This window comes from Cynocephalus volans, chromosome 8 (genome assembly GCF_027409185.1).
Source record: "Cynocephalus volans isolate mCynVol1 chromosome 8, mCynVol1.pri, whole genome shotgun sequence".
In the NCBI taxonomy this organism is placed as follows: Eukaryota; Metazoa; Chordata; class Mammalia; order Dermoptera; family Cynocephalidae; genus Cynocephalus; species Cynocephalus volans.
In genome coordinates this window covers 49710957-49783045 of record NC_084467.1, presented here as the reverse complement: position 1 = coordinate 49783045, position 72089 = coordinate 49710957, and the positions used below count along the sequence as shown (strand labels likewise).

The 72089-nt window shown below is 37.7% G+C and overlaps 1 protein-coding gene and 1 pseudogene across 4 annotated transcripts; one reads left to right on the top strand and one right to left on the bottom strand.

Annotated features, from left to right (window-relative positions):
- Positions 1 to 16637: 16637 nt before the first annotated feature.
- LOC134385282 (small nucleolar RNA U3) lies at positions 16638 to 16730 on the bottom strand (annotated as a pseudogene).
- A 10364-nt stretch (positions 16731 to 27094) lies between these two features.
- MYSM1 (Myb like, SWIRM and MPN domains 1) lies at positions 27095 to 60519 on the top strand. 4 transcript variants are annotated; one of them, XM_063106061.1, is made up of 20 exons: positions 27095 to 27172; positions 31819 to 31897; positions 33619 to 33689; positions 35125 to 35202; positions 35293 to 35316; positions 36466 to 36544; positions 39329 to 39427; positions 41154 to 41923; positions 44862 to 44992; positions 46130 to 46233; positions 47528 to 47605; positions 49364 to 49452; positions 51966 to 52020; positions 52173 to 52223; positions 52926 to 53000; positions 53625 to 53813; positions 54633 to 54765; positions 58300 to 58405; positions 58573 to 58630; positions 59762 to 60519. In XM_063106061.1, exons 1-20 carry the CDS (start codon positions 27105 to 27107, stop codon positions 59918 to 59920), a joined length of 2496 nt encoding a protein of 831 aa, XP_062962131.1. In that variant the 5' UTR covers positions 27095 to 27104; the 3' UTR covers positions 59921 to 60519. The 4 variants fall into 4 exon arrangements, 3 of the variants coding, with proteins under 3 accessions (XP_062962131.1, XP_062962132.1, XP_062962133.1); XM_063106062.1 differs by lacking the exon at positions 35293 to 35316; XR_010024242.1 differs by lacking the exons at positions 54633 to 54765; positions 59762 to 60519.
- Positions 60520 to 72089: the final 11570 nt, after the last annotated feature.

The following is a 72089-nucleotide window of genomic DNA, read 5'->3' as shown; positions in this document are numbered from 1 at the left end:
CCGCCAGGACCGGCCTCCCTTCCACCGCTCAGCATTGACGGTCCACCCTCGTCCATTGTTTTCGGCGCTGGCTTCTTCCACTCACCACCGCTCATCATTAGGTAAGCCCCCTGTTCTAAAGGCCACCGGCCCTTTTCAGGCTACCACAGGGAGTCTAGATCGTCCAGTAGCCCCTAACACCCATACCCACCCCACCACAGTCTTCACGACCACCATAAATTCCCAAACTATAACAGGTTCCAAAGCCCCAGTAAACTTTTACTTTCATTTTTGGAGGTTAAAAGCCCCATTCTGTTCTCTCCTTCTCTCTTTCACCCTCTTGTCCACCACTCTCTTCTAATCTCTGTCCGATTTCCGTCTCTCTCCACTTCCCGGGTCTGGGACCCGACCAGAAATTCCTAGCGCTAGGTTTCCTTCAGGCACCGGGCTTTTGCCCTAGAGAAGTGAAGGTCTGGGTGATGACCCACACCTCCCTTCTCTCCTCCTGGTTCGTACCTGAACCTGCCGGGACTAACGTGACCTACTGGGGACGCCCTCTAGGATCCCGCTTTTCCCAACCGGCCAAAGGATCTGTCTTATCACTAATCTCTGTCCAATTTCTGTCTAAAATTCCCATTAAGAGATCAGAATGGGCGCTTCCTCCTCCTCCCTAGAGGACTCTCCACTTCAATGCCTTCTGAAAAACCTCACCAACCTTTCCCTGAGGCTACACGACCTCTTTAACTACTGCCAGTGCCTAAAAAAATGGAAGGAGATCCCCACATCGAGGCTTTTCGCCTCTTGGCTCAGAACCCCGCCCTCTGCTCCTCCTGTGCTCCCTCTCAAGTCCTTTTAGCCTATAAACCCTCTTCACAGTCACCCCTCGATCCTTCCACCTTCGACCCTGCTGATGAACCCCCACCCTACCCACCTCCTCCTCCCCCAGTGCCTCCGGCATCCACTCCTCCTCCCCCGTCATCCGCGTCACCTTCTGCACCTCCTGTGCCATCCACTCCTCCATCTTTACCCTCACCTACCCCTGACCCACTAAGCCCCCCTTTCACCCATTCCTGAGGTCCTCCCCCCGCCCCTTCAACAATCGCCCCACTACGTGAGGTAGCTGGGGCTGAAGGAGTAGTTAGAGTCCATGTTCCCTTTTCCCTAGCTGACCTTACAGAATTAGAAAAAAGACTAGGCTCTTTCTCTACCGACCCTACCACCTCCATTAAAGAATTCCAATGGATCCTGCAGGCCTACAGCCTCACACATCATGACATCTGCATGCTCCTAGCCAATACCCTCCTCCCTGAGGAATGCCGCAGGGTCTGGGATACAGCCCACACCCATGCCACTGACACCCATTGTACCAATCCGAATCACCCGCCAGGCCCCCAAGCAGTCCCAGAACAGGAACCTAATTGGGATTATAATACAGCCCAGGGAATCCCGGCTCGAGACCGTTTTGCCTCTTGCTTAATAATTGGCCTCAAAAAATCGGCTCGCAAGGTCGTCAATTTCCAAAAAATTCAAGAAATTGTCCCAAAAAAGAGGAAACTCCCTCCGAGTTCCTCAATAGATTAACTCAGGCCTTTCAACAATGCACTAACTTAGACCCCAACTCAGAAGATGGCCGGCATGTCCTTCCGACTTATTTTCTGGCCCAATCCTACTCAGACATTAAAACTAAACTTAAAAAATTAGAGCAGTGTCCTGCAACCCCTCAGACCGAAATCCTGTCAGTGGCCTTTAAAGTCTTTCATAATCGAGAGGAGGAAAAGGAACGTCGAAAACAAAAGGCCGACCACACCAACTTCCAGATGTTGGCCCGGCTTATCAAATCCCCTGGGCGCCCTCCCACAGCCTCCACCTCTAAGCCTCCACCTGGAGCCTGCTTTAAATGTGGGAGGGAAGGACATTGGGCCAAGGCTTGCCCCACCCCCAGGCCACCCACCACTCCTTGTCCAAAATGCAAAAAGAAGGGACATTGGGGATCTGATTGCCCCCTCGCCCGAAGGGGTGAGGGACCAACTGCCCCACAGTCCCCCAAACCGTGGACTCCACCTATGGTGGGCCTCTCTAAGGAGGACTGACGGAGCCTTGAGCCCTTCCCGACCATCTCTATAACAAAGCAGGAGCCCAGGGTACCCATGGTTGTGGACGGCCACCCAGTATCGTTCCTCCTGGACACTGGAGCCACCTTTTCGGTCTTAAGGGAATATAAAGGCCCCACCACCTCCAGCAGCTCTCTTATAGTCGGGGTAGGAGGTAAATAAATCTTTCCCCAAAAAACCCCTCTTTTAACCTGCTGCCTTCAAGGCACTCAATCCGTTTTCTCCCATTCCTTCCTAGTCATGCCACAATGCCCCATCCCCTTGTTGGGTTGGGACATTCTATCACGGCTTCAAGTCTCCATTACTTTGCCCCTGTCCTCTTCCTCTTCCCCCGTTTCCTTCCTCCTAGTGCTAGTTCAAGCCCAAGATCTTACTAATTCCACCCCTCCAAAGAAGTCCTCTCTCTTTTGCTTGCTCCATGACCTGTTTCACTCTAGCCCCCAAGCTTTATCCCAGTTTTTACAAGTCTTCTTCTCAATCACCCCATCTGACAAAGCTCTCTTGCAAAAAATCTCCTCCTCATGCACAATCTGCCAGCGTACCAATCCTAACACCCCTCTCAAACCTGGGCCATACTCCTCCCACCAGGCCAGAGGTCTCACACCCACAGCCGACTGGCAAGTCGATTTTACACACATGCCTTCCGTCCGGCGCCTCAAATACCTCTTGGTGTTTGTTGATACCTTTTCAGGATGGGTAGAGGCATTCCCAACATCCAATAAAAAGGCCTCCACCACATCCCAGACTCTCCTTTCCCAAATCATCCCACGATTTGGGATGCCCACTTCCATTCAATCTGACAATGGACCTGAATTTGCCGCCCAGATAGTACAAAAACTCTCCCAGTCACTCTCTCTCCCCTGGCACCTACATTGCCCTTACCGACCTCAGGCATCTGGAAAGGTAGAAAGAACCAACAGAACCTTAAAAGACATACTAACTAAATTATCTCTGGAATTACACCTTGATTGGGTCCGTCTTCTACCTTTCGCTCTACTCAAGGCCAGAGCTCTCCCAAAGAAGCCCTCCAATCTTTCCCCTTTTGAAGTCATGTATGGTAGGCCCCTCCTACCCCCGGGGATCACAGCAACTGAAGGACCCATACCACCCGCCATGGCTTTACCTTTGCTCTCTCACCTTCGCACCAAATTATGGAAGCACCAGGACTGGCTACTTCCAGATCCATCACTTTCCAAAAATAACCTTTCACTCAGCCCAGGCCAGTTAGTATTCTACACTTCCCCGGAACCCAAAAACCCCCTAACCCCTAAGTGGGAAGGCCCATGTCCTGTCATCCTTGGCCTTCTCCTGTTCTTTTCATTTCACCCAGGGAGCTTTCAGGCCCCTCTGCTAGCTCCCCACGGTCACCCATTTACACCTGGCAACAGATCTTTCATGTGACCGCTCCTGGCGGCCGTCCCCTTAAACGCTTCCCTTCCTCAACCATTTATAACCACACCTTTGCCCCACCAGGCTCTTTCTTCTGGTGCAATGGAACCCTCTCTACCTCCATCCTGCCTAAACTTACTGTCCCATGCCTTCTTGTCACCATCATCCCTCAACTCACTCTGTACACCAGTTCAGAACTGTTCCATCTTCTTCATCCCCCCTCAAGGCAAAAAAGGGCCACCTTCCTCCCGATCATGGTTGGTATTTCCCTAACAACATCAGCGGTCGGAGCTGGCCTGTCAGGAGGAGCCTTAGGGCACAGTTTAAGGGCGGTCAAAGACATCAATGCTAAACTGGAAGGGGCTCTGACTTCCACTGCCGAATCTCTTTCCTCTCTACAGAGACAGATCACCTCTTTAGCTCAAGTCACCCTCCAAAACCGCAGAGCACTAGACCTCCTCACTGCAGAAAAAGGAGGTACTTGCATCTTCCTTAGGGAAGAATGCTGTTATTATATCAATGAATCCAGTCTAGTAGAAACAAACATCATCAAACTCACCGACTTAGCTTCCAGCCTACGAACCACATCCAGTTCTAACCCCTTTTCTTCTTTTATCTTAAACCCTATCCTAACTTGGATTTGGCCCATTTTGGGACCTCTAATCATTATCCTCATAACCTGCCTTTTCTGGCCCTGTATCAGTAGGTTTCTTCAAGCCCAAGTGGGAAAAATCTCTAATCAGGCCTTTAACCAGGTTTGGCTTAGAAACTACCAGCTTCTAGATACCGATGAACCCCCCGCCTCATCTCGTGAGCGCCTCAGCCGATGCTGAAGAGACACCACCTTACAGAGGAAACGCATTCCTACACGCCCTCGCCACCAACGCCTGGCTGCTCCCTCCAGTCTCCAACTACTAAGAATGGAACCGGTGCATATTCGACTTGTGGCTTCAAGGCACGTTTATGGACTTTTCCCCTTTTGAAATTACTTGTTTCTCCACCCTCCTCTGGGGTTTCATAATGGGTATTTATGTACGTTCCTCCTTTTGCCCCCCCCACAATGCCCCAGTTCAGCAGGAAGTAGCTCGATGACTTCAACGTCCCCTTTCCTAAAACAAGAAAAAGGGAGGAATGTAGGGACCCAAATGCCCCAAGGGATCACACCCTGATCACATAAGCCCTTCTCGGCCACACCCCATCATGGCGCTGGTTGCCCTTCTCTTCCGTATTCTCCTTCCCGCCGGCAAGAATTACACACCAATCAGCTCCCCCCAAACCCTATGCGGTATGCTAAGTAGGGATTGTATTTTAAGCCAATCAGCTTTCCCCTTAAAGCCCTATATATGTGTGTGTGCGCTGCCTAATAAACGGGCTCTCTCCGGTGGATCGTCAACTGGTGTCAACTCGTCCTTTCAGTGAGAATCAACATGATTTTTGCAATGTACCCCTGAAATGTAGTATTTCAAAAAATATTAACTGTTATCACCAATCCTCATGTTTCCATAGGGAATTTCTATGAAATAAATTAAAGGTGGCTACAAATTTTTGCTATTCCTTTCATTGAGAGAAGTCTAATTCTTCTCTCTTGAATCTGAGCTGGTGTTAGTGATTTTCTTCACCAATAGAATATAGAAGAAATCATGTTCTGGGACTTGCAAATCTAGGTCATAAGAAACCTTGCAGCTTTTGTCTGGGCCTTTTGGAACATTAGCTATGGTGGAAGCCAGCTGCCTTGTAAGAAATCTGATTATTCTAAGTCCTCCATGCTGTGAAGTAGCCCAAGCTAGAAAAGTAAAGAAACCAATGAGAGGAGAGATGCCCAGTCAGTCTCCAGGTATACCAGTTATCTCAGCTCAGGCACCAGCCGTGAGTGAAAAAGTCTTCAGAAGATTTCAGGGCTTCCCAATGTCTCTGACTATAACCATGTGAAAGACCCTGAGTGGGAACCACCTAGCTAAACAGAATTCTGTGTGTGTGTGCCTAATATAAATATTTAAAAAATAAATACGTATATGTATTTTTTAGCCATTGTGTTTTGGAATGGTTTGTTAAGCAGCAGTAGATATCCAGAACATTCTGTTAGAGTACGATTTTTGGTCTTTCTACCCCTTACTAATTAGTGATGGGTGGTTTGACAATAGCTTAACTACCATTAGTCTACAATCCTGTATTGGCCAGAGTTGAGGTATTCAAGATTGCTGTTCCCTCATGGCCCACCTTTCCTTCCTATTTTGTGAGGTGAGTGGGTATGTCTTGGAGGAGGGCTGCTTGCTAGCTGGTCTTGACTGTGACTTGGTGGGTAAGTAAGTAACTTCAGGCTGAGTCTACTTTCTTCAGTCCGGATTTGATATTGTCATCTTCTCTTTGACTCAACTGGTGCAGAACCAATAGTGGGGACTGATGGGACTGCTCTCTTAGAGTTCTGACACACAGCGGAGTAAATGGGCAGGCATTAGGCAGGTTCCTAACTTTCCCAGTACTTGCTTATATTCAGGTCTTGCCCATATTGCTAATAATATCTTTAATTTCCCCAAATGCACAAATGAGCTAAAGTAATTATAATCATGATAAGTAAGCTTGCCTGGTTTTCTCTTGACAATTTTGATGAATTGCTTACATCAGTTCTTGCAAAGAACAAGATAAAAACTCTCCACCAAAGCCAAGCTGGTAAACAAAGTCCCAGAGACCACCCTCACATCCTGTACACAACTCAAATATGACTTGTCATTTCCTCAGACACTGTGAAGTTGACAATGTGCAGCTGCTTTATTGAAGTCTGTTGGGCCATTATTTACTAATTGCTTTTTAGTTACTGTTATACTACTTCCAATCATTCTTGCTACTTGGGACATAGAAGGAGAATGGAAATTCTGTTAAAGTGACAAATATGGCAGTGTTCTGCCTATTCTTCCTGATGATTTTAATTAATCCATTCATTTGCTCATCCAGTTATTCAGTCAGTGAGTCTTTATTAGGAGTCTTGTCTGAGCCAGGGCCTGTGCTAGGTCCTGGGCATATAACTGTAAATAAAATACTTTCCAGCCCTTCCTTCACAGGGACTGCATCTACTGGTAGAGCAGACAACTGAGTAGGCAATTGCGATACTGTGTAATGAGCACACAACAAGGCAATGCCTAGGGTTCTGTGGGGAGACAGTACAGGCACCTCTGTCTTCTGATACCCATCTCTTTTGAGCATTCAAGTTTAAGTGCAAACTGAAAATCCTTTGTGAGGCAGCTCATGGGTGAGTCCACCATCACATCTGGTGTCCCTCAACCACCTTATTCACAAGATTTAGGCAACAGGATCACTGAAGATGAAGAACAAATCTCTAGTAAAATACATTAAAGTGGAGATTGCTATATATGTGATCTCAGTCAATCCCTTCAGCAACCCTATGAAGGGGCTTATTATTTCTGTTTTACAGGAAAGGAGGTTGAGGCTTGTATAGGTTAAGTAACTTACCTAAGGTTACACAGCCAGTAAACAGCAAAAACAACATGTCTAAACAGGTCTTTATGGGTCTAATTCCATTTTCTCTCTACCCTGTCACAGAGAAAAATATCTATAGAAAAAGCAACTCCACACTTTACATTTTGCTGCTGGTTGTGGTCATTTGATATTTGATCTGAATGCTATTGAAAAATGGGGCTGCAATCCACACTCTAGGTAGGTTATAAATCAGAATTCTGTTCAGAAATCCTACCTGAAGTGGATTAAACCAAAAAGCTAGAAGTGAGGATTGTTGGACAAACTACAGAAAGGACAGGGACGCATGTGGCCATAGGGGCAACTGGAGCCACCAACTCAAACCCCATCAGTGCCATCTCTCTCTGTTCCTCCTCTCAGCATCTCTACATAATGACTTTATTCTTCCTGATCGGCATCCTGTGGGTGCACCTGCATGCTGGCAGCTTTATCACCAGAGGCTAAGGGGCTCCTTCCCCGGAGAGGACTCTCACTGACATACTTTAGGTTGCTGTGATCAAGGGGTTGGAATGCAATGATTGGTTCTGCTTGAATAAAAGACCTGGATGAGTAACCATTGGTGATCTAGGTCAAGAAAAAAAGTCCAATTTATAGGGTGCTGATCACTTTTGCAAGCAGCTCTAGGGACAATAATCAGGAACTAGCATTGTTACATAGCAGAAAAATAAAATGTTATTAGCACTATCCAAAGAGATCTACAGATTGAGTGCAATCCCTATCAAAATACCAATGACACTCTTCATAAAACTAGAAAAAAAAATCCAAAAATGTGTATGGAACCACAAAAGACCCCAAATAGCCAAAGCAATTCTGAGCAAAATTAACAAAGTGGGAGGCATCACACTACTTGACCCCAAAATATAATATAAAGCTATAGTTGTCAAACAGCATGGTACTGGCACAAAAACAGGAACATAGACCAATGGAACCAAACAGAAAATCCAGATATAAATCCATGTATCTGCAGCCAATTGATTTTCAACAAAGGCGATGAAAACATGCATAAGGAAAAGGACAGTCTCTTCAAAAAGTGGTGCTAGGAAAATTGGATATCCATATGCAAAAGAATGAAACTAGATCCCTATCTCTCAGGATACACAAAAACAACTCAAAATAAATTAAAGACTTCTATGTAAGACTGGAAACTATGAAACTAATAGAGAATCATAGGGAAAACGCTTCAAGACATTGGTTTAGGCAAAGATTTCGTGAATAAGACCTCAAAAGCACAGGCAACAAAAGCAAAGACAGACAAATGAGATCATATCCAACTAAAAAGCTTCTGCACAGCAAAGGAAATGATCAACTGAGCAAAGAGGTAACCTGTAGAATGGGAGAGAATATTTGCAAATTACTCAGATGACAAGGGATTAATAATATCCAGAATATACAAAGAAACTTAAACAACTCAACAGCAACAAAAGAACAATAATCAAATTAAAAAATGAGCAAATGAGCTAAATAGACATTTCTCAAAAGAAGATATACGAATGACCAACAGGTATATGAAAAAATGCTCGACTCCACTAATGATTAGGGAAATGCAAATCAAAACCACAGTGAGATATCATCTCATCCTAGTGAGAATGGCTATTATCAAAAAGACAAAAAATAACAAATTCTGGTGAGAATGTGGAGAAAAGGGAACACTTATACACTGTTGGTGGGAATGTAAATTAGTACAGCTATTAGAGAAAACAGTATTGAGATTTCTCAAAAGACTACAGTTGGAACTACCACATGATCCAGCAATCCCACTACTGGGTATATATCAAAAGAAAAGGAATCAGAGTGTCAAAGGGGGACTGCACCCCCATGTTAATTGCAGCTGTACTCACAATAGCTAAAATATGAATCAACCTAGGTGTTCATCAACAGATGAATGGATAAAGAAAATGTTGTTTACATACACAATGAAATACTACACAGCCATTAAAAGAATGAAATCCTGTCATTTGCAGTAACATGAATGGGCAGAAACTATAAATTCTTGCATTTTACATATAGAAAACGTGAGGCCCAGAGAAGCTAAGTCATTTGTTAATGATCACACAGCTGATATATGACAGAGTAAGTACTCAAACTTCAGTCTGTCTGACTCTACAGCTCATACTTTTTAAGTGCCAAAAGCAATAAACTTTATATTCTTCTTTATCCTCATCCCAAATATACACTCCAAAACTGTTATGCTACTGCAAAATTTTAAACTTCATTTATGTACTCACATTTTGATACTGATGGGGAAAGAACAAGCCTACTGAGGTGGCTCAAAAGTCCAGCTGCCCTGAAGGAGTAAATTTTCATTTTGAGGACTTGAATGAATTTTTAGAGGCCACTTAGTAATTTGTTTCATCCAAGGGACCTACTTCATCCTGTCTAGCTTTTGCTTTCTTTTAGGAACACTTTCTCACTGGCTGAACAGTTAAATCACAGAACTCCAAGGTTGAGAGGATCACAGAGGCCATCTAATCCAGTTTCCCATGTGATGTTACCTTCTGGAGCCTCCCCAACAAGGGATACTCTAACTGTTCCTTGAAAACACCTCCGGGAGCAATCACTGTCCTCAACACCATGATCCCAGATGGTGCAGCTCTTGGCTGTGGCTGTGTTCACGCTTTGAGACAATTTATTATAAGCAAATTGTCTGCAGAGAAAAACAGAACAAATAGAGTGCTGTCCTCCCTTTTCCATCGTGAAAAAGGAATTTAAACGTGTTGCAACAAATTGCTTGTTCAACTTATTCATTATATATCTGTGCCTGTGGTAGAAAACACCACCAATGCTCAGCCAAGAAGCACCTTGCATCAGGCCAGGCTACCTCTGACCAGGGGCTGCTTCTTCAGTGTCCTCCTGCTCTAGTCTTCCATATCTAAGCACACAGCACCTCCAGCCCTTGCATTGCTTAGGCCAAAAATCTAGAAGATATTCTTGTTTCCTCCTTCTTCCTCACCCCCACAGCCAATCTGTCACCAAATCCTGTTGATTATACCTCTAAAATATATCCCGGTGTTATCTACTTCTCTCCATTGTCACTACCTATGTCAAACACTATCATTTCCCATCTGGTGCCCTGCTCTCCTTACTTTCTTAATAGTTCGCCCAAAACACAGGCAGACACACACCCCACAATCCATTAATCATCCAATACCCAAAGTGATCTTTTACAAAAATACACTAGATTATGTCACTTTCCTGCTTAAAACCCATAAACAGCTTTCCATTGCCCTCAGAATATTGTTAGAAATCCTCTCTCGTGCAAAAAAAAAAAAAAAAAAAGAAATCCTCCCTCGTGCATCCAAGGGCCCACCTCTCAGCTTATCTCACACCACTCACCTCCACTTCCTCATTTATTATATTTTAGCCTCAGAGGCCAGCATGCAGCTCCTGCCTGCTTTGGGGCTCCCACCACCTACCGTCCTGGAATATTCTCCCTGCACTGCCTGTCTGCCCCACCCCCACACCACCTGCGATCTCACTTTGGCTGGTTCTTATTCCCTCTTCAAGGAGCACCTTAAATGTTACTTCCTCAGAGGGGTCTTCCGTGACTTCCCAATCTACATTAGCTCCTTGTGGAAGCCAGGGCTCTTTTCTTGCAGATACTAGAAACCCAACTCTAGTTGATTTAGTTTTTAAATGAAGTTAATAAACAAAAAGGAATTTATTGACTCATGAAACTGAAAAGGTCTAGAATTAGCCTTGCTTTGGGCACAATAGATCTAGTGCTCAAATGATATCATCAAAACTTGGGTTGGCTCCATCTCTTCATTCAATCTGATACTCATATTGAACGAATGGCTATTATCTATTATGTACCAGACACTGTTCTAGGTGCTGGGGATATATCAGTGAAGAAAAAGGTAAAAATCCTTGACTGTAGGGGGCTGTCATTCCAGCAAGGGAAGATAGACATTCATACACACACACCCAACAGTAAAGATAGTTAATAAGTATACTGTGTATTAGAAAATGCACCTGATAGGGAAAAAAGTAGATAAGATAAGGCAGACTGGGAGTGCTGAAAGGTGGAGAGAGGGGCTTGCGATTTTAAATATGGCAGTCATGGTAGACCTCTAAGAGAAGGTGGCATTTGAGCAAAGATTTGAAAGAGGTGAGGGATGGAGCCCAGTGAACATCTGAGATGGAGGGTCTCCCAGGCTGAAGGGATGGCCAGTAGAAAGCCCCACAGACGAGGGTGTCCGCCATCATGAGGACCAGCAAGAGAGCAAAGGTCCAAGCCTGGAGGGCCTTGCAGGCCATTGGAGGGTTTGGGCAGAGGAGTTAAAAAATCTGGCCTGCATGTTGAAAGAATGATTCTGCAAGCTGTGTTGAGTAAAGATTTCAGGGAGGACAAGAGTGGAAGAAGGAAGCTAATTAGGTGGCCACTGCCATCATCCAGAGGAGAGTAATGGTGCTGCAGACCATTGTGAAAGCAGAGAAGGTGGTGAGAAGGGGCTGGATTCTGTACACATTTTGACAGATTGGGTGTGGATTGTGACAGAACACCCAGGAGGCAGTCTTCATTTCCCAGCCTCCCCTGAAGCTAGATGGAGTCACTTGTGTGGGGAGCTGCCCACGTTACACCGTAATCGCCATTACAAGATGGCGCCGGCCGGAACTGAAACCCCGGCAAAAACAAGTCTAGAGCGCATGTGCTGGGAATTTCCCCACCTCCAGTCTCTGCCTCTCCCGTGGCGTCATCTGGGCTGATGCACGACCGCCAGTCAGAGAGGGACACGTCCTAGGCGAGGGACAGTTTTCTATAAAAGGGAACGGGTTTCTGTACTTGGGGTCTCCGCCCCGATAAGCTTGTGCTCTGCCTCTCAAGACGCATTAAAGCTTTACTGCAGAAGGATCCTGTGTGTGCCGCGTCGTTCTTGCTGGCGAGACGGTTGCGCGGGACACACTTGATTCTAGATTTTGGCTCATACGACATAAGCAGCAGGAGGTGGACAACTTCTCAGAGTGAAGAGACATGCCCCTTTGCATCTTACCTCTGTCTTGCTGGCTGGTGATTCAGTTGTAACACTGGCAGACATCTCGGGCCATGCCAAGGACAACACCTTAGGGATCCCCCAAGGGACCTGTGGTGGAACTGCCGCACTAGCCCTGACCTGCTAACGCATGGCTTATTACATGAGAAAGACACTTCTGCCAAACTTAAGCCATCTTTCTTTAGGTTTCTGTAAGAGAAGTCAAATGTATGTCATACCTAAAATAATGGCCATGTGATGTTCTTCATCTCACCAGCTCCAACAGGAATTCATCTTGCAATCTGACAGTCTAGATCCACTAAAGGGGAATATTTTGATGGCAGAAATTAAGCCATTCAGAAGTTACTAAAAGAGAGTCAGCAGTGTTAATGTCTTACTTTTCATAATGTACTATTTAGTTTTCAAAATCTTTTAATTGCATTATATTAATTTTTGAAAGAACACTGTAGATTAAGCATTATTCTCCACTTTTAGGACCATCTTTTAATCATCTTGTATCTTCAGTTCAGGGCCTTGCATCCAAAGGTGTTAGTTGATGGATAAATGAGGTAACAAGTGCTTGAATAAGTGAAAAATATTGTTTTCATTTTCAGAATATTTAAAAAAACAAGTTTCAAAGAAGTGACTTGATCCAGGACAAAAATCTATGTCCTCTGAATTGACACTCTGCTTCAGATTTTATCAAAAATGAGGGGAGGCAGAAGATGGAGGAAGGGAGAAAGAAAGCAAAGGGGAAATAAAGAAAGAGAGAAGAGAAGAGGTAGCAGGCAGGGATCTACCATTTTTCTGGCATAGGTTGTCTGAAGAGAAGGAATCAAGCATACACAGGATTTCCTCGGCTCCAAGTCCTGGGCTGCAGTGTGGCCAGTATAGTAAAGGGACTCAAGCCTTGGCCTCTCTCCAGATGCAAACACACATCAGAACAGGCATTTGAGCTCTTGGCCCTTTGAACTCCAGAGCTGCTTGCTCTCACTTTCCCACTGGCAGATTCCTGACATTGATACTCTCTGGGTCATGGATACTTTTGTAAATGCAGATCATTTGAGAAAACCAGACCAGCAGAGCATTAGCTGCTTGTGTTTGTCAGGAGCAGAAACAAGTGTGTTTTTTTCCCCTCATACCATTCTTGAGTGATTTTACAACTTCCTGCTTGCACAACCTGAAAAGGAATTGTTAGACCCAAGGTGTTGTTTGTTTGTTTTAAAGCATTCTGTAGGTTTAGAATCTGTTTTTCCTACTGATTTAGAAGGGGAGGATGTGTACAGGGCCAGATGCTGTCAGGTATAAAGTGAACTGCAAGACCAGACGCAGTGTCTCAGGATCACAGCAGAGAAAGATTGTCACCCCAGGCGGTACATTTGCTAAGTGTCTACCATGTGCCAGACCCTGGGTGAGGCCTTTCCACTTATATTAACTTTATTTCATCTTGTCTCATATCATTTCATTCTTTCAAACAGCCCTCTGAGATAAGGATCTTTATCCACCCCTACAGACAGAGAAACTGGGGCTCAGTGAGGACGAGTACCTTCCAAAGGCACACCACTAGCAATGGCAAAGCCAGACTTGCAGCCTGTTCACTTTCCACTCCACCTCTGGTTGTTCACTCCAGCAAACATCACCTTTTCCATTCTGAGAACACACCTAAGCTCTGAAGTTAGAAAAAGCCATGAATGATCAAAACAGAAATAAACATGAAATCTCTGCAGTGGAGTATAAGGGTGGGTGGATGTCTAAAGCCTCCCCTGGGAAGCACCTCAGATGACTCTGTGCTGCTTTCCCATGGCCCAAACAGTCTCAGTGCCAGTCCAGGATGGGGAGATATAGAGGCAGAAAGGGAAGGGGGAAGGGAGCCCTTGCTCTGGGGCTAATGAGGTGTAACCACTGAACCCCAGGCATCGGAGCTCCTTTGATGCCAGGTCCAGACTAAGGCTGAAAAATCCTAGTGGTCATAGTATATTTTCAAAGGCTTAGTCGGATCAGTAAGAATGGCCCAGAATCTTCACTAATGCAGGGGGGTCTGTTTCCAAGACATGGGGCTTAGAAGCCAAGAATCTTACCAAATATCATCTGGACTGCTCAACAGAGGAAAATCACAGCAAGTTCAGGGTGTCAGTGACTGTGATGGAAACGGGCTTCAGTGAGCATGAAATTAAATCAAATAAAGGCATGGAAAACCTTGAAAAATCCCTTCCTGTCTTAAATGAAAACCACCGAAAATGTATGTGCATAATTCCTTGATGTCCAAATTTTTTCTTCCAAAGCAAATCCTTTCATAGGGTTAGAACAGTCAGGGACAGCATGTGGTCTTCCAAACACACCCTCACATGTGAATAATTAACACAGAATCTGTACTTTCAAAATTATTTTTACTACCACATTTACCTAAACAAATGATTTCTTGAAAGGGGTCCTTGGTTTTCCTATAAATGTGATAGAATGCAATCCATGGCATGCAGACAAACATACATAAAACACATGGAAAATCTTTCACTCTTTAAGTTCTTGAGTTGGTATAAACAAAAAGATTGTAATATGAGATTTTTGTTGATGCTGACTATCAGGAGGTTTATTTCATTATACTCTACAGGGTTTTGAGATGGATGATGAAATTCTCATCCTATGAAATGTCCTATATCTAAGATAAGGTAAGATATTAGGAGCTATGTCAAAGTGGGTAAAAATAGATAGAGATCTGCTTAGTTTAATTTAACAAATATTTGTTGAACACATGTGAGCCATGTATGTATCAGGCATTGTACAAAGTATTAGAAAGAGTTAAAGGTGAACAAGTCAGATCCCTGACCTTCAGAATTCACAATCAGATGAGGGAAATGAAATTGTAGGCATCAGCTTTAAGTTACATTTTTTCTCAAATCTCTTAAATTGAAATGCAGCCTACAATTGACACTGTGTTAAAATGTAATTGGCAGAGCTTTTTCTTTTTTAGTGGCACATAAAATAATGAAGTAACTTATTATCAATTACAATGAAGTTTAGATTTGATGAAATATGGTAGTTATTACATAAGACAGAACACAGACGGTGCTAAGATAAAGAGGTTGGAAAATCCCTTTCAAACCTAAAAGTACCACCACTCCTTGGAACAGTATTTGTACCTGAAAAATTTAAGTCCTAATGAGTAAATAAAGTAATGAAGTACAGAATGATTACACAAAAGCACTTATAAATTTTTTAATGAAAATGCACTCCATTTTGCATAATTTTAATTAATAATAATCGACATTATGCAAATCATTTCCATTTACTTTACTTCCTTGAAATTGTTCCAATCTCCCTCTTTTGGCTACAGTAAGATGGTTGTAAATTTGTTTTACTCACCTGCAGATAATATGCACACTATGAGCAGTTTTAATTTCCTGAATCTGATCTTTCACCCAAATATTCAATTTTGGTTTCATTGCACAGCTCAAAGTTATTTTCCAGTCCATGGGCCACTGATTTCCCAGAGATGAAGAACAATGTAGAAACTTTGAGACAAAAAACAAACAAACAAAATTTGGGGTGAACATTTTTTTAAATATTCTTGGCTCAATATATCTCATGGGTTTCTCAATCAAGAGACATTCCCACCAGTAAGCTCCTCCTCTTCTGGCCCTCTATATACCCCTTGCTTCGGCCATAGCAGATTACTGCAGATCCCCAGACATGTCTTGTACTGGTTATGTCTCCTCACCTTTGCTCATGCTTCTCACTTTGCCTGAAATGCCCTTTCCTTATCCCTCCTCTTGGAAAACTCATGCGCAACTTTCAAAACCCAGGTCTAACATCACTGTCTTAGCTTGGGCTTCCCTAGGAGATCAGAGCCTGAGCCAGGGCTTGAAGACAGTAATTAATCTGGCAAAAGAACCCAAGAATTATGGAGGAAGACTAGAAAGAGTGAGACAGTGAAGGAGAAAAAAGTCAATATAAGAGCAAATTATTACATTGTTCCCTTCTGTGGGTCGCTGGGGCTCTTTCCCACAAGGACCACGTGAGGATCTGAGTAGCCCTTCTCAAGCAGCCCTTCAGAATTGTTTCCTGTGGGGTGGAAGAGGGGAACATTTATTCACCAGCTTCTTCTCCTCATTGGTCATTGGTTGCCTCAAGGGATCTTAACACCCTTGCTTTTCTAGGTTGTGCATAAATTCTAGAAGCCCTGCTACAGAAAGTGAGAGTTGCACCGTGCTGTCAGGGGATACTTGTGAGGAGCTGGTTGCCACAGCAACAACTAGACTAAAAGGTGGACTGAGGATGAGAAGCAGTGCACAAGAAGTCACTTTCCTAAATAACAGAATTAACTGTGCCCCGTCAGACCTCCATGCTGCTAGGCACAGACTTCTGCTTCATAGAGTTTGTCCTGTTGCTTTGTAATCGTTGATAGTTTATATATTGAATATGAACCTCTTAACAGTGGTGACAAGATCTTATTCACCTCAGTGGCTACTGCACCCAAGCACAGTAACTCACACAATGTCCTCAGGGCTTATCCATGTTGAGGCCATGTGTCAGAGTTTTCTTTCTTTTTAAGACTGAATAATATTCCATTGTTTGTATATGCCACATGTTGTTTATCCATTCATCTATTAATGGACAATTTGAGTTGCTTCCACCTTTAGGCTATTGTGAATAATGTTGCTATGAAGGTTGGTGTACAAATATCTCTTTTGAGATCCTGTTTTCAATTATTTTTTCTTTTTTTTCAGTGCTCTACATGTTCAGAGAAACCTCTCTAGTAATGAACTATAGAAATGATCCCTGAAAGTATAGTCTTCCTGCTTTCAGTTTTTTAAGGTACTTAACCAGAAATGGGATTACTGGATTATATGATAATCCTATTTTTTAATTTTTTTGGAGGAACCACCATACTATTTTCCATAGCAGCTACACCATTTTACATTCCTACCAACAATGCACAAAGGTTCTAGTTTCTCCACATCCTATCCAACAGTTGTTATTTTGTTTGTTTGTTTTTTATAGTAGGCATCCTAAGGGGTGTGAGGTGTCAATTGCTTTCAAACTCTATGTTTTTTTCTCGTTTAAAGCATTCATTGATTGTGCGGTTATAAAATAAGTTTTCAATTTTAAAAAATCCTGGCTTTATTCCTTCCAATTGATTCATTCCTTCAACAAGCATAGTAGGCATAAAGTGCCTACTATGTACGAGATATTTTGCTAGATGCTGTGCATGTTCCTTGCCCTTAAGAAGCTCATAACAGGGGCCGACCCTGTGGCTCACTCGCAGGTTCAGATCCTATATAGGGATGGCCGGTGCACTCACTGGCTGAGCGTGGTGCGGGCGACACTAAGCCAAGGGTTACGAATCCCTTACCGGTCACAAAAAAAAAAAAAAGAAGCTCATAACAGTGTGAGAGACAAACATGTCAGCAATCAAGAGCACTGAAGCATTACTGTGGCATAAGAGAATGACGTAGGCCCACAGTCACAAACTTCAGGTCACATGCAACCCACATAAGTGTTTGTTTGATTCGACAGTGTTTTTTAAAAAATTGAATTGGTTTTCACAAATTAATCTTCGTTTCTGTCTCCCTTAGAAGAAAAAGAAAAATCAGAAGACTTAACAACTCTGAGCCAGAGTTTCAAAATGGCAACTGTAGCCAGAACTGAGCCAGAACGAGCCTTTTAGAGGGAGGGAGGAAGTCAGAGAATGTGGGTGGGCTGAGAATGTGGGTGGGCTGGAAGTCAGGGAAGGAATATGGATTCCAGGCAAAGGGTATATTTTAATTGTGGGCCATACTTTAACCAGCCAACCATACACAAGCCCATGTAAACTCCAAAGCTCCCATCCCTCTGTTTTGTCCATAACAATGCTCAATAAATGTCTATGACATGAATAAAAAAATGATCAAAGAATTTTACCCCTGGAAGACATTATTTTATAGGTTATTTAACCACTTTCATTTTACAAATGACAAAACAAGAGTTGACAGAAGTTGAGTGATTTGCCGGATATAACGAAAACGTGAGTCTGTAGAGGCTAACAGATTGTACTAAAGACTTGGGGAAGAGAGGGGAATTACAACACAGTACATTAGAGCAGGCATCTGTTGTTTTGCCTGCCCAGCATCCTTTCCCCCTCTCTCTGAAAACAGTACCCTTATTTTGCTTAGGGAGCCACCACACCTCCTTACTCCATGTGGTCCTGGTGGAACTGAGTCCACCTGGCATCAGGGATGGCATGTGGCCGAGGCCTGGTCAGCAACACCCATACACCTGGTGCTACTGGGAAAGATCCCTCACTGAGCGATGCCGAGAAAAAAAATTCAATGTAATTCTGGATGCTGCTATTGGTACCCAACCTAAGACAGTATGAAATCATGAAAAGATAAGTTACATTTCCTTGAGTAAATTTCTTAACTATTCTGAGCCTCGGTTACCACATCTGTAAATGTAAATAAGAATTGCTACCTCAAAGGGCTGTTGTCTAGCTTTAAATAAATAATGTATGCAAAATGCCTGGCACACAGTAGGAGCTCATTAATGCTGGCATCCTTTCTTTCCCTTTCGAATAATGTCAGATGGATGTGGCATTACTGTAATTAAAATGTAAGAAGTGCATTGGCAGACTTTCCTTACAACATATTGAGAACAGCTTTTTCAGTAGCTACTTTATTAGATTTCAGGGAATTGGGGAGGGAAAATAAAATAAAATGCAGCTTGCTTTCCTGGAACAATTCAAGCCATATCCAATGCTTGCCAAGTGTAACCCATAAGTCTATGTCTGCATTCATCTATTTTCTCACCTCTGTATAGATAAAGTGGTTTTTCTGCCCGCTCACTGGCTATTGTATTATTAAAACAGGAACTCTCTTGAATCCCTGGCAATCATTTAGCTGACGGTTTGGATCATAACGTAATAATAACATTAGGAGCATTTGTATGACACTTCCTGCTCTTAAAGCACTTTACAAATCTGAGCTAATTAGCATAAATGATAACATGTCAGCTTTTTATGGATTAATATTGCAAGTATGCTTTGCTTTTTCAATAAAAATGTGGTGGTCTTTTTCATTAGAATTGAGGGAACACAAGAAATTAATAAATTGCCTCCCTGATGGATTCAAACACAATATAGTTGAAATATGAGAAGATACTTTATTGACTGAATGTTCCTCTAACAATATCCATGAGAATTTACAGGTATGGCACCTCCTCCTAATTTTGTTTTAGAATCAACAATGGAAATACAGCGTATTGATAATGACAGAAAAGGAATTTGTAAACCCAAGGCAAGATTCCAAATTTCAAAATACACTTTTTACTCATTTCTAGACTTAAGCACCTCCAAGAAACAAGAAAATTGTCTACTTGTGATTTATTCTTAAACCAAATGTTAATATACAAGCTCAATATTACTACAAACTACACCTTTCTTTCCATTGCAATATAAAAATATAATAGAGTAAGTATAGAATCAGAAAGGCTTAGATTGGAATGGTGTATTAGTCTGTTTTGTGTTGCTATAATAGAAATACCTGAGACTGGGTAATTTATAAAGGAAGGAGGTTTATTTGACTTACGATTCTGGGACAGCTGCATCTGGCATGGGCCTCAGGCTGCTTCTACTCATGGCGGAAAAGTGGCAGGCAGCCAGCGGGTACAAGCAGATCACATGGCGAGAGGAAGCCAGAGAGAGAAGGTGCCAGGGTCTTTTTAAGCAACGAGCTCTCGCGGGAACTAATGGAGCGAGATCTCACTCATTAATTCCCCCCTTCCCCAGGGAGAGCGTTAATCCATTCATGAGGGATCCGCCCCCATGACTCAATCAGTTTCCAACACTGCCACATTGGAGATCAAATTTCCACATGAGTTTTGGAGGGGACAACACATCCAAACTCCATCAAATGCCAACTCTGGTACTCATTAGCTATACAACCATAACTCTCTGAATCTTGGTTTCCTTAACTTTAAAATTGGGGTGATAATGCTTACTCATCAGGATTCTTGGAAGGTCCAAAGGAGATCCTGCCTTACACGATATCTGGGATACAACAGGTGGTCACATTAGCCCTGACTCTCCCTCTTTGTCCATAACTCATTTTTCTCCCATTCCACTCTAAAATTACTCTGACATTCATTCAGTCTTCAGAAAAGTAGAGCACTGTAATGAATAAAAATATTCTTTCCTATTCAACTGTTATGTATTTTTAAATATATAATTATATTTTAAGGAGACTAGAAATAAGTATAAAAGTTCATTTGGATGAGAAAAATATAAATATAGGATCACCTGAAAACTTTCCTTTTAACATAATGTAAAACTCACTTGAATTTTGGCATCTTGCCCTCAGTTCTTTGCACAGTATTAGTAAAAGGTAATGTGACAATGTACGACAGTGGGAAGGCTGCCTGGAGCACACTTAGCAAGCCTACAGACTGGCTCATCCTCTCAATGTGCAGAGTGGTCAGACCCCAAAAAGTTGATTCACACTGACTGAAAGGCTAACCAGACTGTGGTGGCCACCAGCCTGTCAAATTGTTCCTTGCATTAAGAATTGCAACTGCCACGTGTCTACAAAGATCATATCAGTACGATCAGTCCATTCTCTTGTTTCATGAGAAGATTAATCACAAAATCTGAAGGTTGCTTTCTGAATGTGAAGACAAAACAAAGAAAGTTAGGCATGTTTCCAGTGTGATGGCTTCATGCCACTACTCATAGCCTTTTATGATCACTTGTTCAACAAATATTTATTGAGTGTCTGCTATGCAGCCGGCACTGCTATGGGCCATAGGAATAAAGCAATAAGCAAAACAAAATCTGTCCTCTCAGGGAGTATATCTTATAGGTATAAGCAGTCTGGCTAATGGAGTGAGAAATATTAGAATCTTCCTTCACACTAGAATGAGAAACCTGTAATATTCCAGCTTCTTTCTCCTTGGACATTGCTTGGAAAGGCACGGACAGCATTTACGACTGTGGACTTTGTTGTGAGAATTCTTTAAGCCTGAAAATCCTTCCATTTCTTTAAGTTTACCTGGAATTCTCTGCTCTCAGGTGATCTCTCCATTTAAATCTGAAGACATTCTGATGTTCTTTATCCACAAGTCTTTGAGGATAAAGACCCAAAAGCTGAAAAAGTGTGTGTGTATGTGTGTGTACAAAAACATAACAGAAAGACAGTCTGGTGTGGAAAAAATAACATTTACTTTGAAAACGGCTTTAGTTTGAATTCCTGCTCCATGAATTCTTAACGCTATGTCTTTTAGCAGTTAGCAAACACCTCTCCCCCATTGCTTTAAAAAAAATAATACAAGTAATATATTAATATATTTTTATTGTTAACGTTCAAACTTTGTTTTGTTATTTCGGTGATTACATTAGGGTTTATACTATACATTTTACACATCACAGTAATAGTGAAATAGGAGGGGCTCGGTTTCCCTGGTCTTGGGTTTTAGGACAAACCTCTGAGTTTCCAACCACTACCTGAGATCTCAGGCCCCTCCTCTGGACTGTCCCCTGGAAGAAAGTTACTGTTGCCAGTTAGACGTATTTTCAACACCAACATGGGGAAGATGAGGTCACAGGGGGCTGGCTCATGCAAATCCAGTGGCTGGGCATGCTCAATAGAGAGCACAGAATATTCTTGAATATGTCTGATGCATGTGATAGGTTCTGACCAAGGAACGTGCCCCAGGAAGAGGCCAACTGAGCATGTGTGTCCCAGAGGACAGACCTGGGGCACAGCTGCCCTTGGGAACCTGCTTCCTGCATCCCAGCTGCTCCGACTAGAGTGGCCCCAAGTGTGATTCGTGCAGCAGCCCTGCAGAGTAGAAGCCTGAAACCTTGGTGGCGTCCACGTTGTGTTAAGTCTGTAGGCCGGCAGGACGTGAGAGCAGTGGAGTCATGGCAGCCTCCACCCAGATTCCAGAGGATGTATAGAAAAGCATGGAAGCCCAGGCAGAGACCTGCCACAGGGGCAGACCCACCACAGAGGTCATCTACTAGAGCAATGCCGAGCAGAAAAGTGGGGTTGGAGCCTGCACAGGGAGCCCAAGCCAGGGAAATGTCTAGTAGAGCCAAGGCAGTAGGGCTGCCGCCAGGACCACAAAACTCTGGGGCAACTGGTAACATGCAACACAGGCCTGGAAAAGCCACAGACACCAGCGTGGCCCACTGGGCTGTACCTGGCAGAGCTGTGGGAACAAGGCTGCCTGATGCTTTGGGGGCACAGATGCCCAATTGTGCCCAGGATGCAGGACTTGAAGTCAAAGAACATTATTTTGGAGCTTTAAGACATAATGTCTGCCCTGCTGGGTTTTGGACTTGTCTGGGGCCTGTTTTTCCTTTCTTCCGGCCTATTTCTCCCATTTGGAATGGGAATGTATACCCAATGTCTGTTCCACCATTGTATCTTGGCAGTAGATAAATTTGGTTTTGGCTTTTGCAGGTTCACAGCTCGAAGGATTTTTGCTTTTGGTCTCAGAGGAGACTTTGGACTTTGGGCTTTTAAGTTGGTGCTGGAACAAGCTAAGACTTTTGGGACTGTTGGGATGGAATGATTGTATTTTGTATGTGAGAGGAACATGAGTTTTGGGAGGCCAGGGGTGGAATGATGACGTTTGGATGTGTTGTCCCCTCCAAAACTTATGTGGAATTTTGATCTCCAATGTGGCAGTGTTGGAAACTGATTGAGTCATGGGGGAGGATCCCTCATGAATGGATTAATGCTCTCCCTGGGGGAGGGGGATTAATGAGTGAGTTCTTGTTCTATTAGTTCCCATGTGAGCTTGTTGCTTAAAAAGACCCTGGCACCTCCTCTCTCTCTCTCTGGCTTCCTCTCGCCATGTGATCTGCTTGTACTCCCTGGCTGCCTGCCACTTTCTGCCATGAGTAGAAGCAGCCTGAGGCCCATGCCAGATGCAGCTGTCCCAGAATCGTAAGTCAAATAAACCTCCTTCTTTTATAAATTACCCAGTCTCAGGTAATTCTGTTATAGCAATGTGCAAGACTAAATGTTACCTCACTGGGAGCTACCCCTTTAATTGAATACTTATAGAGAAATTATAAAAGCCAAATTCCAGCAGAAGGCAGAGTTGTTGCTCACTTTCCAGAGGCAACCTGCACTTCACTGGCTGAGGTGTGTAGTATACTTTACTTTGTATCAAACTTACTTTCAGCAAGGGGCTGTTCATTCTCTTGAGCCAGCCTGCACTTTATACTGAAATTTAAGTGTGGTTTTCTTGCTTTTGAGTTAGACTTGATGTCCGTACTGAACTTATTTTTGTGTTAAACTTGGTTTGTGTCCTGCTCAGTCTCTGGAGCCTGCCACACTCTCTCTGTGGAACCTGTATTTATCTTTTATATTAAACTTGTTCTCACTGTCTGCTGTGACTCTGCCCTTGAATTCCTTCCTGTGGGGGTGTCAAGCACCTGATAAGAGGACTGGGTGGGTTGAGGCTGGCTATCGGCCACCCGGACCCTACCTCTGATATCAATGGCATATTCAAGTGATATTGTACCATTTCTTGCACAGTACAAAAATCTTGCATTTCTTCTTCCCTGGACTTTGCAATATTGTTGTTATGTAGTTTACTTATATATATGTATGTTATAAATTTCATACTACATTGTTGTTATTTTTTTTTAAACAGTCAATTCTCTTTTAAAGAGATTTAAATACTAAGAAAAAAAATCTTACATATATCTCCATGTAGTTACCATTATCTATATTCTTCATTCTTTTATGTAGATTCGGATTTTCATCTTGCATCATGTCCTGCCTTAAAGATGTCCTTTAATGTTTCTTGTAGTATAGGTAGGTTGATAACGGATTCTTTCAGATTTTGTATGTTATAAAAAAGTCCTCACTTTGCCTCCATTTTTTAAAGATATTTATAATAGATATAGAATTCTAAGTTGACTGTTTGTTTTTCCTTTCAGTACTTTAAAGATGTTGCTTTACCTTCTTTTTGCTTTCATTGTTCTCAACAAGAAATTTGTTTTCATTCTTACTTTCATCCCTTGGTAGGTACCATGCCTTTTTTCTCTGGCAAGCTTTCTTCTGTCACTGTTTTTGAGTAATTTGATTATGATGGGCCTGAGTATAGTTTACTTCATGTTTCTTCTGCTTGGGGTTCCTTGCGTTTCTTGGATTTGTGAGTTTATAGCTTTTCTTCAATTTGGAAATATGTTTCAGTAATTATTCAAATATTTTTTCTGACCCTCCCACCCCCCACTTTTTAGCGACTCCAATTGCACCTATACTAAGAAGCTTGAAGTTGCCCTACAGTTCAGTGATTCTCTGTTAATTTTTAAAATTTGTTATTTCTGTTTCATTTTGGATGGTTTATTTTATTACGTGTTTAAGTTCACTAATCCTTTCTTCTGTAACGTCTAATCTGCCATTAATCCCACCCAGTGTATTTTTCATTTGGGGCATTGTAGTTTTTATCTCTAGAAGTTCAATTTCATTCTTTTTATATTTTCCATGTCTCCACTTAACTTTTTGAACATAAAGAATACAATTATAGTAACTGTTTTTTAATGTCCTGGTGTGGTGATTCTAACATCTGTGTCAGTACTGGGTGGGTTTCAATGGATTTTTTTTTTTTTTTTCTTACTATGGGTCATATTTTCCTACTTCTTTGCATGCCTGGTAATTGGATGCCAAACATTGTGAATTTTACCTTGTTTGGTATTTTTGTGTTTCTATAAATATTTTTGGGCTTTTGGGGGGAGAGTTGCTGCAATTAAATTACCTGGAAATAGTTTGATCCTTTCAGGTCTTGTCTTTAAGATTTGTTAGGCAGTACCAGAGCAAAGCTCTACCTATAGCTAATTTTTCTCCTCTACTGAGGCAATCACCCTTCAGATTGGCTGTCTAATGCTCCATGAATCATGAGGTTTTCCATTCTGGCCAATGGCAATAGGCACTATTCCTGGCTCTCTATGAGTACCAGGCACTACACTTTTCCCTCTAATCTTTTTCCATTGGGTCTGTCTTTAAGTTGCATACAGGATTTTCTGTTTTGTATTCCCCAAGGTCTAGAACATTGCTTTCAAATTTTGATGGATCAATATCCTCCTTAGAATATGGTACAGGAGAGGGTTCATTCTGGGCTAAGTCCCCCTCCTTTGTTGTTTCACAGCAGACTGTAAGTTCTCCATCACAGAGCTTATTACAATGCCTTGAAATTGCGTGTTTGATCAACCTTGTAAGTGCAGAGACTGAGTCAGTCTTATTCAATGCCACTTCCTCAGTACTGAGCACAGTAGGAACGTAACAAGTATTTGTGAAATACTAATTCTGAATTCTTCATTTCACTTTCAAACAACTTTTTGAAAAAAAAAAAAATGAGTCTTTCAACAAGTCCCAGGGCTACAGGCCTCTAGAACAGCAATTTTAAATAGTAGATCAGGCCTCTAAAATTCACCTCATGTGAAGTTATAGCACCATCCTTATGGGTAGGGTTGGGCCTAGACCCTTATGGAGCTGGTTTCACATAAAGCCAACTTATCCAGAGCATGGTGTGCAGTGTATATGGGGAGGCTTCAAACTAGTGTTTCTGTTGAGGGAGGCCTTACAATAACTTGGGCATATCTGAATTCTGGGCAGAACTTTCCTTCCTTCCACATATATTTTAATGCCTGCTGATGCCTGGCACTGGACCAGAAAAGCTTTATTGCAGGACATGCTGTTCACATGCTATTCTGTGTTATGCTTCAAGAGGCACCATTCTCATTTGATATCATGTATATCCAGACAGTCCTACCAGAGTCCCCAATCCCTGCCTGCTATGTAAAGATCAGTAAAAGGCATATCCATTGTACATTTCTTTGGACTATCTGGCCCATGTACATCTTTCTAACAAACCCTAACCATGCTCTATATTAAATTCAACAGACATCTTAAAATGTCTACTCCTTGTCAAGCCTAGTGTTACCACTGGATAAGTCCTTTGACAATAGGAGCAACACCTCCAGGGTGGCCTGAGAATGGGCCCTCACAGTATTCAGTTTCTGATCACTGGGCTCTCCCTCTTTAAGTATCTTTCTCTCTAACTTCTGCCATCACATTCATAGTGCAGCCCATCTTGTGCCCTGAAAATAAACAATGGTGAGAGGGGAAAAAATTGAGAATAGTGTGGGAAGTGAGCTCATTTTATTAATTGATTCATACATTCATTCATCTTTTCAATATTTATTGAGCATTGACTATGCATCAGACACCATGCTGAATGTTGGTAGTAGAAAGACTAGCAGACACAGTCTTTGTTCTTAAGGAATTCACAGTCCAGTGGGGGAGGTAGGCAGGTGAATGAGTAATTACAACAATGTGAATAATACCTGCTAAGGAAGAGGAATGTATAGGAGCAATATCTAATTTTTTGAGAAGCCGTAATTTCTTTGACAGAAATGGTGATTATCCTCCACAGTTTCTAACATGATTTGTACGTGGTGAGCACTCAGTAAAGAATCAAAAAGGCCTGGATTCTGTTCATAGCTCTGTTTTTGAAGCTATGTGTCCTTGGTCAGTCATTTCATTTTTCTGAGCCTGTTTCCTTATCTGTAAAGTATAACTGATAATACCAGACCTGCCTACCTCACTTATTGTAAGGATTAATGGTCATCAGGATGACTTTTAAATTGGAAAGTTCTCTACAAAATAAATTACACAATCATGAGACATTCTTAAATATTTGTTGAATTTTAAAATACAAGTCATTCAGCACTTACATGAAATGTTGAATGAGTTCACATAAGTGCTTTAATAAAGAGAGCAAGAAAGAAAACTTAAATAACCAGCAAGTAACCGCCCTGTACGTGGTCGCCACCTTCACAGCTCACAAAGCAGGTCTGACTTGACTTTTTCCTCAGTCCAAAAGGATATTTGCTGTTATCCTCATTTTACAAATGAGGGAAGTGGGGCGCCAAAGAATTTGTACAAAAACAGAAGCTCTTCAGAGTCCAGGATTGGGCCATCTCCCAAGGTCCTACGAACAAATTCGAAAGGACCAAACCCCCAGCCCTCCGTAAGACCTTCCCCTGGAAGCCCCGCCTCCCCGGAACGGCAGGGGCTGGACGAGGCTTCGACTCCGCCCCATGACGCTTTCGGCCCTACCCCCAACCCTCCACCTCTCGCGGGAACTCTCGGGAGGGCGGACGGGATCAGGTCCTATCATGGCGACGGAAGAGGCGGATGTGGATGTGGAAGTGGACGAAGTGGCAGCGGTGGCGGGACAGCCAGGGTGAGGCTTAGAGACCGGTTATTGCTGGGGTGGGGAGGAACGCGGATGCGAGGAGAGGGGCTCTGGAGAGGCCGCGGGTCGGGCAAGGGACAGGAGAGAAAAGTATCCGTTGGGCCACGGTCTTCTGTCGGCCAGGGAGGCGCCGCGCGGGTCCCGCCCGCCGGCTTGTCGTGAGCCTAGCGGGCGGGTACCTGGGCCTCGGACGACTCTTTCACTTTTTACCCGGATGCTGTGAAGGCGCCGATTTCTCCCAGCACGGTGCACTTGCTTCAGCAATTAGATTCCTCTTCCGTTCGCTCGACCTCAGAATCTCCCCAGAATCTTTCTGACAGTAACTAGGAGACGGGCAGCTGTTGGACGGTACCCGAACTCAGGGACCGTTGTTACATCGTTCGCAAGCCGTGTGACCTGGGGCGAGTCGTTTCATCCATTCGTCCACGCAGGGATAGTTGTGAAAAGTTATCCGAGAGGCAGCTTAACTCGAAGGATAGGAACCAGATTTTAGAGTTGGATAGTTCTGGGTTTTTCTTCTGCATTTGCTGACCCTATTAATTAATAGCAGTGTGTGTGATCTTGGGCAAGACACTTGTCTGAGCCTCAGACCAGTCCTGTGTAGACTGAGAATCATGATATGTACCTCCTAAGGTTGTGAGGATCAAATGAAATAATTACGTGATGTGCTTTAGCATACAGTAAGTGTTCTCTAAATGTGTTCTTTACCATCCCGTTATCCACAGGGAGGGTATTGTGAGGACCCAGTGAGGAATCACTATTCAATACCAATTCAGAACAGGTTTGAAACAGAACCTGCTTGGACTCCTTGCTTTCCGAGTAAGAAAGGAGTCTCCTTTTAATCTGGGAGAGGCCTACACTGGCCAGGAATCAGAAGAGCTGAGTTCTAAAAGCAGCCAGTTATGTTCCTTATAATTCTGAACAGCTTCATTAGAACTCTTATTAGGTTGAACCATATGCAATTGCCAATATTAGACCAGTTTTAACCTATGTAGTGGCAGTTTCATGTAGATCAGTCTGATATGAGGGCCTCTGTGAGTTGGGCAGAAGAGTACTAACCCTGCCCAAGAGGCACTAAGATAGTGTGTTTAAAAGTGTCTTATGAACTCCAAAGCACTGTAAAAATGAAGTTATTAAACTCATATAATCATTCTCACTCAAATCTTCATGCAAAACATTCCAAAGGTATGCAGATGAGTAAGGAGCCTTTAATAACAATAATCGTTCACATTTGTGTAGTATTTAAATCTTGACCAAATGCTTTTGTGTGCTTAATTTATTTTTCACAATAAGTCAATGAGATAAGTGGGCAAGGATACTTATCTGCAGTCTAGAAAGAAATGAATTGCCATTGAAAACACTAAAGATCATCCAAGGGCATTGGCTCCATGCCTGTTTCATAGGTTTATCTTAATTTTTCTGATTGTTTATGATTTTTCTTTCTTTTCTCCCTTTCTTTCTTTTCTCTTTCTTCTATTTTTCTTTAGCCTTAGGTCTACTAGCAGCACTTGTGGTGATCTTAGTCTCATCCAAGCAGGATTACAAAGGTTATTGTTTCCTCATGGTCAGAGTCATTGCCTTACACAACTCCAGGGAGCATCATTAATATATTATATTCTTGTGAATGGCGCCCATGGTGTTGGGGCTCCAGTCATATGGAATTTAGTGTGAGTGGTGCCCCCTGAAGTGTGTAATTACAGCTGATGATAGCAAATGCAGAACCCTTGAGGATTAATATAAAACACATTGTAAGCACTTGCTAAGTGCCAAGTACCAAATTTAGAAGATGGCATTGAAACTTTCTGGTTTCTTTTCTGCTTCTCTACCATTTCTTCCCATCCTCCTTTTCTTCTGCTTGTTCTTTAAATCATGGTGTTACGAGGTGTTTTGTCATAGCACTTCTATTCACTGACCTCACAGTCCCTGGTGATTACCACTCTAAAGATTTCAATTTCTGTTAAGATAAACAATGTGAGATTTTGCTAATATTCAACCATTTTTGCCATTTTCTTATTAGTCAGCCTAATACATGCTGATGTTTCCCAAATCTGTCACCAACCCAAATCTCTTTCTTGAGCTTCAGGTTCATTTATCCAGTTCTCTGAATCTACCTGCACATGGACATCTCACAAACACCTCAGTCTCAGCTTATACATTTTTTCCACCAAACCTGCCTCACCAGTGTTCCCTAGTTCAGTAAGTGGCACCGACATTCCCCCATTTACCCAAAGCACAGTCCTAAATTTCATCCCTTTTCCTTATCTTCTTTTTCTCACTCCCCCTTTCTATCAGTTACTAAGAGCTTGTTGATTCTGTCTATATACCTTCTCAAAAGTATTCCTGCTTCCTGTTAACACTACTTGTTCCCTGGGTATGTTACTGTCACCTTTCTCTAGTATTTTTATAATCACTCTTAACTGCTGCTTTTCTCCTTGATCCTCTTCTATTCTTTCTTGTAATTAGATGATTATTACTTATATCCAAGTCTGATCATGTTATTCCCTTCAGTCCCCAGTTGGTTTTATGATAAAATCCTCATTCCTTAACTACTAGAGACCTCTGTGATCCATGTCCCACCTATCTTGTTCATTCAGTCATTCAACAAATATTGATTGAGTACTTTCCACATGCCACACCCTTGGTATATAGCAGTTATCAAAACCAAGTCCCTGCTGTCCTAGAACTTACATTCTTGTTGGATGAGACAGGCAGTAAACCATATATATGTATGTATATATAATATGTGTGTATTTGTGTGTGTGTGTGTGTGTGTGTGAAATGGAGACCAGTGGAGAAAGATAAAGGAGGAAAGGTGAATGGCTTGTCAGCTTTATTTCTTACAGTTACGCAGGAAAAAAAGGGCAGGCTCAGATTTCTGGCTTGGACAACTAGAGAGATGGAGGTACCACTGACTAAGATAGGGAACAATTGGAAGAGTAGCAGATTTGGGGGGAAAGGTGATTTTGGCTTAAACATGTTAATTTGTGGTACTTATGGAGATTCAGGTAGGTATCCAGATGCATACACCAGAGTATGGATGTTGCTCATCCTTCTTCTTGAGGGATATTATGTGAAAGGATTTCTTCATTGAACTTGAAGTGATAATACTCCTACCTCCTGCACTCTTGGAGACCTAGTTGTTTGAGCAAAAGTTTCCTTCTGCTCATACAAGTCTCAGAATCTTTATTTAGCCTTCCTTGTAGACTCTTCCAGATCAGAGTTGACACTAAAGTTTAAAACTACTTGCCATCAACAGTTGAGAGAAATTATTGTTTTAGTTCATTGTAGAGAATAGCACATTAGCCCTACAATTTATTATAACTACCATAGGGCTAATTAAAGGATTCAAATGTATAAACAACAGTTAGGTTTTTGCGGTCTTAGAAGAACAAAATTCTTACCACTAGACTAAGTCTGGAAAAAGTCAAAAACTTAATTGGGAAACCTTTTAACTTCAAGACATGCAAAAGTAAAATATATTTAATTATATCATAGATTGGGCCCCCCGAAACTTACCTATTCAGACTTTTTGCATATGAGGTGAATAGTGTGACTTATTAGAGTCTTATTAGACTCAGGTAGACTCTATTAGAGTTCTTATTAGTCCAGTGAAAGGACTGAGAGTATTAATAAAGTTTTATCTCCCCATGGACATAGAAAAGCCCCCAAATAACCCAAATTAATTTTTTAAAATTATGTGAGTTATTAAAATGTCACCGTTTTCATTTTTTTTTTACTGAAACATAATTGATTATACCTATTTGTGGAGTATAGAGTTGACTGTCATTATTTGTGTACAATATATGATGATCAAATCAGGATAGTTGGCATATTCATCATTACAAAACATATTCATTCTTTGGGTCCATTAACCAATTCCTCCCTGTAATGACCACAGTTCTGTTCTCTCCTTCTGAAAGTTCAGCGTATTATTTCCTTCCTCCCTCCCTTCGTTGTTTCCTCTTTCTTCTCATTTATGAGTGAGGACATGGGGTATTTCTCCTGTGCCTGGTTATTTCACTTAACATAATTTTCTCCAAGGTCATACGTGCTGCTGCAAATAGCAGAATTCCATTCTTTTTTATTCTGAGTAGTCCGTTATGTATATATTCCACATTTTTTTATCAAAATGTCATTTTTTTTTTTTTTAATCTCTTTACTGTACTGTCCTTTTTGAGGATTTTCTGTTTTGGTTCTTCACTAGTTTTTTTTCATTTTGAGGATGATAGTGGTTTTTATGATTTAGATATAACTGAAAGATTTAATTACAGAGTTGAATTTCTGGATTCATATGGATACTCATCAGTAGAAACTGAAGTTGTTGATTCATGGCTACAGAGCATGTTGTGGTTGCTGCTTTGGGGTATTTTTTTCATCGTGAAGTTGCTTATTCTTGGGAAACAAAAGAAGTGAACAGACTTGATGCTCAGCAGTTGAAATAGGGTAGCTTAACGTCAGTATGTATTTCACAAGCCAAAGAGGAAGAGCAGGCATTTCTGCAATGTTAAATCTGTCTGTAAAGGGGAGAGAGGAACTAAATATTCACTTAACATCTACAACCAGTCACTGTGCTATGTGAGTTACATCTTTTAAGTGGTATATCACTTTTATAACCATTTTCTTAATTATTACAGAAGTGATGAAAATACAGCATCAGTTTTACACCAAGATCCCTATCTTGATTCATCATGGAGAACTGAGAATGGCCTTATTGTAAGTATTTTATGGAAATATCAGATGCTTTAAGCTGTTACTCATTGCCCAGAGTACCTCTTTTTTTTTTTTTACTTATGCTATTCCTAAACAGTCACAGAGGTAGTATGTTGAAAATTTTTTCTTACTTTAAAAATAGAAGAAACCTCTTCTTTCTTTTGACTTTGAAAAATGGCATATTGAGAAACAACTTTGGAGCCAGGTAGATTTAGGTACAAATCCTTGTTCCACTACTTCTCAGATTTATGAACCTCAGTTTCTTTGTTTAAAAAATGGGGATTATCACAGAGCTCATTTTTTCATTTAGCAGTTATTTACTGAGTACTTAACTGTGTGCCAGACACTAAGCCAGGTTTGGGGGATACAACCATAATGAAGACAGACATGGTCCAGCTATCAAGGAGCTTATATTCTGAAAGTGAATCAGATTTATCATCTGATAAATCATCTTCATCCATCATTTATGAAGGAAATAAGCAAGATGCTGACTGAGAATACCAGGGTGCAGAGCCTACTTTAGATAAAGTTGTCAGTGAGAGAAACTTAGGTGGTAAGATTTAGGTCAAAAAGTAATGAATAGAAAGGATAGGTACATGAAGAGTTGAGAAGAAAATTCTAGACAGAAGGAACAACAAGCACAAAAGCTCTGGTTGAAGGCCAATGTCTAGAATATAGTGGAAAAGGGAGCAGTGATAACATGTGACAATGTTGGAGAGAGAGACTAGAATCCTATCATCCAGGGCTTGTGGGTTAGATTATGCTCAAGAGTTTTAATTTTATTGTAAGAAAACTGGGACATTGTTGATGTATTTCATATAGATTTTATACAGTTTATACAGATGAGTAAGTTCATTTTTGTAAAAATTCATTTTGGGTGCTGTGATGAAGGTTAGATTGGAGGGAAGCAAGCATGGAATCAAAGGGACCAGTTAGGAAACATTTGCAGTAATGTAAGCATGATTTTTTTGGTGGTGGCTTGGCAACAGGTGGTAGCAGAAGAGATTGAAGTGGACACATTTGAATTATATTTTGGAGGTAGAAGTGGTTGGTAGATTGGATATGGGGCTTGAGGGGGAAAAAAATCCACAATGATTCTTGGGTTTCTAGATGGAATAACTTAGTGACTAGAAATGCCTTTTACAAAGTTGCGAAGACAGAGAAAGAAGGAGGTGGAGACGTGTGATGATGAGTTCTGTTTTCAGTATGTTGAGTTTGAGAAACCAATTAGATACCCAAGTGGAAATCTAGAGTGGGGAGAATTGGATATAATAATCTAGAGCTTGGAGAAGAGATATGAGCTGAACATTTTTAACTTTTGAGAGTTGTTAACAGTTGCTAACAGAGAGACTGGCTAAGGAAAAAAGAGTTGGGAGTTTTGAAAATAGGTCTAGTAAAATTCTTGATTCCTGATAAATAGTTCCTTGTACATGATAGCCATTATTACCTCATCATGGGTAGGGGCATGAGCCCTCGTATCCAGCAGACTTGGATGTGAGATCTGTGCTATTCTGGTAAAAATGCTAGCAGTGCTATGGAGCATCTGAAGTATTAATGCCTATCTCATAGTGTTATCATGGGAATCAAAGATATGTCTGTGTGCTGAGTAAATGGTAGCTATTATTAGCTGTAATCATCATATTATGTATTTTACTTAAAATGTAGAAGATAATTTCAAAAAGCAGTAAATAAAAAGAAAAATATATTCTTCTCTTTTTTAATAGCCTTGGACTCTAGATAGCACCATCAGTGAAGAAAACAGAGCTGTCATTGAGAAAATGTTGTTGGAAGAAGAGTATCCTTTAATGATTATGAAGAAAGTAAAGGTTTCAGGGTTAAAAATCTAAAAATGCAAAAATTATGAGGTTACTGTTAATTATTAGATGGATTTTATTAAGCCCCAGACTACTATTATATAATATCATGTTACCTGTCTGTGCCCAAAAAAGCAGCATTTTATTTTTCAGGTTCTGTTTTACTGCTGAGTCTGAGATCTGCCTCAATATTTTTGAATGTCTGTTGTCAGCCAACTCTTTAGGATATCTGAATATTGAGTAGAAATTATAAAATATTTAAGTCAGTTAGAACCTTAAGTCCAAGCTTCCATTTTCAAAGTTATATAAACTGAAAAGCAGAAATGTGAATTTGTCTAAGGACATTGAGTTAGAATGTGTAAAAGTTCTTCTCATGTCTTACTTACATTTTACAGGTGTTGTATGGGAGGAATCTATGTAAAAAGCACAAAACAAATACTATAGGATGGGAAATTTTTTTCCAAGAAATTGTGGGTCCTTATTCATGGTTCAGCCACTGTCTTCTTGTCCTTCTTTCTTTCATCTATGTGTGATGTAGGGATATTTTACATTCTTTGTTTTTGTGCTCTTTCAAATCCAGTGTGTATTTTGTACTTACAGTACGTCAGTTTATGCTAGCCATGTTTAAAGTGCTCAAAAGTCACACATATGGCTAGTGGCCACCTTATTGAATAGTGCAATTCTAGATTAATGAACTCTTAAGTAGTCTCTGGTTCACTTCCAGATATGGAAACAAAAAATAATGAGAGTATAAGTCATATGTAAGCATTTAGAGAACGGGGATAATGTTTGTAATATCTTTGTCCTCAACACCTAAGTACCTAGCATAGCCCCTGATATATGCAGTATATAATTAATAAATATTTGTTAAATGAAGAGTATCTTAGGCTAATCTATAATAGTATTACAGTATCAAGAACTTTGAGAGGGAAGCTCCCTGGCAGATTTGACCTAAGCGTTTGTTATTTTTATTAGGGTGGAGAAGAACTCTGAATTATTCTCTTTTACCTTTAGAAATATGGAAACAAATACTCCCAAATTACCTTGGACAACCAATCAAATTCATCTATTATATTCCTTGTATGTTTTTTTAAAAAAAGTTTTACATATTGGGGATAATTCTTCTCTTAGCCACTTCTCAAAGCAAAGATAAGAGAAACTAGCGTTTATGTAGCACACATTTTGTGTGGGCACTGTGTTGTGTGATTTTACATGCAGTTAATCCATATAACAACCGTGTGAGATATAAACATTTTTATCGTAATTTTTATAGACCTGAGAAGGGCTTTGAGAGAAATTGGTCTAGCTTGAATTCAAGTGTGACTTTCACAAGTCTATGAGTGCCTGCTTATATAAGTCACATAAAAATTATATGACTTAAACATTGTTTAAAACATTTTCTTAATAATTGCACAGGTATTATTTATCTAAAAAACCACTTCCAGAAAAATTCTGGCTTAATCAAAAGGAAGATGATAAAAAATACATGAAGAGGTAAAATCAATTTATAGTGCTTTTAAAAGTCTGAATTGCATTTTTAGAAACTTCACAAGCTTCCTTATTTTCTTTTTTCATGTGGTGCAGTCTGCAGAAAACAGCAAAAATCATGTATGTACTTATGTTTTATATTTCTTAAAACCTTTTTGATTAGTTAAAATCTATGAGAATTAAAAATTATAAATTAAAAAACATTAGAGTTGGCCTGTGGAAAAGCCCTTTTGACCTTGGGTTATATAAAAGCATAAAGTAAATATAAAAACAAAATTTTTTGTATAAATGTTGGAATGCCACAGGTACAATTTTGTGATGTTCTTTATTTGTCAGAATTTTTTTATGACCCAATACAGGCAATTCCATCAAATTATGGAGAAAATGGTTTTCCTAGTCATTAGGGGGGAAATTTTAAGAAGCTGCTGTCTAATATATTAGGAATTGACTTGATATCTGTTACTCTGCCAGTTAATTTTTTATTATTTTCAACAAAAATTTAATTTGGATTTGTGGCTTTCAAATATTATCTATAGAAATTACTACTTTATAAATATTCTTTTACTGTAATTGAAAAAAAATCTGACATTAGCATTTATATATAAACTTGCAAGTTTATGGAACTTTAAATTGTGGATTTACATATTTGCAATTGCCCAGGAGCTTGAGCACTGAGCAATGTTTGGTTTTTTAAATTATGCTGAATAAACAACAACAACAAAATGATATTAACAGAACGATTAATGGCTTGCTGAAATAGTGAGCTTCATCACTATTTTGTTTTTAATTTCTTAAGATACTGAATTTTAAAAACAATAAATGTAATGCCATAGTTTTTTTACTTTTTTTTCTTGGTCAGTATTACATGGATTTACATGGAAGAATCAAAGAGATAATATTTTTGGAACAAGTTTAAACTCATATGCCTTTCAGGATTTGGGAATGTATTAATGCTTGCTGCTTTGTATCCATTCTAAGGACTCCTATTTGTTTGTTATCACATTGACTTCCTTTGATGTCTTTTAGTGTTATCCTCACTCAGACCCAAGGATTATGTCTTTGGGGGCTCCTATCTTCCTGAGCTAGAGATACATGACAGGGTAAATCTCTCCCCCCAGGTAGAGGCTGCAGCCTTCTTTTTTTGTTTTCTGTTTTGAATTCTTAGACTCAAAGTATTGAATTTAGCCCATGGCTGTCTATAACCTTTAGCTGTATAAGTATGGAATGTTCCATTTCAGAAATTTTTTTCAATTTCTTTTTTCCCCTCAGGGTACACTCTCCTACAAAACCAGCCAGTTACTCAGTAAAGTGGACGATAGAAGAAAAAGAGCTGTTTGAACAAGGGCTGGTAAATAGAGCAATTTTTAATTCATAGTAAAATGATTCTAGAAGCAAATATTAATAGAGTTATAAGATTAAATTAATTCATAGAGTGTTTAATTATAATTATAACACCTTTAGTCTTTCTATAGTTAGGGTAATGGTGTTTGTAGTGTAGTACAAGAGGATTCCTTTTAACTTATAGCTAAGGTACTAAAGTACTGAAATAGATTTGGATCATTATTTCAGATAGCTTTTACACCATTTTTTTTTTTTTGGTATTAATAAAATACAAGAAATTAAGCTGTATCTGTATGCATGACACCAACTACCTGGATTAAAAGGCAAAAATTAAGTTGTTTGATATATTCTTTCAGTACAAAACTTGTATGTTTGAAACTGTCTGGGTGATCAGCGGAGTTCTTTTTTATTCAGATATTTGGCATTGTGTACATAGTCTAAATATTTCAATGAATGTAATGGACGACCAGAAACATTTCTTTTGTATGAATGTTTCACTGAGATCCATTTAAGTGTCCACACATTAACGTAATGGAAAAAATATGTACTCAGGTTTCTAATTCTGAAAATACTCCTTAATATGAAGAAAGCTTTAACAAAGTACTTAGGAATTAAAAATTTTTTTTTACTATCAAGAATAGGTTATATCTCTTACTTTAAGGGACTGTTACACAGTATTGTACTAATAAATTTTGAAATAGTGTGTTTATATATTACATGTATAGAATATTTATATAATGTTTATGTAAGATTCATTAATGCTAATTGAAATAATGTTAATGTTTCTACAGATGATGGGGAAAAATGCGTTTGTATTTTTCTAGGTAGTCAACACCACGACATCTATATAATCTATGATATTCTTACATAAATACATAAACTGTCTTGAAGTTTTTTATCTATTCGAGGTTTTTTCCTGTGCTGGTAGTGTTTTTTATATTGGTATTTGTCTGTTGCATGATTATCATTTATATAATCTAACTTTAATTAACCAGTCATTTAATTAAGATTACTGACACCTTTGTGTTTAATCCCTTATGAAAGACCAGATATGTATATGCACACATATGCAAATATGTTGTGAACTTAAGTTTAATTTTTAGATTGTTATTGTTGACATTCGTGGTAGTTATGGGGACTACATTTACATAGTTCAGAAATCAAAACATACCTAAAGTTATAGGTTGATTAGTCTTCCTCATTCCTGTCTCAACCTTTAGTTCTCTTTTCCTGAGGAAATCAGTATGATCTTTTTGTATATCCTTCCAGAGATACTTTGTCTGAATAAGTGCAAATGTGTATTTATTTATTTATATAGAGATACATAGAAATCTATCTATATACATTAAAAGATATTTTAAACTTAGAATGTTTTCCTACACAAAAAGTCATGGAACTATGGGTTGTATTCCCAGCCTTTTTAACCTATTGATATAGTTTGCTTGCACACTGAATTCTCTCACTCTTGGGAGAAGGTACTAAATGATGAAGGAAGATTTTTCCTTCTCTTTTTTGAATGTAGGACTGTCCCTTTGCTCTGTTTTGAAATTGGTAAATTGTCCTCTTTGCTTTTCTTGTTAATGTCCCCTCCCCAATTTTCTTAGTGTCCAGGCTCCTACTGTCCCAATTGATCACACTTTATCCAGATCTCTCCTGTCTCCAAAAGTATTCCATGCTACCAAGTTATCTATTTGCATTCACTGCACAATAAAGATAACTAATTCTTCAGTAAGTTATTTCAGCTAGGTGTTAGTTAAGAGCAATCTTAAATAATTAATTTATGCTTACTAATAATTTTCCCAGAGGTACTTTGAATTTTAAGAAATTGCTCATATGGCAGGTTTTCTAATGAATATCAGAAATAAGTGTATAAATTAAGGTTTTCTATCATTTACATTAGAACTTTGAAGATGATTTGCTACCATAAGGCATGACTGTCTGGCCTGCAAATCTCAGCCTGGGGTCAGCTTCCCTGAGTTGTGGCTAGTCTTTTGTTTTTCGTAGTTTTAAGAACTCTCAAAAATTAGAATTGTTCAGATACCTGGGGAAGTAGAGTAATCCTGTGTTAGAGATATTGTAAAGAAGATTTATGTATCAAATGATAGTTAGACTAATACCTAAAAATCCCTTTAGCTCTAAAATTGTACGTTTTTTTCTGTACTTCAGAACACTTGAGAGCTCTCTCAAGTTCTGTTTTTTCCCACCACAGCTTCAGTGTTAGGAGGTGCACAGCCTTTGACACTAGAGTTGTGTAGGGAGGTATTGATTGCAGGTCTGCTTTATTTGTGATTCAATCTCCTCAGTCCATTTACTGTGATGTCTGTATAGAGTATCTACTATAGACAATAGTGAATATTGCAAAATATGGAATCTAGGTAAAAAAATATTACTTTGTAACTAGCGCAGAACATGTTCAGTTGACCCTGTAAATAGAAAATGTAACCTGCTTCCCTTTCAGGTACTTATTTTTTTTAAAAAAGTTATCTTAGATTTGAAAGATCATAATGTGCAATATGAATTCAAAAAGAAAGGTAGTAGAAGTGATGGGTTTTCATTTAGATTGCTATAAAAAGTATTAATAATTTATTTTGGTTAGTTTTCAGAAGTTCAGTTCACAAACGAAGAATGTGAGCTCTTAAGAGCATAGTCTATATAGAAGGCTTCATTATGTGCTTTTGAAAATAAATAAACATGGGTTCTTTGAGTTGTATTTTTTTTTAATGTGGCAGTTGCTTGGAATATTAATAAGTAAGTTAATCAAAAACAATATTTTTCCATTTTGATAACAAAGGCTAAATTTGGCCGAAGGTGGACCAAAATTGCAAAACTAATTGGAAGTCGCACTGTTTTACAAGTGAAGAGTCATGCTAGACAGTACTTTAAAAATAAGGTAAGCAGAATATAAATGTCCTAGTTAATGATGATAATATTTCAAATAAACAAAATTACTAAGCAATATTTCTTTAATTTAGGCATTAAAGTCTATCGTTAAAAGTTTTTATAGTGTAAGTATTTTATAGTACCCATGAAGTACTATACAGATGTTTATCTTTAAAACCGAGATCATATCTTCAGTGTTTTCAGAGTTGTTAAATAGGTATTGTGTTATTTCACTTAATTTCATACAGTTAAATAGAAGAACAAAGTATTAATTGCTCAAAAACACCCTCCAAAGCAAATACTATTCCAAAGAGAAAACCTTAGAGGTCTAGTTATGTTGTGCTTCCTCACAAGTAATTTGTGCCATATTCAACTGTGTAGTTATGATATTTAGAATTTTTTAATATGTTCTGTTTGAGCTCTAGGAACATAATTATATGAAATTTGGAAGTATCATAAGTGAAATTTGGTGTTTTCTTTTGATATTAATAATGAGCTCTACCCTGTGTACAAGATCTATCTAACTTAGTGTTATCTGAGCATAGGTGGTTGAGTAATGGAATGGATTCATCATACATCAATCATCTGCTCCCTGTTTTAACCAAACAAAAGCATTTTCAAGGTAGCACATCAAGGTTGAGCTGTGAGGGAACAGCATAAAGCTTAACCTAATTAATCTTACCCCCATGCTTCTCAAACTAAGCATGTGGTAATCTTCTAGGGTCAGTTTTACTCAAAAATTTGGTGTAGAAGGATACATTTTAACATTTAACAGACATTAGTATATTATGAAGTCTAATATAAAATTTTATTTCAATTTTTAAGATTAAAAACAGGAGATTTCAAATAAATAGCTAAATTACTAAAGGCTATTTCAAGCTGTATGTCCAAATCTCCTTTTTCCTCCTGATGCCTTTTTGTTCTCTACATAGTAAGTCTGTTAACCCCAACTACAGACTACTGGGATGCTACTGTGATACAGGATCTATAAGTAATCTCTTTCTGAGAGTTGTCATATTCCTTGGATATATCAGTCATTTATAAGATTTTTCAAAACTTTGTATATAAAGATTTTATTTCAACTCATATTTATTCATTGACTTTAATTATCTTTTTCTTGTTACCATTACCAGACATTTATGTCTATATATATTAGCTGATACGGAAGATAATTTATTGGCTTTAAATATAAGTTCTCTAATACTGGAGCTGCTTTAAATGAACCTGCAAAAAACAGTTTCTGTTGTCCCTATATTTAAATTAAAGATGGTTTTCATTTACTAAGTGAAGATATGGGAGATAGATTCCTTAAGTAAAGGATTATTTTAGCATTATGAGACGATCAGCTGAGGTGTCAGACATTCTGAGAAATAAGCCTTTATAATATAAATATTTTATGGAACACCTTAGTATGATAGTTATTGGTTGATTATAGATCTGAGTCAGACCCCTATTTTAAACCTAATATTGAAAAATAAGTAGTAGTTCTATGTAGGTCATCATTATTTGATTAATAAAAATCACCAGATCATAAATGAGTCATATAGTTATGGAAATTTAAATTGATGATCTTTTACATTTAAAATGCAGTTGTTAACCCTTTAAAGAAAAGAACAATAAAGGTATAATATACCATTAACATGTACTCAATTTAATAATACTGTATGCTATATTTTTTGTGACAGTGATTCAATGTTAGAACCATAATATCCAGTTTTATTCCAATTTTTAATAAGGTAAAATGGGGTCCAGAGACAGAAACACCAAATCAGAAGAACAGCAGTGAGCTTCAGGTTAAAAATGAAGATAAAGGGACAAAGTCATGGACACCATCATGTTTAAGGGGACTTGCTGATCCCAACTTGAATGCTGTAAAAATTGAAAAGTTATCCGATGATGAAGAAATAGATATCACAGATGGGTCAGATGAGTTGACTTCTCAAACACCCCAAAAGAATTCTAGCAATGATCTCTTATTAGACATTTCTACTAGTAAAACGCATGAACCTAATCAAGGAAAATTCATTGCTTCTGACAACCAGGAAGATCTCTTTTTTAAATCTTCCAGGGCATATCTTCAGAATATAAAACAAGATGCAATGGAAACACTTTCAAGCTCAGAAATTACATCACAGACTGACAAACAGAGCAACAGTGGCAGAAAATCAGTGGAGTTAAATAATCAAAAATGTAATGAACTGATTAAAACCTGTAACAAGCATGATGGAAATGGAATAACAGGTGATGTAAGGCAGATGCCTTTTCCAGAGCCTTGTGAAATTCAGAAAGATCTGAGTGATCATGAAGTGCTTTTTCATACTTCTTGCCAAATGGTGGAGGAAAGCCATGAGGAAGAAGAGCTTAAGCCACCAGAACAAGAAGTAGAAGTAAATCGAAATATCATTCAAGAAGAAGAAAAACAAGCAATTCCTGAGTTTTTTGAGGGGCGCCAAGCTAAAACACCAGAACGCTATTTGAAAATTAGAAATTACATTTTGGATCAGTGGTAAGAAAGAATTACATTTTAAATGCTGTTTTAGCAACCTGATACTCTGAAGTATTTTAATTAGGCCTATGAAGAATTTAGAATTTTTCTAGTGAATCCAGGGAGCTTTCATATATATTATTTCAGTAGGCAAGATTTAAAATTTCTTGCAGTAAAACTTCTTTGAAAGCTTTGTTTTATGTTGAGACCTGTACCTATCATTAACCCATCTGCTTGTTCATTAGAGTGTTTGGGCCTGGAAAAAAAGTGATGGCTGATGGCTTTAAGAAACAATTTCTTGGGGCAGTGTTAGGAAGATATAGGTAAGAGGACACTATTGCACTAGAGAAAGGGGAGAATTTCTTTCCAGGCTTACATACTTTGAATACAAAGAAAAATTTGAAAACAGAGGGATAGTGTCATTAAATGTGTCTAGAACAGAAACTGTTCCGCTAAGTAGCTATTTTAAATGCTTCCAACTTTGAACTTGTGGCATAGTGTGCTAATAATTCCCTCATTCAGTTTCATCAGAATACAGGAATTTTCTGATGTATGAAGTTTACCCTCTAAATTGTCTGTACCTTTTATTTGAATTATTTAATGGGGGGTAGGGAGTAAACCAAAAAATTTCCCACCTTATTATTAGCCTAAATACTCTGAAAGTAATTTGAATTCTTCGTAATAGCTTAACTAAGCCTTCATTAAACATTCATAATTGCTATTACTGTTTCAGGAGCTATTGAATTGTGTAAGGCCATCTTTACAGAGATCTTCCCAGGTTCTTGGGTAGGGATTCTGCTTTGTCCCTTGTGTCTCTCTTCTGTTATATCAAAGGTCTTCCTATCCTATTGCAGTACCTTTCCACTCTAACCTGGGAAGGTTACCAAAGGAAAACAAATGACTTGCTGAATCATTAACCTTCATTTTACCCACAATTTGAAGTCACTTGGCTTTTAAAGATAGCTGTATTCTAAAAAAGAAGGATTTTTGTTCTTGTCCTTGACTCATAGTTATCTTGCAGATGGTTGAGGTACTGAAAGTACAGCTTCTGCGTAAGGGTGGCATCATAGTAAGGAATACTTACGAGGAACAACTGACGTTTACGTAGTGCTTAACTATTTACGGACAGCTTTCGTGTATCACATTTGATATATAACAACAAAATTGTGAAATAGACAGATGCTGTTATCTCTTAATAGACAACAATTCTAAGATCAGGAGAGATTTAGGGACCTGCCTTTGATCATACAACCAGCCACTGACACATGAAGGACTTCAGTCCAAGTCTTGACTCTATAAATCACTCTTTTTGTTACTCCACATTGCCTAATTCTCACTATTAAAAAAGACTAATTAAATTAGATCTCTGTTGTTATCTGCTTTGTATTTGGAAATAAAAGTATAACTACCAAAATTTAACTAACTCAAAAATGTCTAGATGAATTATCTGGTGTACTTAATGTTACTTTAATCAAATTCCATGTGTTACTTTGAATTATGGATCCTAAATGAGGCAGGATAATTTATACAGTTACTATAAGTAATATGGCAGGAGTTTCCTAAGTCATTTGCCTTAATTCTTGAGACAATTAGGTATTGGCTGTTTAAATATGGTGATTTGGCAGAATAGTGTGAAAGCAAAAAGAGATGTTTGAACAGGAACTCAAATCTATTCTGTTTGGAAATAGAAGAGAAAATGGTTAGGGACTGAAAGTAGCGTTAAAAAAAAAATAGAGGTTTTAAAAATAAAAGAGGCCCACCAGATTTGTTTGTAGATAAAAAATAAAAAAAAAACAGATACAGTTGACTACCTGTTTGGGGGAATATTTTTATTAAAATAGTGACCAATACCATTATTGAATGCCTATCAAATGTCGTGCATTGTTTTAAAATAATTTCCAGTCCTCTTGACAACCTTGTCATTTTACACCTGGGAAAAACGAGGTTCACAGGTAAGGAATTTGTTCCAGGTCATACTAGGTAAAGGTGATTTCAGAGTCTATGGTCTTGACTCATTATTTTCATACTTGCGACTCAGGGCCTTGACCCTGACTTTTCACTCTGACTTGTATGCTCTTTCCTCCTAGATCTTGGTCGGTATTGCTTCCTTGTCTCATTCAAGTCTGCTCAGGAAATTAGAGGCCTTCTCTGACTACCCTATCACATATCTTCTCCCTCTCATTCTCATTCCCCTACCCTGTATTTTATTGTCTTCATAGAACTCACTATCACTGAAAATACATTTTTATTAGTGTATTATCTTCTCTCCCTGCCTGCCTCATGATAATGAAAGCAGACTTTGTGTGTTTTGTTCATTGTTAAATCCCTACTGCTTACAACAATGCTTGGAATATAGAAGGCACTCTATTTGTTAGGGGAAAAGATTGAACATTTGAATCATCACTATTTCATGAACATATATTTTTAGAGTCGTTACCATTTGTTCAGCACTGTGCTAGATTACTGAGCTCTGTTTAAAGCATTTTGATTTGGATAATCTTTAATTAGATCAATCCAGTTTTCAGACTACTGCAGATTTTTGGTAGCCATTCTCTTTCCTACTTTCTTAAGTAATATATTAAAAATTAGAAATGTCTAATACTAAATACTTTCAATATATTATCAAAGTACCCTTTTTATTCAAAGATTCAGTTTGGATCTATACATATGTATGCTTCTATCTTCTAGGTCTTGGGTAAACTGGGATTTATAGAATTTAATTTTGGGGAAGAAATAATACTTGTAAAAATCACACTATACTTATAAGTTATTACATCATTAAAATTTATTTCAGAAAAAGTACACTTGGTTATTATGTATTAGTATTGTATTGACTGCATGTTTGCACATTGAGAGGGGGTAAAATTTTAAGATATTTCAAATATTAATAGTTTTCGCCAGAAGTCTTTTTTTATGTTTTTATTTATCCAAAATAATTGTAATTCCATCTCTTAATTAGGGAGATATGCAAACCAAAATACTTAAATAAGACCTCAGTACGTCCTGGCCTGAAGAACTGCGGGGATGTTAATTGTATTGGACGGATTCATACATACCTCGAATTAATAGGAGCAATCAATTTTGGATGTGGTAAAAAAAAAAAAAAAAAAAAAAAACAATATCTTTTACTCAACATTTTTTATCCTTACAGCACCCATTAATTTCAATGATGGTTAAATTCAGATAGATTTAGGTATATAGAATTCAGAGAGATGCTGTAACATTATGGAATAAATGTGTTATTAAGATTTTGCTATTAAACAGATTTCTGTTGATAAAACTATTTGCCTTTGACCTACAATGAAAATTGAGGGTGTTATTTTAAAGGAAAAAAATTCAGTCTAACCATTTAAGAATACAGATTTTTTTGTTGGATAAAAGTAAAATTATTTTATGAAAAGTCTAATAATAGCTCATTTAATTTGCAAATACTATATTCATGCTAGAAATGCTGTCTAGCAATGTTTAAATAAAGGAAATAATTTATGAGCCTCTACACTTAAATATTTTGGCATTTTTATTCTATTTTTCATAGAAGCAAGTTTCTTTCATTCCATTTTTTTTTCAAATTTAAAGTTGATGAATATGCATATTTTAAAATGTATTCTACCCTTTTATTGAATTAACATGACACAGGCTTTTCAAAGAAAGCTAAAAGCCATAGTTGCAAAATGATAAGGTAATTAGAACCTTGTAACCCATGGTTTATGAAGGGTGTATTCTGTATTCTTTGTCTGTGAAAGAGAGACAACTAAGCAGAAAGTTGCCTGTCAGAGATTATTTCATTTTATACAGAGATAGATGGAATTTACAGTCTGCCCTGGGGTCTGTCCTTTATTTCAGTGTCTTTGTTTGTGCAAAGCCCTGTATATTAAGACTAACTTTTCAGGAAAACTAAGGCATTTAACTTCCTCAACCACTAAATAAAAAATGAAATCATGTTTTCCGTATTAGATACTGCCAAAGTTAACAAAGTGGGCTTAGCACTTAGTTAATCAGAAATTAAACAGATTACCCATTTCGTAAATATTCCATTTTATTGAGATCTTCTCATAATGTATTAATTTATTTGAGAACTGTTGAATAGCCCGTCAAGTGTATGATTAAGGAATAATATAGAATCATAGAAGCTCAACTGTAGTCAATGTAGATGTGTCTTCCTCTTTTTTCTTTTGTGAAATGCATTTCACAAAATAATAGATGGTTTTGTCTTTCCTGAATTCCTAGAACAGGCTGTGTATAATAGGCCACAACCAGTTGATAAAGTACGAATCAGAGACAGAAAGGATGCAGTAGAAGCATATCAACTTGCCCAGCGTCTGCAGTCTATGGTAAGCAGTCGTCTCTCATTAAATGATCTCTCCACATTGCTCTTTACCATGTTTAGTCAGGAATGACTACTTTTTAACTGTTTAACAAATGACCGTTTAGTGGAAGAATATGTTTTCTCTTTTATTTTACCTTAGCCATTCACTTTTCTGGCTTTCATTCAATTTCATGTTGCATTTATGAGACAAAAGCAAACTTTAAAAACCCTCAAAATTCACTGGCAAACTTGATCCAAAGTAATGTTTTGCTAAAGTGATTTTGGACTGCTTAGTTTTGATTTATAAATCTAATGTGTCTTTTAAAACTATATAGTTTTTTTTTTTCTCTATAATTTTTGTTTATTCTTTCAAAATATCTTAAGAATCAGCTTTTTGGAATAGCTAACCTTTATTTTTAAATTCGTTGAGTCAGTGAGTTTTTTGATATTCTTAAATTCGTAAATGTTATTTTAAAAATAAAGTGACCTAACAAGTCTTCTGTAAGGCAGAGTCATAATATGATCCTGTTAGTTTTACTAATAGGTTAAATGGATAATATTAAGAAAAAAAAAGTATAGATGATAAAGTAGCTATTTTTCTCAGAGTGTTTAGTCTTTAAACCATTTCTACCTAGATTTACTATCTTAAGAAAGGATGTTTTCAAAATAGAGTTGTTAGAGTTGGTGCTACTATTTTTGGCAGCTGTTCTATTTCAAAAGTCTCAGTATTGAGGTTTGAAAAACTATTAGTAATATAATATAGTCAGCCAACTTTGTAATTTGTCATTATTTGTATTAATTAGGCAATCTCCTTTCTAAAGGAGAAATATAATTATTTTGCATCTAGTTTTTAATATTATACTTCTTGCCATGCATTCTTGCAAATTTTCTACCACAAGTGTTGAAAGGAAAGCTATTTTCTTGGTGGTTCTTTTTGGTCTTAAAAATATCTTTGTTCTAGTGTTTTAGCTTCTAAATGGTGAAAGAAATTGAAAATTAAAGAGGAAATGCAAATAAAATACAGAAAATCATCACTGATTCTTCTTAAAAGCCCCCCACCGGCACCAGCCAGCTCATACTCTGCCTACCTGCTGCCAGTGCTCATGCCCTTAGTGTACCATCACTGATTTATTTCTAAGCAGAGTGCAAACTGTTGAACAAAAATTAATAAAATAAAACTTAGACATTGCTAATCAGAGATTACAATATTGATAAATGAATTGATTTTTAGATAATTATCATTATGTTTTTGTATTAATATGCTGTTATTTTTCCAAGTTAATCTGGTTACCTTTTGCTTTGTTTTAATCTCATCACAGCGCACGAGGAGACGTAGGGTTCGAGACTCATGGGGAAACTGGTGTGATGCGAAGGACTTAGAAGGACAAACATTTGAGGTAACTTTGACCTTTCAAATAGCCCATTCATGAAAATATTTTTGTCAGTACATATTTGTATTTCTTAGTCATATATATTATACTTGTTTTATATATTTATATATGTATGTCTTCATTCCCATGTTAATTTGTTTGTCTAGAAGTCACCAATAAACAACAAAGTAGAAGGCATTGGTGGTGAAGTTAACTAGGAGCCTGACTCATTTTCAGAATTTTGATTCTCTATCTCCAGTCTTATCTCTAGCTCAAGAATATCTGTCAGCATGCCAAGAAGTTGGTATGCCCAATTCATTTTATTAAACATTTACTGAATGATGTTCTGATATACCAGTAAAAACATTGTTCTAAGCATTAGATACAAATTGAATTACAAATATTGAAGTGTTATTCCTACTAATAAAAACTATGGTCCTAAAAGGAAACATAGGCAATGGATGTGTTTGTGTACGTGTATACACAAATGCACATGCCTCTTCTAAATATATAGTTTATTTATAAACAACCAGTGCAGTATAATGGAAAGAATATGTGAAAGTGTACTTACTAGCTTTGTTGCCTTGAGCAACTACTTAACCTCACTGAATCTCATGTTTTTTTTAATTTATGAAGTGTGGATAATACCTTCCTCAAAGGATTGTTGTAATAAATAAATGAGATAAAGTATGTAAAGATACTAGTACTCAATAAGCTTTGCATGCACAAGATACTCAATAAATGTTAGTTGTCTGTCTTCCTTTCTCTCCATTCCCTGCCCCCAACCTCACACTTCAGCACTATTTTAGAAACAATAATTAATAATACATGGTTCCTTCCCATAAGGAACTTATATTACTAGTAGGAAAGATAAAACCTTTGGTAAATTCCATAAGGTTGCTCCCAAGAATTATAAGATCTTCCCAAAGGATGTGATCAGGAAGGTTTCACAGAAGATATGATGTTCAGTTTCATCTAAAGGACCAGCAGAAGAATCTGGAAAAGTAGATGAAAGCATTCCAGGCTGAGAGAGTGGCATAAGCAAAGGTGTAGACATGGGAAAATACTATTCTGGAAAAGGTGCATAGTTCATTTGGGCTAGAAGCTAAGCTTGGTAGCAGAAGCGGAATAAATAGAGGTTTACTTTATTTTATAAATACTTATATAGGGCTTACTATGTGTGAGACACTATTGTCAGTATTTTATAAACATTAATCTTCACAGTAACACCGTGACATTGTTTTTATTACTATTATTGTTCCCATTTGTAAAAAATGAGGAAACCGAAGCACAAAAGTTTCTAAACTTGCCTAGGGTCACCCAGCTAGTAAATAGCAGAGTTGAGCATTCTAGCTCCAGAAGTTGTGTTCATAATCATTATGCTGCAATGTCTGTCAGTTGTGAAAGAAAACTCAGCACAGCAGGGCTTAGTAACAAGAAATGGGAAATAAGAGAAAAGACTTGGGTGATAACTGATGTTTTGGAAACTGGGTTATTGGTACCATTGGAATGGATAAGTCAAGAGTAGAAATAAATTTTAAGTTTGGTATGGCTGTGTATTTTGAAACAATTTTTTAAAAATATTGGCGAGTTCTTGTTTTTTTTTTAATGTTTAGTCTTCACCTTTATCCAGCATTTTTATTTATTAGTAGCAAGGAGACACATCTATATCAATTTAGTCTGTCTTGTTCTCACGTGCCCTTGAATTTGGCTTTAAAGGACTATTTTTATTAATTCTGCCTCAGTCGTTGATGGACTCTTTGACCAAATGTTGTTTTATTTTAGCATCTCTCTGCTGAGGAGTTGGCAAAAAGAAGAGAAGAGGAAAAGTGCAAACCTGTTAAATCTTTAAAAGTACCAAGACCAACAAAAAGGTATAGTGTTATGTTATAGAAATGTGATTTTTTTTTTTTTAACTTATCACAAATGGTTAGAAAATGTATGGACATATATTCAATAGCTGCATTATATTCACATTAAGTTAAAAAAAAGTACTGCTAAAATTTTTGTAATTTTTTATTTCACCGATTAGCAATTTGGAGACCTCAAGCAAAAGTTTTAGATTTGTTCAGGTTCAGTGAACATAGAATTCAACATGTTGTAAAGGGGCCTTATTTACAATAAGTGGTCATTCAACTCCAGACATTATGGATGGGTAATTTCATGAAATGACTCTCTCTCTCTTTGGGTGATGTTGATTGTGGGGTTTGTTGTTGTTTTTTAATGTATATATAATAAGCTAAAATTTGAAACTCGTAAAATTGAGGGTCACTGAATAAGTTGAATGCCTTAATTTTCTGGACCTCTCATTTCCTGTAGATCCCCCCGCCCCAACTGAATAGACTATAGTTTTGTCAGGGTTCCTTTTAAACCAATATATCCAGGAGTTGTGTGTCCTTGGGTAAGCCTTGGGTCCTCATTTATGAAATAATAGTTAAAATAGTTAACACTGTTAGCTGTGTTTTAAGGCCAGTAGTTAACATCTCCCTTAATACTGATGAGAAAACTTAGAGACATAGAGAGGTTTAATAACTTGCTCACCCTATTTAGTGGTAGAGCTATTGGTTTTAAACCCAGGCATTAAGACTTAAGAATCCATTCTGCTAACCATTATGTCATATGTTACCTCTCTAAAATAAAAATGAAAACATACGTAGTAATTGTGAGAGTAAATTAGATAAACTGTGTAAAAAATAGTCATCCGTAAGCCAAGACTCGTCGTCCAGTATCTAGACAATTGATTATCTGAATCTAAATGTGAGTCTTAAATTTATTGTGATTTTCAAGTCGTTGTTCCAGTTGTCAACATCCTTTTGAATCCAGATTCACTTTTCTCATTTTAGCCTTGGTAGCATTTTATCATCAGCATTTCAATAAGCTTGTCTTTTCTGCCATTAATCACTGATTAAAATGTTTAGCTGAAATAAACGGAGACCTCAGACATCATTGTTCTGTCACTTTTATATGTTACCCAATTAACCCATATTTCTTCATCTTGTGTGGAAAGATAATCATAGCAGATGTCTTGCTGAAATATATAAAATACATTTTACATATTTAGGTAAAATATATGAGTCTTTATATAGTCTGCTAGTTTTTAGCAGATCATTCCTATCAAAAATGTCTGTGATAAGGTCTACTTATGATTTATATTTTTATGAACCATCATTTGCTTAGTCACTTGTTCACTTGGTAAGCTTACAAATCAGCAGTTTTAATAATCTTTTGTAGAATTTTGCCAGTATGCAACATCAAATTCTTTTGTGTCTGAAGTCTGCTTTTCTTTTTCATATTTTGAAAACAAGTCCAGTAATTACCTGTCTCTAGTCCTTCAATAATTTTCCCTTTCTCTGCAGCTTGTCAGAAGCATTGATGGCAGTTCTGCATTCATGGTCCTTAAGTACCCTGCGACGTTCTTCCTCTGCCCTCTTTCTGTTTTCTCATCTGTCCTGGCCTTTAGTTTTTTGGTTTTTTTATTTGTGTTGATTAAGCACTTTATAATTTAAGGGTCTTTTCATTCAAGAATTATTTTTTGAATGCCTAATATGTGTCAGGCAGTTCTGGGAATTTGGGCTACAGAACTAAGCAAAACAAAGTGTCTGTTCTCTTGGAGCTAACTAACAGTCTCTTTGGTGGAATGGGAGCTGAATAGTGCTACTCTTTTCCAGTTGTGTTAACATGAGCATATTCATGTTTGTTTTTCTTTCTCTGAACATAGTCTTTAAAAAGCCCTTTTATTTTTCTTAATATTTTTCTCAAACCTCAGTTCTTTACTGGTCAAAGCCTTTCTAACATTTCCCTCAGATTTACACATGCTTTTGTGTCTAGCCTTGTTTAGACTCCCCCTTTCCATCTCTTTTTACTTTTTCACTTTAAAATAAGAGTTTGTCATAGGACTTGCTGTATACATTAATTTCTTTGGTAGAATGTTTGTTATTCATTCAGAATATAGTGAGTGAGTCCTTACTCTGTGGTGAGCACATTATTGTACTGACAAAAGTGTTTTTGAGAAACCTCCATCTTTCTTGAACTTTCTTTCAAGTCTCTTGTCAGAGAATTAGTTACATTTTCATTGAACTTCTTGAAATCTGCTTTCACTGTAGGACACATATCTGACAATTCATAGTGTTCTCTTCAGGTGTTAAAGGGACTTAAGACAACAGAATTAACTTTCTCCCAAAGTTCCTGGTTTTTTTAATCAAATCTAAAAGAACAATGCTTCTTCAGAAGGGTTGTATGTAATGTCCTAAGAAATTCTCCTGGTTTAACATTCTTCTCATTCAGATAGAATTTGGGTTTTGGTTATTGATACATATTTTCAAATTTGCAAATAACTTTATTTTCCTAATCTTGTTGAGATTATATTAAAAATGATTTTTTTTTCCAGCTCATTTGATCCCTTCCAACTGATACCTTGCAATTTTTTCAGTGAAGAAAAGCAGGTACTATTTTAGTTTAGTTTGCACTGAGCCTTGATTAGTGTTGAGAACTTGGTGGGATAGATAAAGGAGAAAAGGGTGGACATTCCAGCTGGGGAAAACAAAGTCTTTATTTTTATGCTCCCCCGTTTTTTGTTTTTTTTTTTATATTTCAGGAGCCATTTCAGGTGAAAGTGGCTTCAGAAGCACTTTTAATAATGGATTTGGTAAGGATAATCTATTGTGTTTATTTAGTTATTCTGATTTCTATTCTTGTGTATTTTTATTGCAGGCATAAGAGAGAGTATGGAAGACGTGTATTTTGGATCTTAACTATCCTCTTTTACAAGGAATCTAAAAATGTCTTTTCTTTTGGAGAAAAGCCAAACAATTGTATGTTTCCATATTTTAGAGAAAATAAATTAATGTGAGTTTTTGCAGACTGTTCACCATCATTAACCCTATTTTTGTTTCCTAATATCCCATGTCTGCTGCCTTTTAGACCACTGAAACAAAGCACAACTCCTATAATTTGGAGGTTCCTTGTTTGCGCTAAACTACTGATACATCCAACAGTTGTGTGGTTGTGGTGTTTTTCTGCAGAGGCACCCAGAGTGATTTTTACTTTGTACACTTATAATACCTTTCTTGAATAGGGAGAGCAAATGGTATCTTCATTTCATAAGTGAAAAAGTGGAGTCTTGTAGAGTTTAAGTGTTTGGTTCAAAGCTTCTCAGCTGGCAATGAAGATAGACCTAAAATCTTATTCTCTGTGCTCTGACCCTCACATCTAGTTCCTCTACTATGGTAGTTTATTTTAGAAATTCATAATTACCATATTTGTAAATTACTCTCCTGTGATAAGTGAATTGTATTCTGATTTTTTTGTCAGGTGTGTTTGGGCTAAGTCTGTATTATATATCTTTTAGCATGCCCATGTGTCTATGGCAGAAGTGATTGGTCTGTTAGGAGGAAGATACTCAGAAGTTGATAAAATAGTTGAAGTAAGTTCTCTCTTTTAAAAAACTGTTTTAATTAATATTTAGTTCTGCCATACCAAATATTTTTATAGAATTTGGTGAATATAGTTAAAACACAGACTTTACCTATGATATGTGTGAGAATATGCAAATATAGCAAATTATGTATTCCCAGAACTAAACATTCCATATACTGAATACCTGTTTCCTTTCATCACCAAGAGAAAACACTGCCAGGCCTTGCCTATTCATTACCCTCACCAGTGAAAAGCTACAACTTCTAAAATGCCAGAAATATGTGTTCACACTTGTAGTTGAAAGTTGGTATGCATCATTCTATTGACTTTATTGTCATAAATAATAGAAGTCATTGAAAGAATAACTTTGTATAGGTACTATGTGGGTTGAACTGGAAAACTAACAGTTATTATGACTTTGAGCAGAAAAATGCATGCTAAGTTCTTAGTTCTTATACAAACACACTTTTGGAGTATAATTCATTTGGAGGTTAAATGCTGCCTATGATATACTCAAATACATGTCTTGTTCTTGAAAAGCTTCTGTGTCTGTGTATGAAAGCACTAAAACATTACAGTAATAGAATTAACAGGATTTCAATATAATCATATGAGGATCAATCCTTTACAGATCTGTGCAGCAGAACCATGTAACAGTCTGAGTACAGGACTGCAGTGTGAGATGGATCCTGTATCACAAACACAGGCCTCAGAAACCTTGGCTGTTAGAGGCTACAGTGTTATTGGATGGTATCACTCTCATCCTGCATTTGATCCTAATCCTTCCTTGAGAGATATTGACACACAAGCCAAATACCAGGTATATTTGTAGGTATTGTGTGTATATATTCTGTAAAAGATTGCACGTTTCCCCCACCCCCACCCCCAATTGCTTTCTGTTAAATATACTTTTAGCATTTTCAGTATTGCATTTCTAATACTAGAGTTCTTCAGAAAGTTCATGGAAGGATTTATGTTATCTTCTAATTCAATTTTCCCGCAAACTTTGTAAAAGTATCCTTGTATTCTTTGTATCTGAGGTTTTGAAATAACTTGCCATTTTTTTATTTATTGCGATAGTAATACATGTTAATGTAAACATTTGGAAAGTCACCTATTTTGTTTAGTACAGACAAGCCATAAAAGTAACAGTGATAAATACTCCCAGAGCCTTTAAAAATTGATGGGAACAACTATGACGAGGACCAGCTGCATTTGAAGTAATCAGAAACAATATATTTTGTGTCTCTGAAAAAAGTTTTGTTTTATTCTTTAATTTTATGTTTGATATGTGAATGTTTTTGTTGTAGGGAGCTGTTTTTAAACTATTACCATACCGGTAACGATTATAGCTGTAGTGTGTTGAATATAATTTGTAAATATATTTGTGGCAAGTGTAGATTTTATAGGCCAGGTGATTTTTTTTAAGGATTTCAGATTGAGTTGAAGACATATTGGTCTGAAAAATTTAGAATGTGAAATGAATATATAAGGCATTTCATTTAGTTGCTGTTTGGAGATGAAATTTTTAATACACTTTTTTGTTCTCCTTTTCCGCATTAGATGTTTAAAATGTTGGTATGGACAGATATTTAAATTTATATAGTTGAAACTAATTATACTTTTCTTGTAATTGTAGAGTTACTTCTCCAGAGGAGGTGCAAAGTTCATTGGAATGATTGTTAGTCCCTATAATCGAAATAATCCTTTACCATATTCCCAGATTACCTGCCTGGTTATAAGTGAGGAAATTAGCCCAGATGGCTCCTATCGTAAGTTTTCAGCAAAAATAACTTCCTCCTATTTTTACTCTAATTTCTTTGAATCTTAAATAGTCAAAGAATTTACAACTGTGCAAAATTATTTCATGCCTCAACTAGGGGATTGCTGGGTGCCATCTAGTGCAGCCACCCTCTTCTCTTTCATAATATCCAGTTATAGTCAAGTCCCCACTGTGTTGCCATGGCCACTGGGCAAAAAGCTTAAAATGTGGAGAAAAGTTATGGCTAGGCAGTGTGTATGTTAGGCACTGGAGACACTGCAATAAATGAAGTAGAGAAAGTCTGTGTTCTCATGAAAATTTTTTTGTAAATGCAAACTGGCTTCCTCTGCGATGGCATGCATATGGGAAAAAAAAAAAAAATGAGCACCAGCTCTTCATCACCTCCCAATTCAGGCTTAACAATGATTAGCTCTATTTTTACATCTCTTAGTTCCTATTCTATCTCAAGAAAGAATTTGGTTGGTGTAGCCCATCCTATGACTCGATTCCTGAGGTTTATGTCCACTTGTGGTCCAGTCAACTCTGGCTGGTTAGGGAATTAGTGTAGCCGACTAGGAAAAGTAGAGAGTGTGGATAGAAAGGAAATGATTGGAGGACACAGTTGGCACCTCTAAGATATTTATTTTCTCTGTCCTTGCTACCACTACTTTACTTCAGGTCCTCCTCTGGACACTATCACTACAGTTACCACATTGTACTCTTCCACATCAGGTCATGAATTCTTTGAGAGCAGGTACTGTATTGTATTTATTTTTCTATCCTGTTTCCAGCACAAGGAAACATATCTTCATTCTTAGTGATCTTCCTTGAATGCCCTCTATTTGGTAAAAACTTCCCAGCACTACCCTTATGTCATGTACTATTAATTGCTCTATTCTTTGTGTATCTGCAACATTTTTTCCCTGCCTTATGGTTGCTTTTTTGTCTTTTAATGTAATTTATTTAGCAAGTCTTGCTAAACTGAGCACCAAAAGAGCAGGGATTATGTCTTATTTGTCTTTGTATCCCCAGGAACACCTAATCAATTGCCTTCATCTAGGAGGGGTCAACACTCTGGGTCTTTATTGAATGAATAATATTGACATTCGCTTTAGTCCAGAATGCTCATTTCGATTGTAGCACATAGTATATATCATTCTTTGGCTCAGTATAATTTTACAAAAAGAGGAATTACAATGAACTGGTTCACTTTAAGTTATTTTTTAGTCTCAAACTGCTAGATTTTAGTAGTGAGCCTCTACCCTCATGCTGTCCAGTAGTAGGGATATGTGACTCTAAATTTAAATACATTAGAATTAAATGAAATTTAAAATTCAGTTTGTGTAGTTCTACTTCTAGCCAAAATGAAGTAATAAGGACCTGTCTGGAAAAAAACTGGACAAAATATATAGAACAGTGGTATTTAGGACACAACATCAGGCACCAAAGGAATGTGATTACTAAGAGATTGGAAACAAATGAAGTGAGCCCAAAATTACCCTAGTTTTCTGACTTAAGAAAGTTTTCAGGTATGGCACAAGGAGAAGCACACCCAGAACCTGGCAGACTCTCTGAGTTGCAGTGATAGAGGTGGGGATACCAAGGCAGCTAAGATTGCAAGACAGAGTCCTAGAGAACAGAAAGCCAAATAGAGAGTGAGCTCCAGAGTTTTGTAGAAGGTACCTCTGGAGTATTTAGCAAAATACAGACCAGCACATGCACAAGAAGAAACTAACCTAGGCAGGGGAAAGACCACTTGAAAGGATTAGAGGAAACTGTACCCGGTGTTCACATAAGCTTCCATTGGACAGCGCACAGGTACTCAATGTTACCGTCATTGCAGAAAGTTGTATTGTACAAGGCTACCTCATATATATATTACTTGTCCAGGTTAACACTTCGTATTAGATCTTAATCCTAGGTCTTTTGCTTTGCTCCTCTTGGAAATTCTCTTGGGGTAAAAATTAAGGTTTTTCAGAAGCCATGAATACCTTGTGCTATAGTACTTTTAACTCAGGTCCTATCTTTAAAATATCTCCAATGGTTAAGTGTTTTCTGTACTTGTGACAGGCAGGTATTGTACTTAATGATTAGTTTTCTTATATTTTAGTGGGTAAAAATATTCTACACAAAAGGAAATTTTTAGTGGCTTTAGTTCCTTTTTTTTAACTTAGAAAAATTTTCTTAATACCAAATAAAGTTGTATATAGTTTGTGTGTGTATGTGTATGTTTCTGTGTTTTTCTGTCAGCACAGACTGAAAATGCATTATTTATGTCTCTTTAATCCCATTTTTGATGTTCGTTAAAAGTAGGAGTCAGTCAATTGGATTCACATGCCAATTCTGACATGTATTGGTTGTTTTTTTTTTTTTTTTTTTTTTTTTTACCTTGGGCAGGTTACTTAACGTCTCTCATTCTCTTTTTCTGTAAAATGAGAAAAAATTACTACCTTGCTTACAGGGTGGGTGGCTGTAAGAATTGCCAGTAATACATGTAAAGTGTTTAGCAAATAATAGGTTTTTAGTAGATAGTTATGATTATAGCTGGTATCTGTGCTTAGTAGGTAATCAAGGCATGTCAAGTAAATGATTGTTACCACCAAAAGGAGTTTGCTTAATAGCCTTTGTACTGTAAGGTGTTACTCTTCATAAGTTTTTGGAGGGGAGGAGATTTGAGAAATGGGGGAAAAAAGATCAATCATCATTAGGCTTGCTATCCCTTTCTCTCCCTCCAAACACCTGAACAAGTGAAAAAAAAAAAAATGTCTTTTTAGAGCATATTGACAATTTAGCTATCCTTTGTTTCAATGAAGAAGTACATTTATGGTTTTCCCCCCTTTTTTGTTTTGTTTTTCCATGCCTTCTGGTTTGCTGGCATTTTACTTACTTCAAAAGCTTTATTATGGGAAAAATCTAATTGACAGGCAGTGTACTGTGTAAGTTAAGAACATAAACTCTCAAGCCAGTCTACCTGGGTTCAGATCCTGCCTCTGTCTCTTAATATGACGACGAATAAGTTACCTAACCTTTCTGTGGCTCAGTGTTCTCATCAAAAAAACTTTGGGAAAATAATGGTAACTACTTTGTTTAAGTGACATGAAGTTACATATTTAAAGCACCTAAAGCTTGGCACATAACTTATCACTAAGATGGCAATATGTCTTGGTTTGCCCAGGACAGTCCCAAGCCTATGGTTCTGGCACAGTTGTTAACAGTGGTCCCTCTCACTCAAAATGTCTCTTGGTTTGGCTGATAAATTATTTGATCATCCTACCTCTCACAGTGCCTTGCATAGAATTGTCATACAAATGGCACTTTTACTTTTCTTTATTATTATTAATAGTTTGGCATTAACATGCTTGATGGGCCAAGTACAGTAAGGCAATAAATATTTAATGAATGCCCACTATGTTTCAAGTGCTCTTCAGCTGGTCTGCCAAGCTGTGGTTGTAAAAACACTGAAGGGAATTTTAAGTATTATTAAAAGGAGATTGGAGATTTAAGAAATAGTTGATGAAAATGTGCTTCTTTATGCTTCTCCCAGGTTTACCTTACAAATTTGAAGTACAACAGATGCTAGAAGAACCTCAGTGGGGATTAGTGTTTGAAAAGACAAAGTGGATAATAGAAAAATACAGGCTCTCCCATAGGTATGTGCTGTGGTTTGAGACAGTTGCATGTCTGCAGTGTTTCTCATTAAATTATGTTTCAGAAAAAACCCAAGTTAAATTATGATGGATGGCATCAGTGATAGTTTATTACAAAGCTGATTAGTTTATAGTATTTCATCAGTTTGTTTTCATATTTCTTTCTACAGCAGTGTCCCCATGGATAAAATCTTTCACCGGGATTCTGACCTGACTTGTTTGCAGAAAGTAAGCTGCCTTCATTTTAATTGGTTCCATTGTTCACAGATTCTAAAGCTGTTCATATTGATGTTTTCCCATGATGCCTGATGCTTTGTGGATAATTTTCTGTATGTTTCCTTTATTGCTTTTTCCTTTCTAAAATTAATTTCTAGGAGATAATTAGTAATGTGTTTTGTTGCCCAAGCTTACACATAGAAATAATACTATTTTAGAATAAATTTGTCAATGTTGGCTGATAAATTTCTTAGATTATTATACTCAATGGAGAACATTTTTCTCATTTCATTAAATTCAAAAGCACCATGTTTGCAATTTAGCCTTAACAATTGATCGTTTTTAAGAATGATGGTATAAATCTAGCCATTAAATTTAAATGGTCATTTTATTTAACTTTCTAGTATGAAATAAGAGTTTTGAATTCTTTTATTTCACTTCTAGGTTTGCTTCTGTAATGAAGTTAAGAACAGTAGACTGGAGCATTTGTCTTTTATTTATTTTTTATTTTGATAGCAATTTGATATGTTAAATAGAAAATTTTAAAGTATTAAATTTCTTTTTATTATATTTTACCCCTTTCTATTATATCCACTTTGTGCTGTTGAAAGATTAATATGCACATTTCCAAGAAAATAGACTCTAGCATCTTAATTTTTAAATGGTAGAATCCTGCATTTGTATATACTTAGACTTTTTTATATGTACAGGATTATTTTGTTCTGTAAGTGGAACTACTGAAAAAGGAGCAGAGTCACAAATTTGTCCAAGGTAGAAAACATCTCATGTAAAATCTCAGGTTTGTCATCTTATGTAAAATCGTGAAGGAACTAAGCTAAGTGTTCCTCATCAGTGGTTTTCGACATTCCAGCTGTACTGAAGACAGGTTAATCTTCAACCACATTTAGGGAAAGTGTCCCTCTTGTGAGCATTAGGAAATGCAGGGTTTGGAAAGGAATAAAATAGTGATAGGGCTGGCTGGTTAGCTCAGTTGGTTAGAGCGTGATGTTGTAATACCAAGGTCAAAGGTTCAGATCCGTGTACCAGCCAGCTGCAAAAAATATATATATATAGTAATAGTAATGCAAATCCTATTTTTATACTTTTTATATATTTAAATATAAAACTTTTCTTTTCAACTAGCTTTTGGAGTGTCTGAGGAAAACTCTGAGCAAAGTGACCAATTGCTTCATTGCTGAAGAATTCTTGACTCAAATAGAAAATTTGTTCCTTTCCAGTTATAAAAGCAAGCAAGAGAATGGAGTGTCTAAAGAGAACTGTACAAAAGAATTGTTAATGTAATTATTTTAAAGTCAGACATTTTTATCTTGACAGGATAGATCCTACTTTCAAAGTTATAACCTCGAAATGATTGTAATTTAGTTAACAGTGGCACAGCTTTGGCATTTTTTTCTCTAGTCCACAAAATCCAAACTTTGCCAAATAAATAATGGGAAAGGAAGAGATGTGGACTTGTCATGCAGTGATTGATGTATCAGAATGCTATGCAAACCATGGTCCACTGTAATGTTCCAGTCCTTTATTAAGCATTGCAGTAGACTATGAAAACTTACTAGAGTAGTCTGCTTTACAATTGTATTCAGCTTAATAAGTGGGATATGTCTCTAATTTTTATTTCTGAACTAGTCATTTATTATCTTCCAGTTTGATATCTCATATCTCATTAGAAATACTTTCATTCTTTCCATATGTTCTGGTGAGATTTATTTATGTTTGCAAATGAGGTGTGGATGGGTGGTCACTGAGATAATTAATGTGGTTGAGAATCTAATCTACTGATTGGATTAGTAAATCTAATCGTGCTATAGGGGGGCCAGGAGAGGCATGAGGACAAAAATCTTAAGAACAGTCAGAAGAGAAATTCAAAGGTGAGAGTCAAATTACCAGTTTTTAATCATAGATATTTGCTTCTGTTTTAATTTATAGAAACAATATTATAAGATATTATAAGATATAAAATTTTGTGAGCAGTCTGAATCATTTTTTATGGATTTCCAACACATAAAATACTCAGCTTCAACTACATGTTCACTTATGTTAGTGCATCAAAACCTCATTTAACTGGAACACAAGTAATCATAACCTTTGAACTAGATTTTTTTTTTCTACTACCTACTATTAGTAGAAAGAGACAAATTACAATGAAGCTTGAATAAATCAGATTTAATTTTTAAAAACAAAAAAGCACCTTTAAGGATACATTACATATTCAGCTCAATTTCATGTGTTCTCTGAATCCAAAATGGAAGTCAGCAAACTTTTTTTTATGTAAAGGACCAGTTAGTAAATTATTTTGGTTTTTGGGGCCATATACAGTCTTTATCAAACATTATTCTTTGCAACCCTTTAAAAATGTAAAAACCATTTTTATCTAATGGGCCTCACAAAACACAGGCCACCAGCCATTATTTTCCAAACCCTGATCTAGAGAATTGCGAACATTAGAATTTTGTTTTAGATTCATGAGCTTGAGCCTGAGACTGAAAAGTCTTGCATCATCTTCTGATGACGATAAAACTCAGAATTGTGATCCACATTTAAGTACATTTTCAAATAAAAGTAAGCAATCATGCTGCCTTATTTATTGAAACTTAATGTGTTTTAGTTTATTTCTGTTAACCAGAGAATTGATTTATACCCATTCTCCAAGCATTCTTATTAATAACAGTTTGACTATATCTAAACTGGAAATGATTCTATATTTTTGCTTTATTTGGTTATAATCAATAGCTAAGGAACAATAAGGCAATATTGGAAGAAGCATTGAGCCAGTTTTAGGTGACCTGGCTCTTGTCTCAACCTTTGATTTGGGGGGATAAAATATAGTTTACTTTCTCTGGGCCTAAATTCTTCTGTGTAACTAAAGTCTAAATTAACTCCTAGTATCCTTTCAGGCTTACAATTTTATGATTCATTTCAATTGTTAGACTACTTACCTGGAACTTTATATTTTGAGATAGTATAGTCCCCAAATTAACTTATATTTTTAAAGAAAACTGGTAGTATTTTCTAGTTCTCTGTTTGCATTTAGGATACACAATGAAACATAGCTTATAAAACAATTAATTTGGAGGCTTGGAGTGTAAAAACTCTAGACCAAAATATCAGGAAACCTGAGCTTGTATCCTGATTCTGTTACCAACTTTGTTGTGTGACCTTGGTCAAATCACTAACCTTTCTGGACATCAGACTCCTCACATGTTATTCAGGGGTGAATTTTATGACTTGGTGTTGCCTTCCAAGCTCAGAAGGTCTGTGATTCTGTGAAAGGCAGTAATTCTTTGTACTTGTCTTCCTTTTGACCTGTTTCCTCAGGGGAACAGATACTAGAAAATGATATTGGTTAGCTTTCTGGATTGATATTTCCCTGTAATATTGATGAATTTTGGTGATGGATATAATACTGCTGAATTTGAGTAATATTGATGAATTTGGGTGATGGAAAGTAATGAAAATTGTTAAAAGTTCTCTTCTCAAATATGGGTCTCCCTGCATGCCAATGGTTGACTGTATCAAGTGACCTAAGCCATATTGTGAGGAACTCAAAGATAATAGTTGTCAGAGTGTAGGGCATTACAAGCACAATTTTAAAAATAATATTGAGTATTTTTGTCTGAATATAGAGTACATTTATCTTATAAAATATATTTAAAAACACAGAGAAGTATAAGTAAAGTACAAATATCTCAATCCTACTATCTAGAACACCACAGTTAACATAGTAGTATAAATCCTTTCTCATTTTTTTGACAGTGTAATTTTAGAGCATTAAAATTTGTTATTTTTTCCCTCCCCTTCTCCCCCATTCATTCTCCCTGCCTTTTTTTTTTTTTCCTCTAGTCATATTCTTAAAACATTTTTGTATCCGCGGGTGCCCGCATTTCTAGCACTGCCAGCTTTGGAGCCAAGGCTTTGGAGAAGCAGAGAAGTCTAGAACTGAGTGGGAGTGTATTACAGGAATTTCAGGAGGCAGGGTCTCAAAGGAAAACCTACCTCTAATAATGCTTACAGAAGTGGAAGAAAGGACTTGAAATCATCCAAGTCTTTTTATCCTGATTCTGTTCTTATTGTTGCACAATGACCATAAAATACTGAGCTTAATTTTTTTTTTTTTTTTGTTCTGGCTTGGCTGATGGAAATTGGCACTAGTACTTCCCCAGTATTAGACTTAGCTTTCTTTAAAAATCTAATTCCAAAAGTAACATTCAAAAAAAAGAAAAATCAGTGGAACAAGATCAGCAAGATCAGACTTTCTTTCCTCCTTCATTATTTTAGCCTTGAACCACTCTTTAATCCTTTTAAATAATCTTCAGTTTTGTTTCCTACAATTGGGTTTGACCACCCTGTATTCAGATTTGCATTATGATTTTTGTGGGCCCTGGGTACTTTTGCCTTCTTGGACTCCTTCTTCCATAGAAAATTAAAAATTATGGGCCGGCCCGTGGCTCACTCGGGAGAGTGCGGTGCTGATAACACCAAGGCCCCGGGTTCAGATCCCATATAGGGATGGCCGGTTCGCTCACTGGCTGAGCGTGGTGCTGACAACACCAAGTCAAGGGTTAAGATCCCTGTACCGGTCATCTTTTTAAAAAAAAAAAAAAGAAAGAAAGAAAATTAAAAATTATATATTATAATTGCATTTGTATAAACTGAATACATTAATATTTTAGATTAAAGCATTTTCTTCAATCTAAAAGTTTATTTTTTCCTTAGGAATTTAAAAGAAATTATAACATTTTTTGTAGGCCTCTAAAAAATATTGTTGGCCTGAGGCACTGTGGCTAATGCGTAAATTGGCCATGCTTATATTCTGAAGGGTATCACTGGAAAACCAGCAATAACTACTCTCTCCTCTGTCCCCACCATCACAAACCCTAGGGTGGCCTTTGCCACCTCATCCAAGAGCACTGCAGTTCCTCCTGTTACAGATCTGTAGGCTTGAACTTCATGCCTTCCTGACCTGTCTGAAGTTCAGGAGTATTGCTTGGGACCATTCTTCCCCCAAAAAAGATAGGAGGCAATGGTTAGTTTTAGTCTTTAGGCAGATATTTTTTTGTTCTGGTCCATAATCTATAATTTTGAAACTCATGCCACACTTCAAAGGGGAACATCCTGCTGCCTTTCTTTTTCTCTTCATTTCCCTCAAATCCTTTCCTTCATTCTCACTCCCTCTACTTCTCACCTCTCCGCATATAGGTACAAGATCATTCATTTTATAATTTATTGAAAGCTAAGCCTGCAAAATAGGGATGAACAAACTCACTTATATTTCACTAAAGCTGCCCCCAGCCTTCTCTCCATAGCATTCCTCCCCCATTGTAACCCTCCCGCCCCACCTTCCCCCCTCACCCCCCAAGAGTGAGTTAAGGTCTATAATATGCACATTGCAAACACAGAGCCTTTGCAGCTTTTCTGGGCAGCAGAGGAGACTATGGCCTCAATGTGCCAATTTGAGCAGGCCTCCTGCTCTTTTGTTTATCTTCTTCCCATTTATCTTGCTGGGTCCTAACGAAAGTGAGCTGAGAACTTGGAGGAACTGATACAGTCAAGATGCCCTTGGACTGATGTTCTGTCCTGTCCCTGCAAAAGAGCCATGTAACACCTGACCACCTGAATTGTAGCCACCCTCCACAAACCATCATTAGGCATCCAGTTGATAGAATTCTCAGTAGAAATTGAGTTGGGCACCCAAATTCATTTATTCGTTTATTTTTACCTGTATTCTCTACCAATAACTAGAAACTAAATCTAGGGTCAGATATTATGGCATTTAGGAAAACAACTTTTACTCAAGCACAAAGAAAAGCACATACATTTTTACAATCATCTACTTCATCAGGGTTAATAAAAAATTTAAGAAAGAAATTTAATCTGCAGCTTCAGTTTACCAGTACTTTAATAGTTTTCTTACAAATTAATATATTTTGCATTATTTCCAGAAAATCACTGTGGGAGAATAATGTAATATACTTACGTTATTATTTCCTGACCTTTTCTTAAATGGCTTTATGTATACTGTTCCCCAGAACTGTTCTCTGTATTTTCATTTAACCTGTAATTGTGCTTTCTGGTATTTTCTGACTAAGCCACCTTAAATCCTTCCTGGAAAAAAGGGAAGGAATAATATGTTGTTCCTACTAAATCAGGAGAAAATAAAAATAACTCAGAGAAGCTGTGATTATGCTAAGGGCTGTATACCGGACTGAATTTGAGAAGGTAAAATTAATTCATAATATCTGGGTTGTTTTTATTTTCTTCTTTTGGTGTTTATGAATGTACTCATAAGAACTTTAACTTTGGGGGAAAATGCCTGATTTGCTATCTTTGGTTTTCTAATATAGTCTCTTAGGAATTAAGAAGTCTGTTAAGGGGCTGGCCGGTTAGCTCATTTGGTTAGTGCACAATGTTGATAACACCAAGATCTAGGGTCTAGATCCCTGAACTGGCCAGCCACTGGAAAAAAAAAAAAAAAAATTAGTCTGTTAAGTATGTTTTCATAGTTCATATTCCCATTTCATAGGTTACCACAAAACACTTGTTTAAACCAGTGAATTATAAAATAGTATTTAGATTCTAGCATGATTTAAATAGATCGATCATACATCTTTAAACTTGTGGATTTGACATGTAAATTATGTGTTGTGTATAAGTTTACTAGACATATTGCATGATTATTGATAAACTTGTTGCTACTGTTTTTATCAAATGTTATCAGTGTTTGTAGACTTTTTTCATTAGTTTAAATTTTGGAATGTTCTGTAATAAAATATAATGATTCAAACTATTTTGTACATTTAAAGATGATGCCATGTTGTATATTATCTGTATTAAAGAATATTGTAAATATCTGTGTTTGTAGAATTATGAAAGATTTTTCTCAAAAATGATTGAACTCTCCCCCAATACTTTAATTGTGACCTATTATAGATAACTGATTCTAAGCTTTGGGATTTTATCTTGTGGTAAATAAGGGAAACTTGATGAAGATTCCATATAAATAAAACTTTGAAAATAAAGTGGTGATCATTTGGACTTTTTCTAAATTATTAGCAGTGTACACATTGAATTGCAAAAAAAAAAAAAAGTCACATTAATTCAGCAAACATTTGTTGAGTAACTATCTTGTTGAGCACTTTAGAGAACACAAAGATGAGTAAGTCTTGGTTTCTTTCATAAGAAGCCTGTTATCTAAGTGGGAAACATAAAATCCAACACAAATCGCTTAGACCCTAAGATACAAGCTGGAATTGATTATACATGCCTGTGAGAGATTTTGAGGGTAATGGATAGTTAGACAGGTGAGAGAACATTCTGTAGAATGTGAGCACTGAGATTGATTTCTTGGAAAGGAATTGATTCTGGCAGGAATTTGGTTAAATGGCATTTGGGGGAAGATGTTCCAGAGAGAAGTGACCTTAGCATAGGAGTGGCGGTAAAGAAAGAAAGAATTTAGAGAATGGTAAGAGCCTTTTGGTCAGAAGGTAGAGTATATTAAGATGTTATTTATGAAAGGCAACACTCATTCAACTAAATTAAGGCTATAGAAAGCATAAAATAAGTTAAAACCTCACCTTAAAATTAGTATTAACTAACTTTCCAGTCTTTTTTTCTAGCACATATGAAACGTATAGATTAAAAAAAAAAAAAAAAAGCAGGGTCATACATATATCTTCAACTTCTATACTTCTCTCCTTGAGGCTGTCTTTCCATATTGACAAAGACCATTCTTTACAACAGGTACATGGCATTCTGCAGTGCAGATTTGTCTTAATTGATATAACCAGTTTTCAGTTGAACTTTAGGTTTTTTTTCCCATTTTTTTATTTAAAATAATTCTACTTTTGGGGGGCAACACTGTTAATACTTCTCAGAATAAATTCCTAGAGGCTAAGTTGCTAGGTCAAGAGCTTTGTACCCTTTAAATTTTGTTAGTATCTGCACAGAAATTTTTAATTCCTATTAGCTGATTTTCCTCATAGTAGTAAAAACAAGTTCATCTTGTTTATGGAATCAACTTGAATTCAGATACCGAAATGATAATGTAGGTGACGAAGTACAATGAAATCCTGAGAGTTCTAATTTCATGAGGCATTTATTTCATATGAACTTCATTCCTCTCTACAGTTGTTAAGAGTACTTGCTAGTTAAGCATTTGCTTTAATTTTCTGATCGTGGACAACATTGTCCCACAATCCTATTTGTACTGTAATTTTTATTTTTTTAACTCTTGCTGATGTGTTTCTACATCACTGATTCTCAGTTACCTTCCCATAGAATGCTAGCTGAAATAGTGATTTCTGTTTGCAGAGAGAGCTACATAGAATTCTTGTTCAGATAACCTTGTTACTAGATGTAATCAATGATTTACCTCCCATCCATCCCCCATTAATAAGGTCACCCCAAAATGCAGAAAAATTGGAAAGTTTCAGAAAACAAGTTAACTGCTTAGTTCATTTTATCTAGTTCAGTGATAATTGAACTTTCTTCTCTTCTAACACACCTGTTATAACTTGGCAGTTAATGTGGCTTCTATACCTAACTAATTAGGTATAACTAACTAGAAGATTATCTACACCAGACTCCCTTTGTGTAAAAAAAATAAGGAAAATCTTTTTTAAAAAATTTTTATTGTGGTAAAATATATATGACATATGATTGCCATTTTAAGCATTTTTAAACATACAATTGCATGGAGTTAATTACTTTTACAGTACTGTGTGATGACCACCTCTACTTCCAAACTTTTTCATCATCCGAAACATAAACTACCCATTAAGCAATAATTTCTCATTATTCCTTCCCTCTAGTTTCTGGTAACCTCTAATCTATCTGACATTTTCTTTTTCTTTTTTCCGAATGGAGCCATGATAATTATATATATTTATAGAGTACAGTGTGATATTCGGGTACATTTATATAGTGTGCAATGATCATATCAAGGTATTTAGCATATCCATCAGCTCAAACACTTGTCACCTCTTTGTGTTGGGAGCATTCAAAATCCTCTCAACGAGCAGCTTGAAGTTACACAGTAATCTGTTGTTGACTGTAGTCTCCCTATATTGCTATAGAACACCAGATCTTATTCCTATCTTTGTACAATTTTGTATCCATTAACCACCCTCTTATAAGTCTCTAGTAACCACTATTCTATTCTCTACTTCTATGAGATCGTTTTTTAACTTCCACATATGAATGAGAGAGAACATGTGGTATTACTCTTTTTGTGCATGGCTTATTTCACTTAACATAATTTTCTCCATTCTCATCCAAGTTTCTGCAAATGGCAGAATTTCATTCTTTTTTATGGCCAAGTAGTATTCCATTGTGTCTTTACACCACATTTTACTTATCCAGTCATCCACTGATGGACATTTAGGTAGGTTCCAACTCTTGGCTATTGTGAATAAAGCCGTGATAAGCATGGAAGTGCAGTTATCCCTTCGACATGTTGATTTTCTTTCCTTTGGATATGTAGTCAGTAACGGGATTGCTGGATGGTATGGTGGTTCTATCTAGTTTTTTGAGAAACCATACTGTTTTCCATAATGGGTGCACTAATTTATATTCCCACCACCTATGTTCCCCTTTCTCCACATCCTTACCAGCATTCACTATCTCCTGTCTTTTTGATAATAGCCATTCTAACTGGGGTGAGAAGATATTGTAGTTTTGATTTCATTTCTCTGATGACTAGTGAAGTTGAGCATTTCTTCAGGTACCTTCTGGCCATTTGTAAGACTCCTTTTGAAAAATGTCTTTCTCTGAGCTGGGAGCATGGGTGCTTTGGATCAGATTGCTGGGTATGTATCTTCAAGGGCTGGTCCACCGCACCACTTCTCGGGGTCAGGTGCAAGGTTGTGCTTCTCCGTGGTTCAAGAGTGGGTCTGCCAAGGGCAGGACTTGCTGAGCTGCTTCTAGTGGCAGTGTTTCTAGTGGGTGAGGCTGCTAGGCAAGGCTGCAGAAAAGGGTTCTGGCCAGCTAAATAAAATCTTTTGACATGACCTTTTTCAGAACAGAACTATTTCCCTAATCACAAAATATAAACAGTGACTGGACTAATATTTTCTCCTACTTTTGTTTTATTTTCTCTTCGATTCTCTCTCTCTCTCTCTCCACCACCCACATTTTCTCCAGCTCCCCACCCTCATCAGAAGGAATTTGCTTTTATGAGATCAGTTGAGAGATCATTTTGTTTTTATGCAAAGCCTCAAACTGGATTCTAGTATCATGGAGTTAAATGTGTTAGGGTGACTAAAGCTAACTGAATGCTGTGGATAGATTGAATTGTGTTCTGCAAAGTTCATACATTAGAAGCTTAATTCCCACTGTAACTGTTGATGGTAATTGAAAGGTGGGGCCTTGAAGAGGTGTTTAGATTGTAGGACCACACCATAGTGAATGGATTAATAATGGTGGTCAGGGGCATGGTTCTGAGAGCTTTAAAAGGAATGCACATGAGGAGCTCTCTGCTCCATTTTCTCCCATGTGAGACCCCTGGGTCACTGTCACCACCAAGACCCTCACCAGATGTGTCGCCTGGACTTTGGACTTCCCAGCTTCTAAAATTATAAGCAATAAATTTCATTTTCTTATAAATTGCCCAGTTCCAGGTACTTTGTTACAAGCAACAGAAACAGACTAATATAGGAAATTGGTACCAGGAGTAGGATGTTGCTTATAACAAGCTTTACAATGTGGAAACAGCTTTGGAACTGGGTGTTGAGCAAAGGCTAGATGCTGGTGAAAGTTTAGAAGACAAGAAAACCAGGGAAAATCTTAGAGATTTGTTAAATGGTGCTAACCAGAATGCTTATGGAAATATGGACTATAAGGACCATTCTAAAGAGGTCTCAGATAGAAATAAGAAGGTTTTTGGAAACTAGGGCAAAGATCACCCTTGCTCTGAACTGGCAAGAAACTTGGCTGCATTCTGTTCATGCCCAAAAGCTTTATGGAATGTGGAACTTTAAGGTGCTGACCCAGAGTATTTGGCAGAACAAATTTCTAAGCAGCAAAACATTCAGGAAGCTGTGGCTACTTGTAACAGCCTATGCTGAGTTATGGTGGCAAAGCATGACATAAAGCCAGAATTTAAAAGGAAAGCAGAGTATATATAAGATTTCAAAAATTTGCTGCCTGGCCATGTATTAGAGAAGAGAGCATTTTCAGGCGAAAAAATGCAGTGGTGCTAAGAAGATTGGTACAAAATAAAAGGATTATCAGGAGAAGGGGGGAAAGGCCCTAAAGGCATTGCAGAAGCCTCTGGGACCAACCCTACCATTACAGGCCCAAAAGCCTAGGGAGACAGAATGGTCTCGGGAAATAGGCCTGAGGTGCACTCCACGGGTTCACTGCCTAGGGCCACCGTAGGAAGCACCACCCCAGGTGCTTTGGCTGCTCCAGCTGTGGCTAAATTGGCTTCAGGTGTGGCTGGACCCTCAGCTTTGGATAGTACAAGCAGGAAGCCTTGACAGCATACACATGGTGTTAGGTCTGCAGGCTCACAAAATGCCAGAGCTGTGGGGACTTGGGAACTTCCACCCCAATTTCAAAGGATGTATGGAAAAGCCTGGGGGCCCAAGAAGAGATCTGTCACAGGGGCAGGGTCACCGCAGACAACCTTAGCTAGAGCTATGCCGAGCGGAAATGTGGGGTTGGAGTTGCAGCAGAGAAGCCCCATCAGCACCATGCCTAGTGGAGCCATGAGAGTGGGACTGCCATGGAGACTCCAGAATTGTAGAGCTACCAGTGTGCAGTGCCAGTCTGTGTCTGTGAGAGCTAAGCATCACCTGAGACCAGGAAAGCCACAGAAGCAGAGCTGTCTGAGGACTTGGAGATCCAACCCCTGCACCAGCGTGCATGGAGTCAAGGTATGTAATTCACCAGCTTTGAAATTTAATGCCTGCCCTTCTGGCTTTTGGACTTGTTTGGGACCTATTACACCTATCTTTTGGCCTGTTTCTCCCTTTTTCAGTGGGAATGTGTACCCTATGCTTGTCCCACCTTGTATCTTGGAAGTATGTAACTTGTTTTGATTTCACAGATGGGACCTTGAGATTTTGGACTTTTGAACTGAAACAAGTTGAGACTCTGGGGATGGAATGAATGTGTTTACCTGTGAGAAGGACATGAACTTTGGGAGCCAGGGGCAAAATGTGATTGATTGAATTGTGTCCCCCAAAGTTCATATATTAGAAGCTTAATTCCCACTATAACTTTTGAGGGTAGGAAATCCTGTTACGGTAGGGCCTTGAAGAGGTGGTTAGTGTAGGACCATGCCGTAGTGAATGGATTAATAATGGTGGTCCGGGGCGTGGTTCTGAGACTGTAAAAGGAGACTGCATGAGAGTCTCTCTCTCTCAGCTTCACCATTTTCTGCCATATGAGACCCCTGCATTGCTGTAAAGCCACTACCAAAGAAGACCCTCACCAGATGTGTTCCCTGGACTTTGGATTTCCTAGCCTCTGAAACTGTAAGCAATCAATTTCATTTTCTTATAAATTACCTTGTTCCAGGTATTTTGTTATAAGCAACAGAAAGAGATTAATACACTTCTATAACAAATCACCTGTACTTTTCAGTGCCTTCGCTCAAACTAAATCCAATGCAGGTATCCCTAATAGAGTGATTCTTCGGGGCAGCTCATCTTCAATAAGTAATTCAGATACCCACTTTCCTCCGGATGCCACATATGTGTCATCTATATGAGGACAAGGCAAAAGAGGAAGAATGGAGGATCACCTGATACTTAACTACTTCGGCTTGGAAGTACACACATCATTTTTGTTCACATTTCTTTGTCAAGAACTAGTCTTATGGTCCCACCTGGATGCAAAGGGGCTGCTAAATGGAGTCCCGCTGGACAGGTACCTTCTCTGCAAAATTCTAACTATGGGATGGGAACATATATCTTTGTTAGTGACTAGCCATCTCTGTTACAGACAGCTTGGGTTGATTTTATAAAATATTATAAACTCATCTTTATTTTTATTTTTTTAAAGCCTATAGCACCCGATATTCCTAGGCAGTCAGTCTCTCATCCAAGTACTAACCAGGCCCAACCCTGCTTAGCTCTGAGATCAGAAGAGTTGGGCATATCCACGGTGGTATGGCTATAGCCTAAACGCATCTTTAAATGGCCTTGGGCTTGACACCCCAAGTTCATAAAAAAAAGCTGACATCAAGTTTTTTTGAAGCCAGATTCCTAATATGAAGAGAAAATGGATAACTTATCCCCTTCATATCAAAGAATGTTCAAGCTGGAAAAGACCTTAGAAATGTTCAGGCTTAGAGTTCTATATTTCAATATGAGGAAACTGAAGTCCACAGAAATGAAGCAACTTGCCCAAAGTCACAAAGCCAAGTTTGTAGCAAGGTCACCCCAGATCTGCTACTTAACTCAAGTGCTATTGCACCATCCTTTTGAGTGATTCCAAGTTATTTTCA

Coding starts and splice junctions, on each gene's coding strand:
- MYSM1 (XM_063106061.1), top strand. CDS start 27,105: ATGGCGACGGAAGAGGCGGATGTGGATGTGGAAGTGGACGAAGTGGCA. Junction 31,898..33,618: donor GAACTGAGAATGGCCTTATT/GTAAGTATTTTA, acceptor CTTTTTTAATAG/CCTTGGACTCTAGATAGCAC. Junction 36,545..39,328: donor AGCTGTTTGAACAAGGGCTG/GTAAATAGAGCA, acceptor TTGATAACAAAG/GCTAAATTTGGCCGAAGGTG.